Source organism: Chionomys nivalis, chromosome 22 (genome assembly GCF_950005125.1).
Source record: "Chionomys nivalis chromosome 22, mChiNiv1.1, whole genome shotgun sequence".
In the NCBI taxonomy this organism is placed as follows: Eukaryota; Metazoa; Chordata; class Mammalia; order Rodentia; family Cricetidae; genus Chionomys; species Chionomys nivalis.
In genome coordinates this window covers 5,049,595-5,121,683 of record NC_080107.1, presented here as the reverse complement: position 1 = coordinate 5,121,683, position 72,089 = coordinate 5,049,595, and positions in this window count along the sequence as shown.

Sequence of the window (72,089 nt, the reverse complement as noted above, 5' to 3'; positions counted from 1 at the left end):
AGCTGGGGGATAATGAAGGCCATTGCATTCTGGTCATGGATGGGTCCTTCTGCTTGGCTGGTGTTTCTGCCTGGATTCGAATAAAAATAGTCCACGCATCCTTTACCGCAGCTCAGTAAACACAGACGGTGTGAATAAAGATAGAAGGATGTACAAGGAAGTCTTGTGGGAGAATTGCTGCAATTATTCTGTTTCTTCATGTGCCCGTGCATTCCTGTATAATCAATAGCTTAATCTGAAGAGACAAGCGTTTGCTTTTGGCTGTGTGTTCTCAGTTTTATAGTAGTTTTCGGACAGGTCTTATCATAAAAAATCTCTGACAGAGCCACAAACAGTCTTCAGATGGAAAGCAATGCAGGATATAAACACAGTACTGGGTATCATCTCAGAGAGGTGGCCATGTCTTACCTTATGAGGGTATCGAATATTCCCAAATTTTGGTCCTTCTCCAGCAAAATGGTGAGGCCAATACATCTTGTAATCTGTTCATGAGAACGGAGGTAAGATGAGTATAGTATTTCTGAAAATGTCTGTAGCCTGTGTGGAGGCACACACCTGTAATCTCAGCATCCTGGAAGCAAAGACAGGAGGATTCCCATGTGTTCAAGGTCAGCCTGGCCACACAGTGGACAGTGGGAGAGCTACAGATTGATACCATGTCTTCCACAAACAAACAAAAATGTTTGTAAATAAGAGTTTATCCAGAGCAAATGTAATAAGCAGCTCTTTAATAGCATTTTCATGTTAAGAATTCAAAATTACACTTAAATATTAGTAATGGAAGACCACCTGGCTAACAGTCCCTAACAAGGTAAAAATGACTTAAATCTGGGGACTCTGCTTGAGGAAATTATTTAAATTTGAGTGTAACAATTCTTCCCCACCCACTTCCTCTTTTCATTTTCTGAGACAAGATTTTCAAGTATTTCATGTTGCCCAGGTTGGCCTCAGACTTGCTGTGTGGCAGAGTGCTGGTACTAAGGGGTGTGTGCCCACACCCAGTCTCGGTTTTCACATCTTTGAAATGGCATAATAAGACACTGACCTTATAGGTAATTACGGGGATACAGCATAGCCATCCCTTCCCCCTGGGGTGTACTGTCCCTGCCCAGTGCATTGACCTGGCTGCTGTAGTTTGCTGTCACGGGAACAAATATGATTTACTTTGGGGTGGGGGCATTTATACCTTTCACATCAATCTAGTTAGGCAATTCTGGAATGTCTTGCTAATATTTCCGTGTTGACTGTGGGGGTTTATGGTGACACTAATCCAGCTGGCGTTTGGGGGAGATGGCAATGACAGACACGTGACAGGATCCAGTCTTTGAGCACATGGATGGCAGCAGCGTGTTCTGGGATTATTCTTGAAAGACGGAACTAGTGATTTTATTTTACTTTTTGCAAAGCAAGGATTAGAAAGGTCTATAGAAAATGTTGAGAAAAATGCAGATAGATGTGCAGGGTGTAAGCCTGAGATTAGGGTCTCCTTCTGCCATACCCAACCATCTATAGCCATTGAAAGCTTCATGTCACTGCCCCCTACCCAGGAGATGGATGGACAAGATCAGTGTGTCCTAAACCTGCCCACTTATGAGAATCATCCAGACACTTGGAAGTGCATCCGTAGCTGACTCTACCAGGCCCAGCTCACAGAGACTGAACTATTAGATCTTGGGGGCAGGATTTTCAGGCTCACTAGTCATGGGGTTATCTCATGAGTATAAACACCTGCCTGTCTCCCCACACCAAAGTGATGTGTGCCAGTTCCTCCTTCTTATCACAGCCACACACCTAAAGGTATTTGTCCCAGTTTTTTAAAAAAAAGAACATTTGTATTTAGAGAAGGAATCTGAGGGAATCTAACTTACGCTATAAGCTCTAGGTGAAAGCTAGGGAAGTATGAACCATCCTTGCCCACTGAGGGATGCTCCGCTAATGCTATCACTGTATGCTCGGGTCAGCCGTCCTCCCACACAGTCTCTCTTTCCTCGGGTGAATAGTTCTGCCTCTGTTGAAGTTCAGACCGCATAAATACCGAGTACATGAAAGGCTCCCTCTCTGCCTGGAGGCTAGAAGTAAAGGAACACGTGAGAGCTTTTTATTTCCTCCTAGAAAGGACTTTTCTCATGTGTTGATCACAGCACACAACATCAACCTGGACAAAACGATCTGTCTTCCTGATAGAAACATTCAGCTATTAAAAAGCCCATGGTTTCCATTTGTATCATTAGCATGATGGAAGGAACATATGGCTTGGATTAGGGAAGCGAATGTTAGCTCTGAGGCTGCCTGTGGAAGCCACATTAATTAGGACCGTGAGTTCCTCAAGTACTTGACTTAGAAAACAAATTTGTTGAAGAAGCCTCGCGGCTTGCAAATGCCTTCTTCCGTCACCATGTTTCCGAACAAAGCAGCTCCGTGGGTGCAGGGCTAAACCCACCCGAGAAACCCCTTGGCTCTCGGACTTTACTCCATTTGTGATTAGAAACAAGTTGGCATGGCCCTCACGTGGTGAAAACGTCTCTGCCAGCAGCGTGGAGCAGGTGAGGTGAGGGCGGGCATTGTTGCGGAAGGTCAGAATCCTACCCAAGACTGACTGAGGGCCTTGCCTTTCTCTGGTGCCACTTCTCTGGAATCCCTACCCCAGTGTCGCTGTGCTGGGCCCGTACCCAGGGAGCTTCTGTGCCAGGCTGTTCTGGACTGGAGGATCCTGCACATGTGCCGCCTCGTGCTTGGATCCACTCCTGTCGCTCCCTTTGATCAGTGGCGGATGAAACCTCTCTTGGGCTTTGGGAAGCTGATAAAAGCCATGTGTTTGGGCTAACTCTTTGGAACCTGAGTTTTGGCAGTATCCATCTGTTAATATCCCAACTGTTAGTGCATTTTAAAACCCATGCACAGGGCCTGGGTTCCACGGAGTTATCTCGAAAACGCTGGCTCGGGCAGCTGACATATGGGTTTTGTCGAACCCTCGAAAGTATACACTGCATCACTTAAATGAGGAGGGATGTGATGACTCCCTGGGGACAAATAAACACTTCCTGTGAAGTCCCCACTTGCTTAATTGCCAGCTTTGAGTTTTAAAGCTACTTTAGTGGACTCTTTGTGATAAAACTGGAAGTTTTCATCTTTTTTATTACTCCTTTGATAAGAAGGAAACTATCAAGCTGAAATTGGGGAGAGATTCGACCAGTTGTTAAGGTAATGTTTTTGGGGTGCTACAGAAAGGTAGACAGGTGGGGAACCAGACCAAGGTAAGAGTGAGTCTCTGGAAATAAACATTTGGCTTCGAACTCTATGACCCCACTTCGTAGAAACCTCACACAAGCCACTCTGACTTCTCTCTATGTAAAACATAGTCAACAATGGCCCTGATGAGCTAGTTGATATTTGTAAAGAGACTGGCATTGTACCTATATATCAAAAACACTCAATCAAAGCTACTGTAGCATCAAAGACAATAAAATCTTTTTTTTTTGTTTTGTTTTCTTTTGTTTTGTTTTTCGAGACAGGGTTTCTCTGTGGCTTTGGACTGTCCTGGAACTAGCTCTGTAGACCAGGCTGGTCTCGAACTCACAGAGATCCGCCTGCCTCTGCGTCCCAAGTGCTGGGATTAAAGGCGTGCGCCACCATCGCCCGGCAAGACAACAAAATCTTAGAATAAACCTAACCAAAGAGGCGAATGACCTCTACAATGAAAACTTCAATTCCCTTAAGAAAAAGGCACTATGAAATGGAAAAACATTTTATGTTCATAGATTGGTAGAATTAATACGAAAATCACCATGATACCAAAAGAAATGTATGGATTCAGAGCAATCCCAATCAAATACCCATACATTATCCACAGAAAGAGGAAAACGAAACAAAATAACCTAAAATCCATAAGAAAACAGAAAACAGCACAAATAGCCAAAGCAATCACGAGCAAAAAAGGAACCCAGGAGAGAATGCTATCCAAGACTTCAAGATATGTGGTAGACTATGGTAATAGAGACAATACGGTACTAGCACAGCAATAGACATGTAGAGCTATGGTAATAGAGACAATACGGTACTAGCACAGCAACAGACATGCAGATTAAACAGGAGATGTAAATGTGAGTACTTGTTATTGAAGCCCTCTGATATTTGATAAAGAGGCAAAACACCTATGCTGGAGAAAAGACACCAACTGAGGATGATGAGAACACGGGATCTCCATGTGTAGAAGAACACAGTTAGACACGTATATATCCTCCTGTGTAAAAATTAGGTACAAATGAATCACAGATCTCAATTTGAAACCTGAGACACTGAAACTGCTGGACGACAACATAGATAGTGTCTTACAAAATGTAGGACTAGGAAAGGAGTTCCTGAAGAGGACTCCATTTGGCCAGGAATTGAGGCCGGACAAGTGAAACTTCATTAAACTAAAAAGCTACAAAACAATGAGTATAGGGAAAGCCCACAGAATGGGAGATCATCTTTGCCAGCTATACACCCAACAGCAGACTGATATGCAGAATATACAAGAAACTCAAAAAACAAAGAGTCAAGCAAACAAATGACCCAAATAAAAAATGAAATAGAGATCTAAACAGAATTCTCAATAGAAGAAAAAAATAGCCAAGGAATGCCTCTAAAATGTTCATCATCCTTAGTATTTACAGAAATGCAAACTAAAACAACACTGAGATATCCCAATCAAATGGCTAAGATTAAAAAAACAACCAAACTGGCATCATAAGCTGGGGACGCCACAAGTTGTGGAGAAAGAGGACTCCTCACTCTCTGTTGAGAGGGATGCAAATTGGTGCATGTACTCTGGAAATGGATATAGAGAGTCCTCAAAAAAGGTAAAAAGTGCCAGGTGGTAGTGGCGCACACCTTTAATTCCTGCACTCAGGAGGCAGAGGCAGGTGGATTTCTTTAAGTTCCAGGCTAGCCTGCTCTACAAGAGCTAGTTCCAGGACAAGCTCTAGAGCTACAGAGAAACCCTGTCTCGGAGAAAAAAAAAAAAAAAAAAAAAGCTAAAAAAGAAACAACCATAATGTCCTTAAAAGGGTGACTGGACAATGAAAATGTGGTAAATGTACACAATGAACCTCTATTTAGCTGTAGAGAAAAATGAAATTATGAAGTTTGTAGGATGGACCTAGAAAATATTATGTTAAATGAAGTAATCCTGACCCAGAAAGACAAGCTCTGAGTATTCTTTCTCATCTGCGGTTCCTAATTCCAAATTATCAGATATATGTAGTGACCTCATCAAAGAAGCCTCTCTTTGTAGCAAGTGGAGACCTTCCCAGAAAACTACAATTGGGCACAATCCAGGGATGAGGCCCTTTATTAGTTTCCTGATGTAGATAGCCACCCCCAAAGCCATATTCATATGAACAACAAAAATAACTCAGGAGGTTGTATTTATATATTTCACACACATACACACATGCACACAAGCATTCCCAAACATACAAGTGATATAGGATGCCCTTCAGTATGCTGTGAATATGTGTTACCTTTATTGGTTGATGAATAAAGCTGCTTGGCCTATGGCAGGGCAGAATATATAGCTAAGTAGAAAATACAAGCAGAGATACAGGTGAAGAAGGGCTGGGTCCAGGGAGAAGCCAGTGTTGCTGGAGCAGCAAGGTGTACTAGAAAACAGGAAATGTCATGAAGCCACATGACAGTACACAGATTATTTGAAATGGGTTGATTTTCTATGTAGTGGCTAGCCAGTAATAAGCCTGAGCCATTGGCCAAGCAATTATAATTACTATTAAGCTTCTAAATGATTATTTTATAAGTGGCTGCAGTGACTGTTGGACAGGATTCAGAAAATCTTCTGGCTATACTTGCATACACGTAACAATAATACCAAAAGAAAAGGAGGCTATCAACTTGAGAATCAGGGGGTAGATATGGGAGGGGTTTTAGGGAAAGTACTTGAGAATGGCTAAGAGGAGGAAGGGCAGAGGGCAAAGTGATAAAGTTCTGTTTCAATTAAACTATATTTAAAAAGACAAATGTTACTGTCTGTTTATCAGAGTGACAAACTGGTATCCTCCTCTAGAACCAGGGCAGAACTGTGAGTCTAGATTACGATTTTTCTTCCAACTCAAAGGTGGGTGATGCTTCTTGATGGTGCCCTTGTTTATAGAGGGTAGCTCATTTCAAAAATTACCTTTTACCAAAAACCTTTCTCTAATAAAATGAGACCTTGAAACATTCCGACTCTTTTATGCTTTCTTTTCCCTCCGAGTCTTGGTTTGTGTTTCACTTTGGGCTTTAGAAGACATCTAGTTACCCTAAAGTGTCCTTTCATGAGTGGACAGAGGGCATCAAGGAGTCAGTGGTTTTGCCACGTCATTCTGAAAGAATATATGTATCTTTTATTATACTGCTAATGCTCCAAATAATCACCAGACATTCATGCTGCCATGGTCCTGATAGACTCAAACAACCACAGCATTGGCTGGGGTGATGAAAGGCTCTTGTGCTGAGAGAGAGTTTTCAGTCATCACCACGGCATGTCACACCCCACACATCCAGGGAGAGGCCGTGACACCAGATACTGATCTGTGTTTAATTAGCAGTTCCAAGCGCCGGGCAGCATCTTGAGATTCATTATCATTTAGTGGGGTATTTGCGTTTAGTGTAGTTCATATTTTAGTGACTGGTATAATTTGTTGCTTATGTGTTAAAAAGAGTGGAGTCCGGTCCTCCTTGCCACTGGCTGGAAGTTGTTTATAGGAGTAAGGCTTGCTTGTTTCGTACATTAAGCTCTGGAGAAATGTAACTTGACCTGGTGCAGCAGGGCTTGGGGTCTGGAGGTCAGAAGCCTGGGCTTTATGTTATTGGAGGAGAGAAATAAATACCCCTTTGAACACATTACCCGGTGCTGTCCACCATTTAAGTGAGGTACGTAGGAGCCTTGCATAAGGCTTCGGAATGTCTGTGTCTCCCCAGGGAGGCAAGCAAACTCGGGCTCCAAAGGAAGGCTTTACCTTGACCTTGTCTCCTTCCCCTTATTCTTTTTAATCCAGGTCTTCGAATAGTGCTAACTTTTTGTTTTTACATTTCCAAACATCCTTCAAGTCACTAAGCAACCAAGCACCAGGCATCCTCAACAACCCATTTCCATATGAGGGTTTGCTCCAGATTCAGGCAGTCTGAGGAGTCAGGAAGAGCCTAGTGATGTCACAGGGCAGGTGCTTTACCTGAGGCCTGGCGGTTCTGTAACATTCCTGCTGCGTAGGGTAGAGAAACCCGAGCGCTGTAGCTTCAGGAACCAATTCCCATGGGTCTCTGCTTTATGTGGAACTGGCCGCATGTTACATTAATGTTCACAGCTTTGTACAACTCTTTTTATAAAGAGAACGAGTAATCCTTTGAGATGTCAGTGGACTCACAGGGACAATCAGACCAACTCAGCCAGTTAGCCGCTGTCAGTGATTAAGTATGTGGAGACTTGTGGTTTAGGATGAAATCTGGCTAAGGTGAAATTATAATCTGTTTGATGTCCTTGCTCATGCTCTTTAATCTTCTGACACCTTGGCTGGACCAAAACTTTAATCGGAATGCATCCGTGAAAGTATCACTGGGAAGGTTCACATCAAAAGGGAGGATTTAGAGTGGTTTGTCCTGCGTCTTATAGGTTGGCCTTATTCCATCATTTGAAATCCTTCAAACTGATCTCCCTAAACAAGAAGGGTTGCTGTTGGAAAGCTTCCTACAAGGTATGTAGCTCTGTGAATCAATTCTTTTTTTTTTTTTTTAATAATCTTTTCCCCAAACACAGCCATGTGCGCATCTTGTCATTTTCTGGAGTATATTGTTGTCCTTTGTCTAAATACACACTTAAAATTGTTCATCCTTCATGAGAAGAAACAAAAATGACCAAATGAATCAATTGTTAAAAGTATGTAATGACAGTAAAATGCTTGCTGTATAAACCCCAGAACCCAGGCAAAGCCAAGCGTGACAGCACACGCTTAGAACCCCCATGGGGAATCGAAGAGGGGAATCTGGAGCGTGCTCTGGGCCTGCCAGTCCAGCCAGCCCAGGGAGAGACCCTGTCACCTAAAATAACATGGAGAGTGGTTAACGGTGACAACAGACATCAACCTCCGTCCTTTATGCACTTGGGCACACACGCTGTGCCCCCCCCCATACACATCTACACAATACAATGTGCACAACATATGCTTGGAAATTTCTCAGTGAAGTTCGGAGAGTGAGGAGTGACTCTTCAAACTCCTCCACCCATAATAAGTTGAAACGTGTTTACATGCAGCCAGAATACTGGGTGGGCTGGCTTAGGAGGGGACGTTCTGCACTGCGGTCCCGACACTGACTGCCATTAGCTCCCAATACCTGCTGATGTAATGGTTTCTCGTACTGCAGTGTGGCAAATGTGAACCTTTAAGGGTACTTAACATTAACTTTACTTTAGTTATACGATTTCTTAATGCCATAATTTGCCTTTGGTAACTTCCCCACATTTCTTAGTCTGTCACTACTTCTGACAGGCTCTGCCAGCCAGCTGCCTGCGCAGGACAGAGCACTTCCTGACGTGTGAAAGAGGGAGGTGCCTCAGTATAGATAGGAAGGCTTTCCCTTTCTCTGGGCACCATGGAGAACTCAGAGAAGACAGAAGTTCTCTCTGATGGAGGTGGGTCTTGTATTAATCTGTTGCTTTCATTGGTTAATTAATAAAGAAACTGCCTAGGCCCATTTGATAGGCCAACCCTTAGGTGGGTGGAGTAAACAGAACAGAATGCTGGGAGAAAGAAGCCGAGTCAGTGAGTCGCCATGATTCTCCCACTCCAGACAGATGCAGGTTAAGATCTTTCCTGGTAAGCCAGCTCATGGTGCTACACAGAATATTAGAAATGGGTTAGATCAATATGTAAGAGCTAGCCAATAAGAGACTAAAACTAATGGGCCAGACAGTGATTAAAAGAATACAGTTTCTGTGTAATTATTTTGGGTAAAGCCATGCAGGCAGCCGGGTGCCGGGGACGCAGCCCCGCCACAGATATTACAACATCTCTCTGTACGTTATGATGACCCCACTCACACTGTTCCTTGAGGATGGGGAAGAAGGGCCTCATTTCAAAAGGGCATCATAGTGGAAGGCCTTTTTTTTAAAACTGATTTTTATTGAGCTCTACATTTTTCTCTGTTCCCCCCTATCTCTCCCCTCCCCTTCAACCCTTTCCCAAGGTCCCCACGCTCCCAATTTACTCAGGAGATCTTGTCTTTTTCTACTTCCCATGTAGATTAGATCCATGAATGTCTCTCTTAGGGTCCTCATTGTTGTCTAGGTTCTCTGGGATTGTGATTTGTGGGCTTGTTTTCTTTGCTTTATGTTTAAAAACCACTTACATTCATGGTTTTGCCTACAGAGGAACTTGGTTGTTTTCCAACAGTTTAATGTCTTGAAAAAGCAATGGGCCCAGCATTTAATTTAACACCATCTCACAAATCCGATTTATTTATTTATTATTTAGTCATCAGTTTAAGCCTAGACTCCAAGCTCCAAATGATAAAACTTTAATGACGTGAGTGCAGGGTTTTCATCTCATCTCCAAACATACTCCGCTTAGAGAAGATCCTGTGACTTCTTTCCATGGTGTTCACCGAATGAAGATGTTTATCATCTGAGCTGAAAAAGAAAAGATTATTGCAATTTTGCCTCTTACCATAGCACAAAGGAAAATTCATCCACTCTGTTTAAGATCAGGGCTACAGAACGACTCCTTTTGTTAGATACCCTGACAAAAATTAACTACTCAGTGCTAAATGAAACTAGCTGATATTATTTCTTCTGAGATGATGTTCTTCTTTGTTGTTGAAGCTTTAGTACTTGGTGGCAGAAAATACAGAGAAGGTATGAGGAATTCTACCCAAGTGCTTACTGCATGGTTGTTTGTGTAGGGTTTTCTACTTTACCCCAGCGATCCCCCAGTAGTGACACTCACCAACACAGGCGAGCATATGACCATGACTTTAATATAGGTTTGTCTATGAAGCCACAGTGAGACTATGTTTTCTCTGATATTAAAAGCAAGGCATGTCCAAGACCCCACATTTCTGTAGCTGCAGAACCTGGCATTTGCTTACCTCTCAATATTAATGAGCAGAGTGAGTACAAGGCTTCTCACTGGAGTGGGGCAAAAGAGAAACTCTTCAGGTACATTTATTTCATCGTGGTACTCAGTTCACACAAACTTTAATGCTCCAGTTTCTCCTGCCATTCTCACTCAGCAGTGGTTGTCTGGAGAACAGGAGCTGTTAAGTTTGCACTATTTGGTTTAATCATGAACACACCTCTCCTGAACTGCCGAGCCCAGCATTAGGGTTCTCGGCAGTCGGAGTTTGGCAAACAAATAGGCCATCTTTCATGCCGCCTTCTGTTTATCCTTTGCTTTCCTAGTCTTTAACATTGTGGGGGTGGGGGGTGTCTCACACCACCCAGGCTCCTTGAACTTGCTGCGTGGTTGGATAACCTTGAACTTCTGATCCTCCTGCCTTCACGTCTTTAGTAGGTTCTGAGCTTACACAGCTGCACCACCACATCTGGATTATTTCTGTTTTTCTCAAGGTCTACCTCCAGGTTCATGTATGTGGCTGGATCGACCATTAGCATGTTCTTAAAATCTCTTCTTTCTGAGAGCCCAGTTTTACTGTTGAGAGAGGACCTTGGCTCACTACTTACAGGATGGGGCTGTTTCCATTCTTTCCAGATGCCAGTGATTTTTCTGGAGGGAGGCTTCTGCCAGGATTCCTCTAGCACGTCACATCTATATTATTTTATCTCTACCATTTTAATGTCTGTATATTAAAGGGAATTGAGTCTTGTCATTTACCCTTTTAGGAAGCACGCTAAGTCCTCTGTGAACTTGGGTCCAGGAAGGGCTACAGCCAAGCCCACCTCAGAGACAGGCCCTTCCAGGCTCGATGATACGCACGGCTACCGTTCTCCCCTCTCAGTGTAGGTCTGGCCTTGCAGTAATTTTTTAATCACAAAGTGAAGTAAACAGCCCTGGCTTCATAACCCTCACATACAAACCTGCTGGGTTCAGGTTGGTGTTCTCATGAAACTGACTTAGCTGTTCTGTAACCGAGCTTCCTTATCAATAATGTAGGGCTGACAGTAATCAGTGTTTGCTTACGGAACTAAGAGATGAAAGCGTAGATGTATATTTAACATTGATCCGCCCCAGCTATTCTGAACCATTACTACTTCTGTGATTCTGATTATTAAGAAAATATTCTAGAAGTTGTTCCTTCTAATATAAAGGAGAAATGTCATAAGTAATTTTTTAAAAAAATACTAACAAATTTTGAATACCATTTTTTTCTGTTATATAAAAATGCCTTAATCTACTGCTCGTCTTTGGTTTTTACCCGAATCTGTTCATCTATAATTTTTATGTTTTCTAGATTACATGTTAATATAGAACTGGCTTTCTGCAGAGTGTATCATGAAACCTCTCTCCTTGTCTATATTTATTTGGCCAAGATGCTTTCATGCTAATCATCTTTCCTTAGGTAGCTGTATTTGACCAATTGCCTCATAGAAGGTGTCTTTGATATGATGTCATGAGACTCTTAGGTTGTTCTCTTGAAAGGAACATTAATGAAGTAATTGAAGAATTTTAAATATGTTACTAATTTGAAATATGTTACATAGTGAGAACATGCATCCTCACTAAAACGGCATTAAAAATATTTTCATTTAATATGTCTGTGTGCCAGTTGAGTGCAGTGCCTAGAGTAGCCAGAAGAGGGTGCTGGATCTCCTGGTACAGGAGGTATAAATGTTTGTGAGCCTCCATGTGCTGAGATTTGAAGCCAGGTCCTCTGGAAGAGCAGCCAATGCTCTTTCTTAACTATGTGCAGTATCTCCAGCACCATGTGTATAACAGTGAATGCATAATTGTTTGGTAGGCACAGAAGGGTGTGTTGGGTTGCTGAGATGGCTCATTAGGAAAGGTGCTTGCTCTGAAAACCGGAGCTCAATCCCTAGAACTCATGTAGAAATGAAAAAGAGAACCTTGTAAAAGCGAGTTTGTTCTCTCACCTCCATAGTGTCACGGCAGCATGTACCCCACCACCACCAGTGTGCACACATACACACCACCAGCATGCACACATACACACCACCAGCATGCATACATACACACCACCAACATGCACACATACACACCACCAGCATGCACACATACACACCACCAGCATGTACACATACACACCACCAGCATGCACACATACATACCATCAGCATGCACACATACACACCATCAGCATGTACACATGCGTATACACATACACACCATCAGTATGCACACATACATATATACATACACCACCAGCATGCACACATACACACCACCAGCATGCACACATACATACCATCAGCATGCACACATACACACCATCAGCATGTACACATACATATACACATACACACCATCAGTATGTACACATACATATATACATACACCATCAGCATGCACACATACAAACCCTAAGCATGCACACATACATACACACCATCAGCATGCACACATACATACACACCATCAGCATGCACACATACAAACCCTCAGCATGCACACATACACACCATCAGCATGCACACATACACACCACCAACATGCACACATACACACCATCAGCGTGCACACATACATACACACCATCAACATGCACACATACAAACCCTCAGCATGCACACATACACACCATCAGCATGCACACATACACACCATCAGCATGTACACATACACACCATCAGCATGTACACATACATACATACCATCAGCATGCACACATACACACATTGAAAAGAAAAGGTGTGTTGCTTTCATTCCATATATGTTCTTTTACTAATTTTTGGTGAAGCAAATTATTTTATCATGTTAAGTTTTAAATTTGTCTTTTGTGTTATGTTTTAGCCCACTTTATAAAATAATATATGAAACTGTCTTACCAAAATCCTCTAGTTTGTAAGCTAATTAAAAAATAGAATATATGTTTAAAAAATACTTTTAACCAGATATCAAGAGTACCATCCATGGGTTGACAATAATACCCAGAAATAGTATGGGTTATTGATTAAAAACCTCAATGCCAGTCATAAAATACCTCCCAGAAATTATTGGCAATGGAGGCCCTAGAGATACCCAAAATAGTACAGGCTATTGCCATTGCTTTTAATTGCCAGCAAAATAAATGGTACGACTCTATTGCTGAGGGCAGCATTCACTTTGGATGTAGGACATAGAGAAATCAATCCCCCTCTTCCTCTTGGTCTGCTTACATAGGCCCAAAAATGCTGTTCCAGTTTCTGGGAGAGAAAATACATCAGTGGCCTAAACCCGGCACTCGACCCTGCATGCGACAATAAGAACCTGCCTGACAGGATATGCCCACTGCCGTGTTCCTGGACTGCTGAGATTCTGGAAGCTGACTTGCCTTCTCTGGTTACATCTTAGCCAGAATGCTACTGTGGCTGAACTGGCTCTACTCAAGCCTTGATCATATTCAGTCTCCAAGAAATCAAGGACTCTCTTTCCTCAGGGTCTCATCTTTTACTAAACCCCTGAGATACTCATTGTTACTCAGTTCATCTCTCCAGGTCTCCAGGTTGGGAAAGGGGCACATCGTCCCCCTGTGGCTTTTCTCTCAGCCCTTTAACCACCTCCTCTCTCCCTGGGCCTTGCAGATGTTAGGCAAGTGCTCTACCATTCCACTACATCCTCTACCTCTGCCTTCTTAGAATCCCACTAGTATCTGGGGTTTTATTCAAGAACAAAGAGCTAGGATACTGATAACTCCTGACTTCTCTTTTTCTTGATTTTACTACATCTTCCTAGGCCCCCTTGGGCAAGCCATCATCTTTGTTCTTACTTTGGGTCTGATTTCACCGTTCTGCTGTGCCTTGGTCCTGCTGGGTAGTCTCCAGTGTGAGACACTCTCCTAGGTGAAAGAATTCTTCCTGACAGTTAAAAATGAGCATTTCATGGCAGCTTCAAACCTGAGATTATGCAGGGCAACACTACATTCATTGAGGTTCCCCAAATGTTGTTTTGTAAAGCGTAAGCACATTTAGATTGAGCTGCGAAATGAGACAGAGCTGGGACCTTTCATGTATGTTGTAAATATCTCTTTCCCCTTTGTAAAAATAAAAATTGATGCTGGGTTGGAGACATTATTATGATGCCAAATCTGTGACTCAACAGTTTCTATAATTTCTTATTTTTAAAGCTAAAAATGTCCACCCTATCATAAAGGAACAATTATATTTGCCTCTATTTTCCCCAAATATTTCATGGGTTTTAAGGACTTTACCTTGGAAACATTTATGGCAATCTAATATATGCATGCACATAGAAACAGATTTATTACCAGTTCTTTTTCTGAACATTTTGCTCCATCATCTCTTTCTTACAGATTTGTAGTCATTCGGTATTAAATTTAGTCAGTTGTCTTATTTCTGTACTTCACTCCTGGTAAACTCACATTACTGTGAATTCTTTTCCTGGTTCAACAATACATTTAGCTTTCCAAAGCCTTTGTTTCTTGTCAAGATGCTTCCCTTCGTGCTTTTATGGCGTTTCCAGCATATTTTGAGTCTCCTCATTAGCTATATACAGATAATTTCTAGTTTCTCTAAAAATCCATTAGTATTTTCTTTGTTAAATTAAGTCAAGAGACTTGGAAGAAAAGCAATTAATTATTGTCGTCTTGTTAACATTCGTGAATTAGGGCATGGAAATAATTGTCTCTCTCTCTGCCCCTTGCCTATCATTCTGCTTAGGCCAAATTGCAATTTCACAATTACAGATCAGAATCAAGAGATACAGTTTATGTGTGTGGGAGGGGTGGGTGGGGGGAGCCAGGGAAAGACATAAGCCTCCTTTTTTCTTTCTGCTATTTAGATCAGTAAGTATAAATTTTTAGTCTTAGAGGTAAGACACCGAGGGCTCTCATTTGCTAATTTCAGAGTTGCGAATGTTCTGTTGTTACAACGATGATGCTCTGAGTCTTTTTCAACCATTCTGACAACCAATAAAACCCCAGAGATTGGCTTCCTGCTTCTCCTTCGTTCACCCTCCGCTCCTATTTCTCATGTCTTGATTACGTCAAACTTTACTTAGCCCCTAAGTGACAGGAATTTTTCGTTGCCACAATTTATTACATGTCCAGGCCTAAGTTCAAAAAAGCAATTCCATGTTACCACATGGGTTTCTTTTCTCCTGTGGCCATGTATGTGTGAGCATATTATATATTATTATGTGTTACATATCCTGGGAGCATAATCTTTTCACTGAAGAACTGTCTATGTATGTTCCTTGACAATGAAGACTGCATGTTTTTGGTGATTGGGGGTGGTGGACTTTGGGGGTGTGAGTCTGGATTTTGCAGGCTTGTGTAGTGTCTTTGTACACTCCGGGTTGGTACAACGACTGCCTTTGTCATTCCCTGTCAAGTTCTGTAAATGCCCAGAATTCAGGGAGATAGGTCAGAGATTAATGACTGGGAGGCATATGGTAAGATCATTTATCAGAACTGTAGGGATTTATAATCTTCCAGCTTTGAGCTTTTGAGCAAAGCAAAGGATTAAGTTGCTTCCATTGCTCTGACTTAGTAGTTAGAAACCAGAAGACTAACCCAACCCGTAAGGAAGAAAGATGAATGCCAACACATAACTTCACTAAAGAAAATCACAATTAACTGTTCCAACCATTACTTACAAATAGTTATGTCTTCACTTTCTTTATGGGTTTAGAGGATTTTTTTCATCTAAATTACCTTGTAAACTAATTTTAGAATGTTGAAGTTTTACTAGAAAACTCCATAAGGAAGAAAATAAACATATTTCTTCAAATCAAAAGCAGTGTGCTATGGTTTCAGCACCGTGTCTTTAGTAAATGAATTGCATTATACATTTTAACTCATGCCAATAAATAACAAAAACTGCATTTATTTGCTGCTATCATGACCACCCACATTTAGCACAGATGTTCAGCAAAAGATGTAGGAATGTCTGGAAGCGTTCATTAGCTCAGATAAATTAGTAGTGTATTTATTGGCAATAATAAACTATGCAAGTTCATATTTCCTTTCTTGGTCATTTTATAGAGGCCTTCTATATATCGTGGGCAAGCCGGTTTGTCCCCAGGTAGTCCTTGCATGTGCCAGTAAGCCTGGGGCCTGCCATTAGAAGGGTTCTGAGCACAGAAGTAATAGTCTGATCAAAAAGTGTCTGAGCCTGCTCAGTCAGACCCCAGCTTCCCCAGCAACCTCATCTCATCTAAGTCTGTTTCTGAAGCCCTTTATGGTCTGGGTGGACCAAAATGAGTTTCTGCAAAGGATGTGATGTGTTATAGGCTGTCTATCTTGTCCCCAAGGCCTCTGGGGTTCTATTTTATACATGGAAATCAAAGGATGTATACATGAAGATTAGAAAGCATTGGTATATTCCCAATAGATTATTTAAGTTAATGTAAATCCAGTTTTCACACATGTAGGCCTTCTTCTTCAGGAGGCCTGGTGCAGTCTTGCAGGAACCCAGTAGATTAATACCAGGTAGGAAAAGACACCAAATATTCAGAGAGATACAGAGCAATACAACTGCCTGTAGAACTTGCTAACACTGGATGTGTAGGTAAGTTAAAAAAAAAAAAAAAAAAAAAAAGATCAACTGTATTGTTTGTTGATTATCACATCTACCTTGGGAGTCAATTTTGGTAAATCACAGAGTCTAACTCGTATTCATCAGAATTACCAGAAGAGAGGTTTGACATGTTCCATTACCACTGGGAACACATTTTAACTATGGAGACCACGAAAGCCATATTAAAATTGAACAGTCCTATTAGCAGTATCAGCAAAAGGCAGCTGTGACCGAGAGCTATGAGAAAGATGCTAGGGTCGGTAAATTTACGCAAAACTGACAAGACCCGCAGGCACTTAGGGGCAGACAAGCAGGGTCAAGGGAACTTTGCACTGCCATCCGGGTATGGCTGAGGTGGGCCTGAGTGTGGCAGGCAGTGATGTCGAGGGGAGCTAGGGTGAACATTGGCTATTGGGGGCAACTGATTGCTCAGCACAGTGCTGAGGGTGGATTTAAATTGTCTGGCATTTTGAGCAAAGATAATACAGACACATAAATGCTGCTAAGAAGACTGGCTAAACTGTAAGGATTTCCAGGTATGAAGGATGCCATAATTTGAGTTGGTACCCTTTAAATTCATGTTGTAATTCAGCCGCTATCATTACAGTATTCAGATGAAACCCAAAGAAACAATTAGAGCATCTTACGTATTATATATTCTTACATGTCGGATTGACAGTGTTATGAAAAGGTGAGTTGAGGTCTCTTATCCTCCTCTTTTCTATTTTCTGCCAAACGATGTCATAGCCACAAACACCTTTGCAGATATCAGGAGCAGCATATTGATGATGTTGCCCCTGATTTTGGTCTTTCAAGACTCTGGAGCTAACTACAAGAGAACAGTTTTTGCTCATTGTAAACTCCCTAGGCTTAGGTGTTATATTATCATAGTAATAACTAGGATGGAGTCAGAAGGTTCTTGCCTTGCTATCATGAGATCCTTGGTTTGATCCCAAGAAGCCACTTAGGAAAAACAGGCAGAGTTGTATTGTATGCTTGCAATCCCAGAAATGGGGAGACTAGCACACTCAATGAACTCCATTCCAGTGAGAGCCAGTCTCAAATAAACAGCAAAACCAAACACACAGGACTTGAACAACACTCAAGTTGTCCTATAGCCTCCGTACACATATATACCAACATCGCATGAACACACACATGTATATAATACAACTAAGGTGGTACTTTAAGCAGGTAATCTTATTTAAAGGTAAGACAATGAGTTGGTTTTCTAATCCCTGACTCTGGGCACTTAGAGAAGTTATAGACTAGAAAGAGGAGAGTAAGTCATTAGTAATTGCAAAATCAGAGACACTGCAAAGTCACTAGGGCCCTAGGAAGTATTGAAATAGATACAGATGTAAAATAAAAATAGGGAAGACTTGGAAATGGTATCTGATTCACTCCCAGAGTAAGGTCTTTAGGAAAACTCAACCAATGCATTTGGATTAAACAGTGGCACAAAATCAAGGTGGGAAGTATTCAGCATGAGCCTTACAAAGGGACTTCCACACTGGGCAGTTTACACAGTTTGTGAGCCAAGGAACAGGTGGCGAATGAACCAGAAGTTAACTTTATCAGGAAGTCTCACTTAGGAGGACCAGGGGAGATGCAGGGTGGCCAGAGCCGAGCAGCTGAAGCCATAGAAAGAGAAAGACCACCATCTGTAAATTGGGAGAATTGGTGGTGCTAAAGACGTCCTGGGAGGCAAGAGCTAAACGGAGAAACACCTTGACCTGATTCCTCGGCCTTTCCTCCAGCCTTTCATGATTGGTTCCCAAGGGCCAATCCTATCTCCCTGAGAAATGTTTTTCCCTTCTACCCACAGCTGAGGGAAGGGAGGGTTGGGGCTCATTTGCTCAAGGAAGCGGCCTTTACAGTCGGCCTGCCCTGTGTTACCTAATATGGAGTACAGTATTTTAAGGTCTCCTGGGAAATTTGGAAGATAAACATAAAATGTTGAATATTTTCCTCCTCTCTGTAACTGCAGTCTGGGGATGGGGGAGAAAAATGGAACTTTCAAAGGCTATTCAAAGCAGTGAGTTTAACGGTCATCTAAAAATAGCGGGATATGAGTTTCCAGCTGCTGAATGGCCTTAATCCTCCTCCATTCCTGTGTCTTGTCAAGATCTCTGGGTGCCGCATCTCTAGACATCATGAAATAGGATATTTGCATAAGGACCATGGCTCAGCCATGTTATACAGAGCAGTGAAAGCTTCTGCGATGTGAGGGAAGCTTCTAAAAGATAAGGGCTAGCAAGTAACTGGCTGGACTCCATTTTGTATTTTGAAAATGATTTATGGCTGGAAGGCTCAGGCTCAGATTATAGATGCTTTGCCTGGGGATTTCTGGGAGAATCTTGGAAAGTCAGTGACTGTTAGTGCTTCTGTTTACTTCTATAGAAATGAAGAACAGAGCTCAAAGACAGAGACAGGCAGATACAAATAGAAACTCTGCAAGTACCCTAAAGAAATGCAGCCACATCTTCTGCTCCTTGCTTCTGCTGTAACATAACAGGCTGACTTTAGTGTTTACATGGGGTTGGAAATAGTAACAGCTAATGTTGAACGCAAGCACTCGCTATATCCCCAGGAAAGTTTAAGTACGTGATTCGCCAATATCGCCTCGTTCAACTTGGGGAACCATTCTCTAAAGGAGGGACCCTTGTAAGTGTGTTTTATAACTCAGTCAAGGTGCCAAAGGGGTTTTGGCTACAGAAACTCCCTGGTATGTGGGAGGGTCATTTCCACAGAGCCCATGCTGTCCTTATGGCATGAGGTCAACTCTGGCAGTCTCAACGACAGGGACATGAATCACTGGTAATACATTCTGACAGCAGAAATGCTGTCTTCTAGAGACCCTGGTTTAGTGGCTCTTCTAAGAGTCATCTTTAAACCACTGTGTCTGAATAGGTACCAATAAAGAAGAATAAAGAACTTTTTGGTGTTCCCACAAGAAGTAAGAGATAAGAGTGGTCAATCCAGGTCAAGCCAGTTTGACCCATCTTCACTGGGATTTCCTACTGAAGAATTCTGGGCCAACAAAAACAGTGAAACATTTAAACGGCCATGAAGCTTGGTCAACCTCTCTCTAGTATAACCCTACATGGACTTTAGTGGAATGTCCCTCTTGTCTCCTCGTTGCTAGGTCCCCAAGTCAGTCAAGCCAATTACTGTCCCTGTATTTTCCCTAATCTTTGTGACTTGGTCTTAATTTCTATTACCTAGAGTATACCCCTCCTTCCACCTGACAAAAAGCCCCGTTCTTAGGCCTGGCTTGTGGCAGTCTCGCCTACAAAGCTTTTACTGTTTTCTTCAGTCAGTGGCTGAACTCATGAGCCGCTCGGCCCTTATCTGTGCCTCTTCTATCACAGCCGTGTCCTCCCTGGTACCGTTTGTGAGTGCCAGCCCCATGAGAAGGTGCAGATGCAGGGACTGAGTTACCCCTGGACACTTCTGGCAGCAGCTTCCTTTGTGTCCTTCACAGAGCAGCTGTTTAAAAATGATGCGCAAAATTAGATGGCTTACCAAGGAATCTTTTATTTATTTATTTTTTGAGAAATAGAGCTTCTTCGGTTCCTTCCATCTCTGACCGCATCCCTCAGCTCAGCTATAGTCTGCCTGGAGTATCTGTTCCAGGGTTTGATTAAACAACACCCAGCAAGCTTTGCATCGTAGAAGACTTCCTTAAAACAACAGATCTTCAGTGGGAAACATTTTCCCAATTGTTTTATTGCTAACTAAAAGCAAGAGCGTTGTTTTGAAATTAAAGGCAACCAGCTACTAGCTGTTGGAATAACTCTTTAATTGGCTATTAAGCATGTACCTGTGATAAAACCTCTCCAAACTAAACTGAGAATCACATCATCTAACATTGATCCCCCCTCCCCTTAACAGCCGAGGGAAGAGGCATTATTTGAATGGATCAAACGTTTCAGTATCCTTCCCCCCAGGAGGCCCTGCTATCTCAGAAGCATGACACAAAACCCATAGCTCATAGCATAGCTATAGCACATGCATATAGAAGCAAAATTTTGCCTTTTCTTTTCCAATTCATAGATACTAGGGAAGCTGGCAAAGTGAATCCAGAGGTGAATATTGTGATTTACTTGTCTTTATGTGCATGTTATAATAAAAATGACATAAAGTGATCAAAGATTACGTTTTTAATCAATGGGCTACAAGCACTCTCCTGTATTTATTGTATGTCACTGGGGTTTGCTGGGAGTGTTTGAGTACATACTAAATAATGTAGTGAGAACCATCCCATGGGGAAGGGCAAAGTGAAATACAGAGCCCCAGCCCTTTAGATTTGAGTCTCCATGGGAGTGTGGGCAGACTACAGACTTTAAGCACTTGGCCAGTACATTTGGATTTTTTTCAAGATTCGGAGTCATAAACTCTGGTTTCAATTGCAGTTAGTAAAAAGCAAAATAGCATGAGAGTTATTCGTATGTAAATCTAGTAATCTGGGGAACTGAATGATCTCAGGTTAGAGTTCCGAATTCGTACAATCTAATTTTGACCAAAATGACACAACATCTCAGCAGCTCTGCACAAACTCACAGCAAATTGCAAATGGTCTTTAAAACTGGTGTGAAAAAGGAATGCACAAGAAGCAACGAGAACGCGTCATACCAGTGACCCACACAGTCTGACTTCCCGTTCCCCGATGACCAATGTGATTGGGTGTGGGAATATCAACTCCAACAATAAAAGAGCTCATTCTGCAAATAGAACTACATAGTTCTTTTAATAATGTCCCATGCCTTTGTTAAAATTAGAATGTCTTATCTCAATGCTGGTATAAAGCATAACCATTTAGAAAAACCTTTGCTAGTAGCCTTGTCATTTCTAAAGATAGTGCTGATAGAGGAAATGTTTCTTGGAACTGTTCAACCGCCAGGTCCCAAATAGACACAGCTGGACTCAATTATGAAACAGGATACCTAACTGATCTGCTTACAATACGGACTTGAGACTTGACTGCTATTCCTCTGCTTGCAAGAGCCTCAAGGAACCTGAAAGAATCAATTTGTCTTGAAAACCAGTCACATGGCTCCTCCCCTGACTGAAATAATGGTTGATATGGTGAACGGGCTGCATTCCTTGTCCCACAGAACCAGAAACACTGGGGAGACATTCCTCATTATTTTTTTATGCTGAAATACAGTTCAGTCAAACCCTGGTTCAGGCCCCGGTCTACGGAGTTTAATGATTCACAGTCCTGAAAAGAGCAGATTTACAGATCCATATGCCTCTCCCAAACACGACGTCCATCTTGGTGTGTTTGACTTGGACAGTCTGTTAGAGATGTGCCATATAAAGAGATGTAATTGTGCCTGAAGCCTGTTAAAGTTAAGTTTCCGTGTGGAGTCGATTGCTGCTTTTTAAAATAAGTTTCAAAGAATAGCCCTTCCTTCCAATACCCAAGATTTCAGTGAGCAACATTATGCGCATTGGTTTAGCTGGAGGAGGAAAAAGTCTTGGGCTGATTCCTTAAGTTCCTTACTAGTATGTTCATTGAATTTTCTCATTTTTTTCTGAAACTTAGAGCTTGTACACTTACTGTATACATACACAACCTTTAACTTATATCTACTAAGCAAATACCTACTCACTTGGCATTTTACTAGATGTTAGTGATTCACGCATTGGCTAATTATTCAGATTTCACAGCCCAGGATCTTATCCATGAGTATAGGTACCGAGGAAACAACGAACAAGCAAAATAGCCCAGATGCCATTATGAAGATTGTCATAACTGCAATTATGACATGCCCAGAAATTGAAGAAGAAAGTGAATTTAATTTTCTCTTTAGGAGGTTTCAAAAAAGAAGTGATTCTAATCTGATCCAAAGAAGAGAATGAGCAGATGTGGGATTCTGAGAAGGGCACAGTAGACACCGTGTGACGGTTACAGAATGTGGGGATGGAGGGAGGAGGACAGGTGCGCCTTCATCACTTCATCAGCAACATGTAAAACCACACCTCTTGTATCTATCTCACTTTTATGCTTATCTACTCTATCAAAGAATGTCCCCGCAGTATTCAGTCACGTTTCCTTTGAACTACATGGGGGGCATGTATGCATGTGTGTGCGCTCTAGACGTTTATCAGTGCTTCATTATGGATTGATCCAGACTTCCCAGCATCATCAGAGCATCATCCGTCTTCATTTCAGTGTCCTTTTGGAATGTTCCCTAGGCAACAGACTGATGTTGGCTATCTAACAATCATTTTTAGCAAGATACTCTGGACTGAAAGGAAATGCATATGATATCCAGAGTTGTACAATTTTAATGGTTAACTCATAGTATTCTTAGAGGGATTTTTCTGACCCTATCCTGGAAATTACTAACCACCAACAGTATTCATAGCTTTAGGAATCAAGAGATCAAGAATCAAATCCTATGGAAGATTTGAGCTTTGACTTAAGTCTTAAAGGACAAAAAGAAAGTGATGACCACCTAGGCCCTGGAACCTTCATAAATACCTAGGCAACAAAATTCAGGGCAGAAAGCGCAGAGGTAGATGAAAATCATGGAGTCTCTGAATGGGGAGTCATGGTATCTGCCTGTGCTTAGGCTTTAGTCTATGAACCCTTTTAGAACAGCTGAAGTTTGAGAACATAGAACTATCGTGATTTGAATTGTTCTTCAGGGAAACAAGCAGTAAACCAGACTCCAGAGAGGGCTGAGCCTAAGAAATACCATTGGATAATATTTAGAAGGCATACCCATGACCATAAGAAGGATTTGAACTGTGACTGTGTTATTAAACAGAAAGGGACAGAAGAAGGTGGGAATGTATTCTGGAAGTAGAACCTGCTGGCAAGTAACTGGAAGGGGGAGGGGCAGCATTTACGGTGAGGCTGAGGCTTTGGACAGGTGGTGCTGTTTCCAGGAACAGAAAGTGGAAGCACCAAAGAAAGAGGAAGCCAGTGTTTCAGGGAGAATATGATGAGCTAATTGGCTACTCACATGTAATATAAGTAAAGATAATGACTGCTTTTAAAATTAGATGTGTGGGTCACAGGAAATTAAGCCTCTGTCAATGACCTGGCATCCGTGGTCACCTCTCTTCTGTGCTGACTATGGTAGATTTAGATGGAAGGCGAATGGCAATTATTAAGTTTGTTTAGATGAAGCACAACATTGCCCTCGTCAGATTATCTAACTCCCCCATTGCCTAGCCTCTGTTCAGACTAAAATGTGTTCTTACCTCTGTCTAACTCAGCAGTCTCCGTGAAATCCCCAGCAAATAGAGAGCCTCTCTCTCCCTTTTCACTGCTGTATGACAGCTGGAAAGGTTATTGGCTCTGAACCCAGATAGCTTCTGTCTCCTTCTCTCTCTGAACTCGCATAATTAATCTCTTCCAGACTGACAATAATTCCACTGTCTTCATTTCAGAAGAACTCGTGGTTTTCTAACACTTCAGATAACTCATTACTGGGTTAAAAAGGAATGGTGCTACTCCTTCGGGCTTCTCCAGTCTCTCTGTGTGCTGTCAGGTCAATGCTCTGAGCACAGTTAAGCAGGGACAGATGGTGCCCATTCCCTCAGTGACAGAACTATCCAGCAATGTCAAAGCCATTTACATCCTTGAGAGAGAAATGCTTTATGACTAAAAGTTTCCCACCATGTGTACTTCAGGATACAGAAATGAAACTCCAATAACAATTCATGTCCAATTATGTTAAACTTTAATTACATGAATCATTTAAAAATAAATTCAGTTGCTCCCCCCCCTGTTAGCAATTCTCCAAGGTCCCTTTCTAAAAGGGCATTAGTGCACTCGGCTTGAAGGTCTCCACACTAATGATCTTGTAAAACTCAAGACTGGACACATGTTCTACCCTAAAGATACATACTTGCACCACTAAAGTAAAATTCAAAGGGAGATGTGAGGTGCTGAGGAAAGGGCATCAATCTGGATTACAGAAACAAAACCTACTCTTGCCTTAACTACAATTCTTAACCTTTATTGATGGCAGAGGTTTTTGTTTGTTTGTCTTTTGAGTTTCTAAATACAGACTCACATTTTATGCTTAAAAAACAGAAATATGAATGGTGAATGTAATAGAAGGGGCCTACGATGTCATCCGTAGGGAGGCTAAGGCAAGAGGACTTAGGGTTTGCTGCCAGTCTGTATACCTAGAGAGACCATGCATCACACATTCCAGGAAGAGGAGTAGGAGGCAAAATAGATTTGAAGAGTGGTGATTTGAATGTTATTCCCACAGGATCTTTGTTAACTGACTTCTTTTCTTTCTCACAGCCCATGGAAGCTTTTGATTTGTGTTTTACAACTCCAGAATTAGAATCCCGGGGTTTTCCTCCTGTGCATTTTCATTTTGCTTCTTCATGGTCCATGATGCCAGCTGAGGTTGTCAGTACCACAAAGTCAAACTGAAGGGATAGGAGCAGAATGTTCAGCCATTTTTCTAAGTCTCAGAGGTGCATATCAAATCTAGGGCTCATCATTCCATACTGCCCAGTGTTCCTGGAGGAGACGATGCTGACATCAGTGATAGCCCAAGCTGTGAGCAACAACAGCTCCTGCCAGGTCGTCTTCAGACTTAAGATGCAGATACCCCCACTTTTCCACTTGTAGATGGGCTGCTCCATCTGAAAGTCAAGGTTGGTGCCACCTAAGTGGGTTCCTGCAGTAAGGAATGTGATGACATCCTCCTCCTTCTGCAGGATATCAAGGGCTCTAGACATTGTGTAAGTTTCCCTTTAAGATATGATGGGAATCAAGAACAACACCATATAGACCAGTCCCAGGGCAGCATGGAAAAGACATGACTTGTCTTCTGAATCTCAGATTCCTCACAAAGAACGTCGTTTCATAGCTGAGCCCTCCTATGTTTCTGAAATGTGAACAGAATGATTTGCTTAGAACTAACTGATAGTGATAAAGACATAGTTTCCTGAAATACATTTTTCTGGGGCTCAGTAGAAAAAGTACTTCATAGTCAAACACGAGGAGCTGTTTTGGAATCACCTTTTCTTTTCCCCCTTTGGTTTTCTAAGACAGGGTTTCTCTGTAGCTTTGGAGCCTTTCCTGGAACTAGCTCTTGTAGACCAGGCTGGCCTCAAACACACAGAGATCTGCCTGCCTCTGCCTCCTGAGTGCTGAGATTAAAGGCGTGTGCCACCACTGCCTGGCTTGGGATCACCTTTTTAACTCATTAAAATGTCAGGCATAACAGTGTGTACTTGTGATCCCAGAGATGAGAGACAGAAACAGGAGGATCCCTCAACTTGCTGACCAGCTGGTATTGCCAGTTGGTGAGCTACAGTCCATGAAATTTGAGGAGACTGATCAAAGAACATGACTTATGAAGACCTCTGACATCCACAGAAGACATACCTGCATCTGCGTGTGTATTCTGTACACATAAACCCTTACATGAAATTAATTTCACCACTAAATTCATTTTATAGGGTCAAAATACATAATATACATATATACTTAAAAACATGTAGTATTTCTGCTTTTGCATTACTTGAAGATGTCAGTAATTTTGAACATGAATATATCAGAACTAAAGACACAATTACATATCTTCTATACTATTTTTCACTTCAGAGTGTTTCTCCCCCTAAAGTTGTATTAAGAGTTAAACTTTATGTTTAAGGAAACATATGCATTGATATATTTGTAGTTATTCCTTATTGTTTAACCATTGTAAGTGTATCTAAACATTAAGGGGTGAAGAGGACCCAACAAGAAAGTCTTTAAACCCACAGACACCAACAAAGGAAGTTTAAGTAAGCATCTCAGACAATGGCAGGTTTATGGGTCACCAAGGTGATAGGTCACCTGTTGCCCATATCTTTCAAATCCCTCTGATCTTATAGTAGTATTGTGGTTTGATGTCTGGAAAATTCATCCCATGGACAGAGACTCATCAGCAAGTCCACATAAAGAACCAGAACCTAAAACATGAAAGGGAGCCTTCATCATTAGGAGAAGATTGGAAATAAAATCTTAGTTTGTTATTCCCACCCCTGTATGTTTCTGTTGTCTTGCAAAGAAGATGTTACATGTAGGGTGAGGAACAAGGGCAAGCCTACCTCTTCTTTCCCTGTTGTAACAAAGCCAAATCTCTGAGGTGAGAGTTAGCCTCCATTGACCTGAGGAGTAATAAGGAGGAGTCTGAGGTTGGTCAGGTCCCTGGGCTGTCCTGGGCATCAGTTTCCTCTCTGTTGAGTACACGGGTGTCACATGATACCTTAGTTTTAGACTTTTTGTTATAAAACTTTCCCTAATCATAGAAAATTTGAAAACATGGTATAATGTACTTCCACATCCACACCATCTGGACACACATCTGGGAGGGCCATCTTGTTACATCAAACTGTAGCAGAGGGCATGACATGATGAGACAGAGTGAGTATGGCAGGTCATAGCTGTGCTTCTTCTGACAAAGGCACTGCTGCCATCATGGAGGCCCCTCCCTTTATCCACTTCTGACCCTCCTTCCCTCCAGAGAGTCATCCTCTAGATAACATGAGCATCATTCTCTAGATACCATGAGCATGAACTTGGGGCACATTTAGACAAGGGCAAACAATTATTCCTCTCTACTCTCTTTTTCTCCACTCTATGTCTCAGCCTGTCATCCACACACCATCCAACAGGAGAGCATTGCACTTCTGTGAGCATCCAGGGGCTTCTGTTCAAGAGAAAAGCAGGTTCGTCCTGTTTACCATCAGCTGCTCTGCATCCTTAGGTTACAACAGCTGGCCCGTGTCAGAAGGACACTAGCTAATGGGGCATAAGCAGTAAATTCCGCACATAGTACACATCATATTTCAGTACATATGGAACTTCAGAAAATAGAATTATTATTATTCTGAGACAAACTCTTGGTGCTCCACAATGAATGTCTTTGAGAAAAGTTGCGTGTTTTACACATCTAAGTATCTGATATCATATTTTAGACAATCCTATTCACTTTGTAATTTCAAAGCTCTAATGTCAAAAATCAATAAATCTGGTTTTTTTCCTGCTATCAATTAAATGCTAGCACTCCGGTTACTCAGAAGCACAAACTAAGCCATTTTTCTATCTGCTCTTTGACATGGATGCATAGCTCTTATTAATAATTAAAAGCTTATGCTACCAAACATGTGAAGAAATGGAGTGGAGACACTAATTCATAAAATAGTCTGAACTTCTATATTTGTCAAGACTTGAATGCTATAATTTCTTGACTTTTTTCTCATTTATAATAATATTTACAGCTGGAATTGGTGGTTTATGCCTGTAATCATCAACATTTAGGAGATATAGCCAGGACCATCAAGAGTGCCAAGCATCCTTGGCTAAATCACAAGACCCTGTCTAATTCTTTTCACCCAGAAAAGTTTAATCACGGAAGGAAGGCTCAGCCTTAGTATGGATGGAATCATCACAAGCCGATAGCAGGGGTCCTAGACTAAATAAAGACAAGATGAGCATCGGTATTCATTTCTCCCTCTTTCCTGAGTGTGTGGCCACCTGTCACCGCATGTAGAGCTGTGTCCATTGTCAAGCCGTGCCGCCATGATGATTTGTATCCTGGGACATAAGCCACAACAAACACCTACGTTGTTTGTATCAGGCCCTTTGTATCAGTAACAAGGAAACTAACGCGATGGATGATAGGTGAATGGATATAATATAGATAGATATAGCAATAGACAGTGGATGATAAACAGAAATGTATAGATAGATGGATGGATGGATAGATACCAACTTATTAAAATTAACTTATGACATTATTGAAGCTGAGAATTTTTATGATCTGTAGTCTATAGACCTGGAAACTAAGAGAGCTAGTAACACCCATTCAAATCACAAAGTAATGCCAGAAAAAGGGCCTAAACTATAACTCATCTCAAAGACTGCTGGGCATAGAGAATGAGTTTGTCCTTGCCCAGCCTCCTGTTCTACTCGGGCCTTCAAGGGATGATGCTCCTAGTGGGGAGACCACTCTGCTTCCCTGAGTCCACCAATTCAAACGTTAGTATTCCAGAAGCATCTTTAAGATTGCATCCAGAGATAATGTTTATGCAAACATCTGAGCATTGCTGGCCCATTCAGATTGATACATGAAAATTATCATTTATGTCTTTCTTCTCCCACCTTTTCTCCATCATTGTCTTATATTACAGCCCCTAAAATCAGGTGTTTAGGTGAAAGTTTATGGGAAATCACTTTACTGAGAAATTCCACCAAGAACAATAATTAGGAGATCTAGACCAGCATTTCTCAACCTTCCAAATGCTGTGACCCTTTAATACAGCTCCTTGTGTTGTGGTGATGCCCAACCACAAAATTATTTCTGTTGATATTTCATTACTCTAATTTTCCTACTGCTATGAATTGTAAATATCTATTTTCTGATTGTCTTAGGCAACCCATGTGAAAGGGTTATTTGACCCTCTCCAAAGGTTGTGACCACATCTTGAGAACCACTAATGGAGACATTGATAATGGGAAAGAAAGAAGGTCAAGCCAATGCAAGGCTGAGCCATGCCCTAGGGAGTCAAAGCCACTCTCCAGGTGTGTGAACACATTGCAGAGATTTTCCTGGGCAGTGCCCAGCGAAACTGGGGCATTAATACTTACCAGGCCAGGCAGAGTTAAAGATGAAAATTTCTGGAAACTCCTGTTCTTTAGGTAGGCTTAATGGGGCTTGACTAGCCAGTGGGTGGCTTGCTGAGGAAGTATTCTTGGTATAGATCTGGGAAGCTGTTTGTGTCTGGAATGTTCCCCCTAGGTTCATGTGTTTTTGAATCCCAGATCCTTAGCTGAAGTGTTGTTTTGAAAGGTTATAGATGAGACCTAGCTAGTCACTGTGGCTGGAGATGAGGGGTATGGATCCTCTGAGTGAGTTAAATGCTCCACAGAAAACAAGGACTGATACAACCCTTTACAATCCCCGGGTGCTGCCTGATCTTTGTCGTATATTCTTACCTATCATCCTATATTGTCAGGGGAGAATGCCGTTATTTCCCATGTAAAGGAATTGGGTTGAATGTCAATATTTCCTTTTGTGGTAGAGATGGCATCTCACTATTTATGTTTTCAAATCCTTTGCTATTGCTCCAAGACATAATCAATATCTAAAACCCTTAGATATCGACGAGGAGTTATTCACATCTGAGCTTACTGCAGTATTAGAAGGTGCATGGAGGATGGGTCATGGCTATATATATATATATATATATATATATATATATATATATATATATCTCATGTAGCTTTGTACTCTGGGTCTTAAAAACCTTGATTAATGCAACATAAGTCTTGAATGTGTAGTAAGAAGGCAGCATTTCCAAATTTAGCCATTCATTCCTAATGTAAAGAGTAAGCGCTGGAAAGTTTCCAGGTGCAAGCTCTAAATTCTGGGGCCGTCCCATGTGGATGAGTCATGGAATTTTACCTCCTAAAGACTCTCAAAAAGACAGCTGCATGCTTTTTAAAGAAAAATATGTTTGTATACTCTACTACACCAGCATCAGCAATTATTTTGAGTTCTCTCATAAATGGGCACAGAATTGAAGACCTAATTAGGAAGATTTAGGAAACTTTGTGTTTTCTGGAGTTACTGTCTATTTTCCAAAGGAAATATTATCATACCCATTTAGCCCATTCTAAAAGACAAATTTGGAAGAGGCTTAACAAAGGATTCTCTAACCAAGAATCGGTTGGCGTTTTTTTTGTTTAATAAGTTACAGCTTTTTTTAAATGACATTCAATTAATATTTTCAATTCCTTGGATTTGTCAAGGATTGAACAATTTGAAAATTGTTTAGACAACTCCAAATGAGATCGTTCTGTTTATATGTGCAGCGAGTGTGAAATTCAACTTCGACAAAAGTGCACAGTTGCACAATATTGAGCTTCTTAAAAGGTTACACTGAGAGTCTCTTATTAATCTTCACCTTGTATTTAACACATTTACTTTTTGTTCTGATGTCTGGCATTACTTTACATTGAAGATTATCCTTCAAGAATGGTTTTGCATGTGTGGATATATTTTAAGTTACCATGTAATGGTGTAGAGATGTATTCATGCGGTAATTATGAGAAAGACAGCTTGAGGCACCTAAATTATGTGTTTCCAACTGGCCCTCTTCTAATCACCCACTTTTAGGGGAAAAAAATACTAAGGGAGTTTTTTTATCTTTGTTTCATGGGCTCTTTCTAAATTAAAAAAAAAAAAAGAGAAGAAAAAAAAAACAGCCATGCATTTCAACACTGCAAACTAGCAGAAGAAAAGCAAGCTCTTTTATTTTCTAGCATAGTTCCGTTCTGTTTTTTGAAGCCAGTGGGTAGTGACTGTTGTGTAGTGGTCTCTAAACGTCTTTCAGAATCTGGGAGTAGCCCCAGGAAGCCTCATATAGCCCCGCAACCAAAACACACTCATGCACTCCTGAGACTCAATCAATCCCTGGGAATCTGCCCTGCCTCACCAGGACACACCATCCTCTCTGGTCTCCCTTCAAGCAGCCAGCAGAATTTTCTGAAAGAGAGAGGAGAGGTTCAAACACCTCTGAAAGGAGGAGTTTTACAACCTTCTCAGCAGCTGGAGAGCAGAAGGAAGTGGAGAGGGCAGGGGAGAGAGAACTTTAGGATAGCTTCAGAATGTGCTGTCCTCATGACCCCACCCACAGTTCCTAACCTTAGGGTCTCCCCAACCCCCTCTTCCTGAGGCTGCTGGACTCTAGCCATATGCAGTAGAGGGGGATGGGTAGTGTGCTCTGGCTGGCCTCTGTGGTACACAGCCAGACCTTCTGGGAGTGGATGTGGCAATGTTATAGTCTTCCACCCGTGACCCAAGACAAGGTCCCTTAATGTGTATGTGTGTATGTGCGTGTATGTGTATGTACATGGAATTATTCTTTCCTATGCCAGTAAATATTTCTTACTCTGATTAAACATTTTACTGGGAGAACTGTGGTTGGTATGTACAATGAAAAAAAAACTTTTCAAAAAAGAACGTTTTAAATAAAAAATTAAAAAAAAACTAGAAAGGAAAAAAACTGATTTAAAATACTTTCCCTATCTTTAAGAATAAGGACCATGGATTCAAAATATTTTTAGTTGGAAATATTTGAGTAGAAAAACCATCCTAATGAGGAAAAGGGTAAAAATGTAAAACATGTGCAAAGCAGATGCTGCCTTCATTCTCCTAACAGAAAAAGATGTACAGATGAGGACAGCGTTACAGCGTAGATAGCGAGCAGCCGCTATGATGCGGGCCAGCTGGAAAACATGGCCATGTGAGATGGGATGCTTTTTAAATGGAGGAAACCTGCTCTCAAGCCTGTTCGGTTACTGCAAAGGAAATTCCTTCCTTGATATAGGGTTCCTCTACCCACACCTAAGCCTTCACAGCGCATCACCAGCCTGTGGGGATGAGAACAAAGGAGGGTCTGGACCCCAAGTGAGAAAACAGGGTCAGAGAAGTTAAGAACATTTTTATGAAGAAGAATAGCAATTCAAAAAGAAGAAGACTAGGGTGTCTTCCCTTGGAGTCTATTGGGCATCCACAGGCTCTGTGGCTGCGTTGCAGAGGGTCCGGCTCCTCGAAAACTGCATACAATGCATGTTTATATTTTAAGCGCTTTCAAAACATTCTCATGAGAGTCGACTTCTCAAACACTAAACTATGTTGAAGAAAGCAGGGTTTCATTGAGGGAGACAAGCCTCCTTACATAAAACATATCTTATATTAAAACCAGAGAAAAGCTTTGCAGTTAGTGGAGGCGTGTGCAGAGCAAGTGTTGTGTTGATGCCTTCAAACAAGGACAACACGGCAACTCCAGTAGGATGGCTTCCTTCTGGGTGAATGTTTAGATGTTCCAGTCATTTGTCACCAAACGCTTGAGTTACAACTTGAACAATTTAAAGAGCTATGGGAAAGAAGCACTCACAGAATTGTGTCATGCATCGCTGGTAAATACTCAGGAAAGAGCTGGCGATGACCAAGAGACATCAGCATGGGTAGTGGGGAGGGATCTGGTTACACACCGGTGATGGGCTGTGACAAACATGATGGAGTTAAATGTAGCAGTAATATTAACGAGCACAGAGGCTTTGCAAAGCACTGTGTTCTGTTAAGAAAAGAAACTAATTTTGAATCTTCATTGTGTTATGATTTTTTCCTTGTTATAATTCTGAGGATCACTTGTCAAATGAAGGAAATGAAGACTCAGGTATTGTTGGTTTTTCATCCATAAGAGGATGTCAGAAGGTCAATGTGATGGATTTTCTTTGCATTGTGTTAACTAAACTGATGAGAACAGTGCCTCAAATTCCCGCTTTTCTGCTTTGAGATTAATGTAGAGAGGTAGAGACACAGCACATGAGTGTCAGTAAGCTATAGCTCCCTTTTGCTTTAGTGGTCAGCTCAGGGCACACCCCTGTTGCTGCTCTCTCCCGTGGGTAACCATCTGCCGACCCACCCTGTGTCCTGGGGCAGCAGCTGGCTTCTAGGTCCTCCAGCTTCTGCCAAGAGTCTGTCTCCCCAGCAAGGTGCATGCTGCGTTCTATGATAAAGAGAAGTATCTTTCTCCATCTGACTTACAAAAACATAAGAGAGGGAGGGAGGGAGAGAGAGAGGAGACAGAGACAGAGAAAGAGAGAGAGAGCATTCTAAGATAATTTTTCACTTCTGGGTTTCAAGGATAATCAGAAATAACACAAGCCTATGAATCAGTTGTACTTCGCATTGTTTTTCCAAATGAGTTCTTTTCTAACACTTACTAGTAGACGAAGAACTGACTTTCTATGGAAAAAACCAGAAAGAGGAAGTCCAGGTCAAGACTGTCGCTGGCCTCTCACGTCACTAAGGTGACTGGGGAGGATGAAGATGTTGACATTTGACAGCAGAACACTTTTTGACATTTTAAATGTAGTTGGTGTAAAGATATAATTTGCAGAAAAATGACTGGAAAGAACCTAGAGGACCTGTATTAACTCCTGTAAATGTTGGGGATTTTTACACAGCACATTAATCCCGTCAAAGATGGCTCAGGGAGAGAATCACAAACCAGATTACGAGTCGATGAAGTCCATCAGGCTCAAGAGATGGTTCAGAGGATCTTTCAGGGGACCCAGAGTTAATTCCCAGCACCAACATGGTAACTTACAATCATCCATGAGTCCACATCCAGCAAAGCCAATACCCTCTTCTGACCTCTTTGGCACCAGGCACACAGATTCATACATGCAGGCCAAACACTCAAACACATATAATAAATAAATCGAAATTTAAAAAGTTAATTGAGTCCTAAAAGAAGATTGCTACAAGGAATAAAAATGCTCTTGTTGTCCTGTCTGGGTAGGACTAATAATTGCTATCTTCCTTCAGGTAATTGCATGGTGTCTTCTGGTACCGTGAAGTCAGTCCTCAGGGAGAAGACATTTAGGTCAGTTCCAGTTCAGGTGCCTCCTGGCCCTGCATCTGAAGTGTGTGGTGTCTTTAGTAATAGGGACATACTTCCATCTCTGGGGCAACCAAGGACAAAAGCAATAACCTGTAATGTTTTAGGAGTCTCTTTGGACAAGTCCGACCAAAACTCAAAAGAGGGGTTCTTGTGCCTGGTTGTTGGGAGTTTTGTTAGATGATCTTTGGCTCTTGGAGGGGGCATTGTCAGTCCAGATGATAAAATTCTGTTTAAACTATGTGCATATTCATACAGAGACTCATATGTATTATAGTAATTTTTACGAGACAAAGATATGACTTTTACAGGTACCCTTACTGTTGTTTTACCCTCCTTCATTCTACTTCTGTATTTATCTCTCTCCCACATCCCTAATTAATGGCCTCTCTTTTCCCCATTCCATCCCCCATCGCATCACCTAATAGACAGGCAAAATGTCTGAGTACTTGGCATGGAGCCTGACAACCTAAGTTTGATATTTGAAACCCACGTGGTAGAAGTAGAGAACCAACTCCTGCAAGCTTTCCTCTGACTTCTACACATGTGCTGTGACACATGATTGACACACACACACAAATACATACATGTATATACACACACACACACACACACCTGGCTTTGTGTAATTTTTTAAAAAATGTAAGCCCATCAAGACCTGCTTGTACTTTCTAAATATTCTTGGATGTGTGCCCTTCCTTTAGAGCAGGGTTAATTTCCCAGGCACTACACTGAGAACAACAAATGACCCCCCTGCTTCTCGCAGCTATCAGTTGCCAACAGCTTCCGGGCTAGGAGAGGAACTTTGTGGCTACTTCCCTCTCCATTTTTGATATTTGACATGGCTTGAACTTGCACGGGTCTTTGGCCATGCTGCCACAACTGTTCGACTTCTTATGCAGCTGCCCTACGGGTCCCAGAAGACATTGTTTCCTTTTATTCAGCGACACCCACACCCATTCTTCTAACTCTTTCTGCCTCCGTTCTCAATGCCCCTCGAGTCTTGAGATGTAAAGATAGTGTATGTGTTCCTCTTAGGGCTGAGAATCCCACTATCTCTTGTTCTCACACCTTGACCGGTTTGAGCCAGTTTGATTTCATTGCAGAACAGGACCAGCGGGCTCACTCTGTTCTCAGGCAGGGACTCTGTGGCTCCAGACACTTTGGTTCCATCACATCCATAGGTGGAAGAAACTATTTCCTAGTCCAGCTATGAAGGTTACTTATAGCGTGTGTTTGTTCTTGTTTTTCAAGGTGAACACCCACACTGTAGCCATGGCGCTGAGGCTCACTGTGTAACCCAGGCTGGCTTTATACTGACAGCAATCCTCAGGCTCCAGCCTGCTGAGTGCTTAGATTATAGATATGAGACAATATACAGGCTAACAATTATAATTTTTAAAGTACTGAGCCTTTTAGCTATAAGTTCTATAAAATATTAGATCTGATCATTTTAATTGAGTCAATTCTCATTATTTTAAAAACCCAGCTAATTCTTTTTCTTTAAATAACTAGTCTTCTTGCTGATCAGAAAGGAAAGCTTCAAATCTGCATTCTCAAGGTGTGGTTGTCATGAGTGTGAGGGTAATTACAGGAGACAGTGATGTGTCTGGCCACTCCAGGGCTGTGCTTTTGCTTCTAAACGAGCGGAAGGTTGTGTGCTTCTTGATGTTCATACATAGAAAAAGCTAATTTCCTTTGGTCAGAGTGGAAATCTCCCTTGGGGGATGAAAGAGCTCCTTGCTCTACAAAAAGCACAACAGAATCCAAGAAGGCTGCAGGTGAGGGGCATTGAGAGATAGAAGAGTCTAACAAAATCTTTCCAGTGTCCAGGTTCTCAAATAAGACGTTGGTTGCTATTCGGCAGCTTTCTGAGGACAAATTCATATTTGAGCCTGTACTAGACCTTTCAGTTGGTATTCAAGAGCAGTGGGGAAACATTGACTTAGAAAGTTTTTCTTCTCCCCTCCCTCCCTCCATCTTCCCTCCCTCCCTCCATCCCTCCCTCCATCTTCCCTCCCTCCCTCCCTCCCTCCATCTTCCCTCCCACTATCCATCCCTCCTCCTTCTTTTATCCATTAAAGATGTAAGAACATAATTAGTTATCTATATGATTAGAAAATAATAATTCTATCTTTTTTCATAATTACTTTTCAACTTTATTTTACCAAAAGTTGTTGAAATATATATTTTTAAAAAATACTGATTAAGAGTGAAGTTTAGAACACTCTCCTCACTGTTGACATAATTGGTGATATCTTTACTTCCTACCCTCGAAGTCCTGGAGAAGTGGAGGGTAGAGAGAAGTTAAAGGGATAGCAGAAGCTTGATTTCCATCACATATCAGTCATGAAGTAAGGACAGGGATGGTATTTACTTTAATATGAAGACATAAAGCATTAGAGATGCTGGCAAGAGCAGAAAAGCAATAAAAACCTCCACGGCTTTGAGAAAGGAGTCATAGTTCCGTGTTTTGAACCTGCAGGAATCTGAAATATTCTTGCTCTATAAGGACCCTTTTGGGATGAAATGAAAAAGTCCTACTAGTCAGAGTGCACAAAAGCAAGAGTGACTGGCTGTGTAAAGAGAGGGAGGGGGGAGCCGCGTTAACCTTGATCCCTGTGCAGCCTTTCTCAGGTCACAACTGTCCCCCTTGAGACGCGGAGGCTGCTTTCCCACCAGCCAAGTCTCCCGGCTCATTCATACCCTCAGATTCCGTCCAGGGAAAGCCTTTCATGTCTATTTATATCACAGCCTGCTTCACTGTGTTTATTTAATGATTTATTAAACGCATTAAACAGCACGACTCCCTAGGAGAGTTCAGACCTAGGAATAAAATTAGTTTAGAATTATGTTTAGGTTCTGATTTATAGAATTGCAAATTGTCAAAGACATAAGGGATTGCGGTAAAGCAAAAACGGTGTTGCTTGGAGGCCACACCTTAACTCCCAGGCTTTACTGGGAAGCTGGTAATTTCCACGAGATAGTCTAGAGGGAAGGCATACGCAAGCGGAGTCAGAGCACACGGACTGAATATATGTGCACAGCAAGGGAAGCCCAGTCGGGAGGCAGTATCAATAGAGAATATGAATATAGGAGCAGCTTTGTAAATCAATCCAGACCTTGGCCACATTCCCATGAAGATTTGCAGTCGCTGTGATGGAAAAGAGAAAGCGATTTTTCCTTAAAAAAAAAAAAAAATACAAGTTCATGACCTGTGAACTCCTGGTGTAGTCTGTAAAGAGTAATGCAGACTTGTTCCTCCTTCATGGTATTACAGACTTAGAAAATAGAGCTCCAGCCCCTGCTAGTGACAGTCACTTAACACATCGCTGAAACTTTCTGTGTTCAGTCTTCAGTAACCCCCTCATCGCTACAGCAAATGCTGATTGCCTACAGAGTGTATTTACCAGTTCCTGGCATGGAGGAGCAAAGGAGAGTGCTCAGAGTGGCGGGGGGGGCAGGGTTATACTGATGCAAGATGTATGGAAAGGCCCTTGTAGCAATTAGTAAAACAGAAGCTGTGTAATAGAAGGAGAACGTGGAGGAATATGGAGGATTCCAAGCGAGGAAAGGGAAGGAAGAGACGTAACTATAATCCCCAAAGCATACAATGAAATAAAACCTTCTGGTAAAGATCTAAGCAGCTGGGGTTTCTTCTTTTCCATCTTTTGAGTATCACTAAAGGATTCTAGGAAGAGAAGTGTGATTGGGTTTGTCTTTTAAAAATAACACTCAAGCAGTTGTGGGGAGTCTTAATCAAAGACAGGCCTGGTGTCACTCAGGCGACAGTGGTGATTAATTAGACCAGAGATGGTTGTTTGAGCAGAGGCCCTGCTGGTCGTGTATGCTATAGAGAAGAACTTGTCTTTGAGAGACTTAAAAGCTTATTTAAAGTGAATGGTTTGGGGACTGAGATTGCAGCTGCCTTGACACCCATTGAGAAAAGATCAGTGGTTTGGGCTGGTCCTGTTCAGACCTTTACAAGTTTACTTTACAGCAGCTCATGTTAACTGCTAGCGAGGCTCGCGAGCTGTGCCCACCGAGGAAAGTGTATGGAGAGGCACCGTGAATCTGCAAAGACAGCGAGGTTAAAAGCCGGCTTCTGTTGTTTCGGTCCTGCTAATAACTAGGCTGAGAAAAGTGGTCCAAATTGACAGCCTTTATGGTTTACATTTGAAGAACTGCCTTTACTTCTCTGAGGAAATGGGAAACGGGCCATCTAGAAAACTCTCCCCGCAGTTTGGTCTCGCAATGCCATGGCTTTAGGGAGGAGGCATCATTCCTAACTCCAGAGAGCAAATGGGAGACAATAGAATTGACGAATCCTTGACTCCAACTCATTCCTTGAGGATCTGCCCGTGCATTTTCTGTTACTTTTCCTTGTGGTTTCTTAGTGTGCAGAAAGATGAACTCCGAATAAACATGTAGAGAAGCACCTGGCTGCTGGGTAGTGTTCCAAGAACGTGAGGTCAAGTTTACGCTAACCATTGGCAGGAAATAAAGGGGCCGTCTTCTCCTTCTCGCAGCCAGATCCGTTTTCAAGGGAGGAGCATTGCAAAAAGCCTGATTCTGGGTAAGACTCACGTCATAGAGTGACCTTCGTGTTCACAGCAGCTCAGACGTGAGTGTCAGGATCTGACGGCCATCAATTGGGCAGGCTCACAATGTATACTATCTCTTTTCCACATTATTATTATTGTTATTATTGCTTGTGCTTGCATGTGTGTGTGTGTGCTTGTGCACACATGCAGTGCATGTTTTCATGCATATGAGGATATGCTTGCCCTCATATGCACTCATAGAGACCTGAAGTTGACTTTAGGCGTCTTTTTCTAGTATCCCCCACCTTGCATTTTGAGACAGAATTCTCAATAAGCCTTTCAGGCAGTGAGGGAGCAGAATCTGCAGGATTCCAGCCCCTAGCGTTGGAATTTTGGATTGTGACTCAGTGCCTGGTCTTTTACATGCATGCCAGAGTCTCCCAACGCAGGTCCTCATGTGCTCAGAGCAGGACTTTTATCTGGTAAGGTACTTCCTCAATACTCAAGGTATAACTTCCAACTCTTCCCATCTATTTGGTTTTGAATCTAGTACCGTGCAGTTTTGGAGTGACGAGGGAAGCCATTCACGTGGTAGAGTGAGGTCATTGTTTTGGTTTAGGTAAGTAATGTAAGATTAATTTACTTCTGTTTCCTCCAGTCAGTCCTGAATGCTTCTTTATCAAACTGTGTTGGCAAAACGCAAAGGTGGAAAATCAGAAAGCTGAGGAACTCCCCTATCATGAGGCTCTCACAGCCATCCTAGAACTCTATGCAGTCTACAAAGTGCAGCTCTGTTTGGTCCACTGGATCGGAACCAGAGTGGGACACACTTAGCCGGGAATCTGTTCTTAACACACTGCTAGGTTCTTATAATCACAAGCATCTTAAAGACCTCAGGCAATTCTCAGACACGTTTAGAGAGAGTTTTTGCCTTTCGAAAGTCACACTTATCTTCCCCCTCTCAGAACCACAGAATACCCACACATGTCCATCGGCACACCACTGCTGGCATTGGGCCTGTTTTTTCCTGCCTGCACAGTTCCGCTGGCCTGGATTCCTACCTGGTGGATTGGAGCTGCTAACGGCTGAAGTTTCTGGGGGCACTTGGTCACTGGCAATGGCTTTGACTAACAACTCCTGAGGGATGGAGGTCATGTTGCCCAACCCTGGGCTAATAGGCAATAAAATGTGCCCGATTTTGATAGTGGACATTAGAAACCTTGATGTTAAGGCCCAATTATAGTTTTCCCAGATGCACATAGAACATAAAATGTGAGAGTAATTAACCAAACAAGTAAGCGTGTTTGTGTATGTGATGTATGTGTGTGTATGTATGTGTGTGTTGGTGTGTGTGTGTGTTTGTGTATATGATGTGTGTATGTATATGTGCGTGTGTTGTTGTGTATATGTGTTTGCAACTATAGGGTCATGTGTAGGTCAAAGGTCAATTTGGGACTGCTGGTTCCTTCCTTCTCCTGGGGGATCCAGGGACAGAACTCAGCTTGTCTGGATGGTGCAGGAAACACTTTTGCATGCTGACCCATCTCACCCACCTCCAGACTGTCTCTTTAAAACCAATACCAGGGCCTAAAGAGTTCACCTAGTTTCTAATTCATTTTGAACCTTTTGTATATTATAATCCTTTTACAAGCTGTGGCAATGTTTGATGTGATATTTGAAACTTTGCTTCCAGACATTTCATTTAGGTGAACCATTAACCCAAAACTACATGTCTGTGGAGTCATTTAGAAAGTGGTGGGTTTTTTTGTTTTGCTTTGTTTTAGGCTTTTTGCTTTGTTTTCAGTGATGACGATCAAACCCAGAACCTTGTGCACGCTGAACAAATAGCCTATCTCTGACACACATTGCCAGCCCTTTGACTGTTCTTACCTGGCATCAGGAAGGAGGGGTCTGGGTAATTAATTATTCAGTCTTGCAGATTCTCTCACTTTGCAATCAGCAGGGTTTAGCATGAAGGGCCTCGGTTGACTCAATTTTCTTGTTTTGTTTACCAAATACACGAATTTGGATTCAAATAACAGCCTTTCAGAATTAACAAAGAGCTTGTAGCATATAAATAAAATGTTCTCTTGCAAAAGTAGCCCTGTCTTGAGTCGGACTCCTGTGTCTTTAAGTTATACTGCCCTTTACTGCAGGAGCTTTGAGGAAACATTCCTATTTGTTATTTAACACACACTTCCACAACAAGGATACTTTTTTTCTGGAGAGTGAATTGGTGTCAAATATTGAATCTTTTAATTTTCTATATTTGTGATTTTTCAAATTCTCATATTTCTGTGACTTTAGTGTCATGCTGATTTACATTTGTTGATTTTTTGCTTGTTTCTTTATTTTTTTATTTTTTATTTTTGGTTTTTCGAAACAGGGCTTCTCTATAAAACATCCCTAAGTATCCTGGAACTAGCTCTTGTAGATCAGAATAGCCTCGAATTTACAAAGATTCACCAGCCTCTGCCTCCTGAGTGCTGGGATTAAAGGCGTGTGTGCCACCACCGGCCAGCTGCTGTTTCTTTTCAAAAGACATTGAAGTCTTTCCTAGGGAGAGTTCTTGAAACAGGGGCCCTGACATTTGAACAGTTCTCAACCCCATGTTATATGAGAAAAAACTTCTTGTGTTATTTGATCCTGTATGATAGAATGGGACAATCTTTTTATTTGTGTCAATAACAACACAGGAAGGAAAAAGGTCAGTCCTGGGCAGATAAATTCTTCTCTGGCGGTTATTCCTGGCAAATCTTAAAATTGAATTAAAGATGCGATTTTGTCATTTTTTAGGAATTTCTTGTGGCTCTTTAGACATTTACAAGTTTTTAAACATGGAAACAATTTGAATTCTGTTGTCTGTAGTGTAAACAGTTAAAGTACAAGCCATCTTGTATCCCAGCCCTCAACAGTTTTGGATAAAGTACTTTGTCATTTTGTTTAGCCATCATTCAATAGTTATTGGTCATGAGGAAAAACTATACGGGATATGAAGATGAAAAGGGACCCATTCTTATTTAATAAAGTAGCCCACATGAAATGGTAAACATGATTCTGGGGTTGTGAAAGCATAGTGTATTTCTATTTTTCTTTAAAATGAAGATATCTTTATTATGTTTTCCTGAAAAGTGATAGTTATTTCTGCTGCCTCTTTTTCAAGCTATGTTTGTGTCTAGTGATAAGTGCCCTCATTCCGTTCTTGGATTGTTCTTTGCTCCACCCCCTCCCTCCTCCAGTGGTCCTGATCCCCAGAAGCGCAATCTTCGTGTCTCTGGAAGCTTGTGTGTGAGAGGGTGGGCCTGCTCATGTGTGTGCATTCATTGGAAGCTTGCACGTGATAAGCATCAAATTATAACTGATATGTGACTCGATTGCATATTTAGTCTCATATTTTTTTCTACAATTTATCCTTCCCATGGAAGTAATCTTTCGTATAAAACCATGAAGTCCTCATTTGATGAGTATTTAGTATTCATTTTGCTAGAATTTTATTTGTTTAACCACTTCCTTCTTTATGGGCCTTTCAATACTTTAAAATTTGCACTTAAGAAAGTCTTGTCCTCCAACAACTTTGAGTTAACTCACAATACTACCAACAACATAAAAGAAAAGAACCATTCCATGACCTTAGCTGTAGTCTCGAGTTCTCACACAATCCCAGTACTCCACAGGGAAGTCGAGACTTTGAACCTAGTCTTGGATGCATGTTGAGTTATAGGCCAACTTGGTCCAGACGAGACCCTGTCTCTAAACAGTAGAAACAGAAAATCTCTGTCTTTATACATTGATCAATAACTGGCATCGCTAATGATTTTAAGTTAAGCTTTAAAGAAATAGAAGATAATTATACTGTTTTTCCCGTGTTCCTTCCCTAAAATCCCCCCTAGTCCCAATGCCGACTTGCTCTCAAACTGATGTTCTCTTTTTCTTTGTTGTTATGTGTATATACATAACTGTATAAATACATCTTGCTGAGTCCATTTACTGTGTCTTTTGAGTATATAATTTTAGAGCTGACTACTTTGTATTGGATAGTCATTATGGGGACTATAATGAACAGAGAATTCTCCCTCTCTCAACAGTCGCCAGTTGCCTGTAGTTTTATCTGGGGGGAATAACCATGAGAAATCACCCTTTCCACATTAGCATGTCTGTTAGTGTTCTCATTGTTCAGGTCTTGTTCAGGCAGCCATGTTGTTAAGGTATCATGGAAGAGCTTGCTTTTTTAATTTCTAGGAGCCAGCCTGGTCCTCTGGCTCTTAACAATACTTCTGTCTCTGTGGGGTACTGCAGACCCCTGGCCCCTTGACTTTCTTTGCCTGCCTCAGACCCTTTGCCTGCTGAAGTGAACTGGGCAAAACAACTTGTCTTCCTGTGCCTGCAGCTGCGCTGAGCACGAGAACCTCATGAGTTCCTGATGGCAGGGGAGTGAATTCTGGTGGGTTTCACAGCTGGAAATCCCAAGAGCTGGGGCATGGCTATCAGTTAAGGATCCCTATATAAGCTTCTTTGGAGCACAATAAGGTTGGCATTCTTGCTTCAAGGATGACCCGTGTCCCTTTGTCTCTGTCTGTGTGTATGTTTTAAATCTCCAGCCTAGTTTTCGGCTCATGTACCATTCCATAGTGCAGGCACTACATGTCCCCTCTTGATGTCCCTGAGCTTTAGATGCAGAAGTTGTGTTATATATGAATCCATTGGAGCTAGATGTTCCCACACTCAGTCGATCTCTGTTTTGTGACTGTTGTAGTTTTTTGTAATAGTCTCTGTGCTCTCTAAGGATAAGCTTTTTGACGAGGGTTGAGATCTCTACTTATCTGTGGGTCTAAGGATGTTTTAGAATGCAGTTAGGAATTGCACTGGTCTGGTAAAGTGATGGTAGTAGTTTCTCTTCTAAGAGCCATGACTCCACTAGCCCCAGGTGTTTGACTAGGTTCTAGTACGGGCATGATTCCCTGCCTATCTGCAGACTTTCAGTCCAAATAGACAGTTGTTAGCTATTGGCAAGACAATAGTGCTCCTAGTGGACCTTTAGGGATATCTCGTCATGTTGGTCATTGTTGTGGTTCATTGATGATGTCTCAGCTGGGTAGAACTATTGATTGCTTTTCTCCCTTGGCAGCTTGCATTGTACTTTCCTGTACTAGTAAAGCTAAGCTGCAGGAGGGAGGCTTTCAGGTTAGTTCTCCCTCTAAGCCCTGTATCCTACGTGTGCTGGTCGTCAGCAATAGGACTTACCTTCAACCTTGGCGAGGTAACCAAGGGCAACAGCAATAGCTTATATTATTTTGGGGGTCAGTAGGACTCTCCTATGAGAAACTCAATAGAGGTTACTCAAGACTTGTACTGGGGGGGTCTTGTTAGATAATATAAGACCCCTGTAGAGAGCATTGTCAACCCAAGCAACAATTGCATTAAGTGTGTGTGTGTGTGTGTGTGTGTATACACTTACATGTACTATGTATATACTTTTAGGGAAATATAAAACAATATGAGTCTTTGAGTCTATATCAAATGTACTTTGTGCTATTTCCCCCTTTTCCTCCCTCTTCTCCTGTATTGATCTCTTTTCCCAACTCCTTTTTTCTACTTTCTCCCTTCAAATCACCCTTATCCTGCTGTTTGCCTAAGTGGCATCACACACTTGTATTTACTTTCGTCTTAGTTGGTCATTTTTGGCATGATCATTTGTTGTTCCTCTTTTGGCTGTCTCCCCATGCCACATAACCATTTCTCTAGTTGGTTTGTTTGCTCGCTCCACATAGGTCTTGCTTCTTTGTAGTTTATGAACTTAACTTCGTTCTTCAAAGTAGGTTGCAAATATTTTTCTTCCATGAATCCTTTTGCTACATAGGAAGGAAGTTTATTGGGTAAGAGAAGGAGGAAAGGAGGGAGGGAAGGAGGGAGGGAGAGAGAATCCTATGAATATTTTTTAGAATTTTGTATTGATGCATTATTTCATGTAGATAATGTAGTCAGATTTCCTTTGTTCCCCTCCCTCATACTTTATAAAACTTTGGAGCCAAACTAGAGAGCTTTTCATTTCAAGATCTAGCTGATATTTATTCGTGTAACTTGTCTATTACTTTCATAGCTTTATTTTGTCACTTAAATTCAATCCATCTGTTTCATCTAAACTGTTCTTATGTATTTAATTTTTCAAATAAACTGAACATTTCAGATTTGAATGAGGGATACTTAAAATGAATGTATGCACAGATTAATGTCAAGCAAATGAGAATAGTAGCAATCTGGCATGTTGTAGCCACAGAAGAAATATGGTATACTCTCTACGTGTTTAAGTTTGCCTTTATAATGAGTTGTTCTATAAAGCTTTACAATTTTATGTGGTTTCTTAGTATTTCTGAAACTATCTCTCAGGTTCTTACCCTGATATCTAACTCCTGTGTTTTTACTTATAAAGATTAATTAGATAAACACTATAATAGAATTTCTTTGATGATAGCTTTGTCAAAATCTCTTGAGAAGAGTTGAGTTTGGTTGCATTTCTACCCTTAAACAAGTCATCATAGCCAAGAGCAAGGGGAATTCTGTTCTGGCGTGAGATCAGGAGAACGAACAGAGGCCAGACTAGAGTTCCATAAAAATCATGGGTGTGAGCATGGCTAGTGTGGATGGCATGTCGTGAGCGTGAATACGTGTGAGCAGGAAAGGTTCTTCGAGACCCAGATAATAGAACTAGATTTTTTCTTTCGTTCATTCAAGCTCACCCTGTCATTTAGTTAACAATTTGGGCTCATCTAACCATACACACTAGTTTAAGATGCCATGAAAGAAATTTTATTTGTTATTTTCTGCTTATTTAGATCATAAGTTTGGGGACCAAAAGGGAGAATTTTATTCATGCCATTTTTTCTTTCTTCCCATGAACGCTGATGAATGCTGAGCACCGCGTTCCATCCCCCTTAATGCTTTAAAGTAGACAGCAACTCCCTCTTCTTTCCCTTCACTTCTGTCTCCACGGACTGTGCAAAAAAAAAAAAATGATCTATAAGAGTAAGAAAAGCTAGGCATAGCACAAATCAATACCATAAGTGTATTGACGGAAAATTCTATACACTTTCTATTGCAATCTGTATTTATGTAACATTAATTTTTATTCTAAGCTGGGGAAAGATAAGAAAAAACTATGTTAAAGCTACTTCTCCTCCTCATCCTTCTCACTGCCCTTGCCCTCCCCTCTCTTGCCCTCCCCATCTCTTGCCCCTACTTCCTCCTCCTCTTCCTCTTTCTCCTTCTCTTCCTGCCTCTGTTCTTGATCTTTGTTACAAGACATTGATTCTTTAGAAATAGTCCTAGGGCCATGGTTTAGTTCTGAAAATCCAATTTGTTATTATATGGGGTTGTGAATGGGTATCTGTAGAATTATGAAGAGAAATAACAGCTGACTAAATACTTTACTTCCACCTGAGATCACAATATTAATAAAGAAAATAAATATCTAATGGTTATAATTGCAAACTTAACTTATACTAGTGATGAATTGTGCTCCACGGAAACAAAAAAGTGATAACTATTAATCTAGAAATTGATTTCCGCAGAACTTTGATGATGCTTCTGGATCATTTCCAAGATCTCTTGCTTATGTTTAGCAGTGAAATGGGTGCTTTAAGCAATTAGCAGTTTATAGAGGGAAACCATTGATTGCTGAGTATTGCTAGGGTAAGACTAGCAATACTAGCAATACTCAGGGAATGTGGGCTGGCGCAAAATGTAATGCTTCCTTCATGTAAAATCTGTCAAATAATGTATTCCTTAATTGTATGTGTTTTAGTGTGTGTACTGCCTCAAAGCACAAAAGAAAAAGATGCTTCACCTCAAGAGAAAAGAGGGTGCTATTAAATAGAAATCAATAAAGATATCCTCCAAGAAATCGATTATTATAGGATGTCTGATATTTGAAAGTGTTTTCTTGACACTGTATGGCAACAGAATGATTATTTGAAAGGGTTGAAAAGCAAACAATAGTAGGAGATGGTGTAATGAGTAAACCGAGATTCTTCTAAAGATAGAGTTCTCGAAAAACTGCTGCGGTTAAAATTATAGGCAGTATATAGCCGTGGTTTCGTTTTGGAAAACTTTTTGCCGTTTTGGTTTTTATTATTATCATCTGTTCTCCAGTCATGCCCATTTTATTATTTGTAATAAGCGATAGTCATGTTTTGGTATGAAATGCCATATAACTGTTTTTGTATGCTCTTATCTTTCCAATTTCTTGTCATTATTGTGTGATCTCTGACTCCCTGGTCCAAGTGCCAAATTTGGAGTTTTTGAGATTCTAGGCATAAAATGCCTTCTTCTCCTATAGCTGCTCACATACAGCTTCAGAAACAGCATGCTTTTACTGTTCATGCACCGCGCTAACCCACTTTCGATTTACAGAGAGTGGCAGGAAACTCTCAAGTGGTGACGATAGCCACTTTTTTTTTTTTAACACTGTCAATGGTCTCTTTTAGTATAGTTTACATATTCTTATCTTTTATGGATGAGTATTTTGCTCAAGCCTGTGTGCATGTGCACTGCTTGTGAGTCTGGTGTGTATGGGGGCTGGAGAAAGAGATGGCTCCCCTGGAGCTGGAGCTACAGGGGGTTGTGTGCTGCTCAACATGGGTGCTAGAAACCAAACTCTGCTCCTCTACAAAAGCAGCAGCTGCTCTTAACTGCTGAGCCACACACACGCGTGTATACACACAGACATGTGCATGCCTCCCCACGCACACACACACAGTGTCGTTGAGGCCAGAAGAGAGTGCTGAATTCCCAGGAGCTGGAGTTACAGGCCATCGTGGGCAGCCGTGAATGTTGAAAACCACATTGCAGTCTTCTGGGAGAGCAGTACTATGTCCTAACAATTCCCTCAGAGTCATACTTTTAGCATGCTTTTATTGCTAGGTGTTGTATAGAAACAATGCCTATTCTTCCACTTTAATAACAAGGAATAGGAAATAATGATACTACCTGTAAAAATCACGTTCAAGGTTAATGGTGTTTTCTTACCATTTATTGAAGCTTTACTGTGTACACTCTGTATTAAGGACTTTTTATACACCTCTCTTTGTCTTCATGTCACTTTAAAAAGTAGACACATATAATTTGCCTCTCACAGAAAAAGAAACTGAATGGAGTTGCTAAAAGCTAAGTAATGCCCAAACCTGTAAATAATGTATTTAGCAGTAACTCTGATTGTTACTGTTGCTTATACAGCCTCTAATCTATTTGCACACTCTTTCTGAATTCACTTTCTGACTTAATACTGACATTAGCCATTTAGTCTATTTTTTAAGCACATTTATGTGAAAATTATCATTGTTGTGTGGTGTTACCTTGGTACCTCTCTACATGTTTGGGAAGGTGCATGAGACTTAATCTCTCCATGTTTCCTTGTTCTTGCAGAGCTTCTAACACACAGGAACATGGGAAAGTAGGTTCAAAACTCACACCACAGCAAATGTAGCGTCATTGGTCCCATGAAGACCACAAGACTGAATCTTCATGACAGATTAGCACAGCTGTCGAAAGGGTATGCACAATTTTAAATTTAAAATCATTCTACACATAAGGAAGAGAGGGCATTTCCTTTTGTTTGAACTGAAGAGAACTTAGGCAAATTCCAGACTTCCGGACTTGGCTGAAAATCCTGGAGCTTCAGGCCCCGTATCAGCTGCCTGCGTTCCTCACCACATCCCGTTCACTTCCACAACAGAAGACCCATGCTCAATGAAATAAGTCAAACCACTTGGAATAAGGGCAGAGTGGGGTTTTCTCTTCCTTCTCATGGAAAAGATACTTCGCTTGAGCATAAAGAGCAATGTGATCCTTTTCTTTGCACCCATTTAGGCTTTTGTTTTCCTAGAACGTTTCCAAGTCTGGATAGCTCCGTATTTAAGACAATTTCTGACATTTTATCTATCTTCACGTTTATATTAGAAACTCGTTCAACAAGATACTACAAGTAAAATTCCGATTTTGATTTCTAAACATCATAAGAGTTTAAAACTTTGAGGCTCAGCTCTTGCCTTAAACAACTGTAAGTGTACGCCATGTCGGTTTCCTTTGGGCCCACAGGCATTTATAGAGCGTTATATGTTATAGGCATGAATCCTATCGATATTAGCACATTAAACAGTTTCTTCTCTAGCAAACAATTGTGATTCATAACATACATGTGTTAAGTCACAGTATTTAAGGTGTGGTAGTTGAGGAGGAGAACTCCGAGATTTTATAACCGAGAATGTCAGAGAATGTCCTAACATATGAGGACACAGATGACATTAGTTCTCTCTATGTGAGGTTTGCACTGGATTGGAAATTTTCCAAAGGCCTTGAGAGAGCACAGAGGGATTAAAATTAGAGCCCTACTTCTGCTCACTGGGAATAGGAATCAGTTGAAAAAGTAGATCTGAGAGAACTTATTTCTTGAACTTTCTTTGTATTTTACCAAAAGAAAACAGCCCAGATTTTTAACAATATTTAGCTACAACTATACTACTTTTGGCTTTAGAGAGCAGTTTAAAATTATATGTTATAACACTATGCATGGCTAGGATGGTTTTGTTTATGAGTCAGAGGTTTAGTTTAAGAGACCATCATGACACAGGCCTGAAAAGTTCCCACCTTTGTAAAGCTCAAGGTAGAGTTGAAAGTCAGCTGAACACGTTTTGTAACCGATATGGACGAGATAGAGAACAGAGAAGTTATTGAGCTCCTGCGCTCAGAGCTCTTGGTAACCAAAGATTAGAAACAAAGACAGGAGGCTGGGGAAATGGGTTAGTGAGTAAGAATGCATACTTCTCAGGGATAAAGACCAGAGTTTAGATCCCCAACAACCAAGCAAAAACTGGGTGTGGCCATTTGGGCCCATAACATCAGCAACAAAAGGCTGGATGCAGGAGTGCTATTGGGGATTGCTGACTGCCAGCCAGGGTCCGGCTTCAGTGACGGATCTTGCCAAAAGAGAATAAAATGAGAATAATAAAATGCTCTCCTGTGCACTCATACACTACACACACACAGACACACACACACATACACACACCTCTCACAAATAAAAAATAAAAACCAAAGCTCAAATTAATTATTCTTTGTTGATTGTTCCAGAAAACCATACAGAAAGTGGATCAATGAATAATATCAATACAGTTATTAATCATTTACTGAACAATGTTATCTATGATAAATTAGATGAGTTCCATAATTCTTTTTTATTTTTTTAAATTATTTCCTTTTTTAAAAATTTATTAAATTCTTAAAAAAAAATACCAAATTCCCACTCTCACTCCCCCCACAACCTCCTACCCCACCCCCATCCAATCCTAAGAGGTGGTAAGGCACAGTGCTCTGTGGAAGGTCCAAGGCCCTCCCCACTATACCCAGGCTGAGCAAGGTATCCATCCAAAGAGAACAGGATCCCAAAATGCCAGTACATGGAGTAGAGATAAATCCCGGTGCCACTGCCAGTGGCCTCTCCGTCTACCCCAGCCATGCAACCGTAAACCACATTCAGAGGGACTAGGTTGGTCCTCTGCTTGTTGCTTCCCAGTCCAGCTGGAGTTGGTGAGCTCCCATTAGCTCAGGTAAACTGCCACAGTGGATGAACCCATCATGGTCTTGACACAGGGAGTTTCATAATTCTAATTGAATTACTTGAATAAAAGTCTACATTTTTGCTAAACATGAATATGCAATGGTCTGTGCGGTTAAGAAGACTGAACCTCATGCCACGTGCATGTTTGTGTGGCATAAAGTGAAACCAGCCAGCCCTATCTGCTCAAGAAGGTGGTGTGTAGTAACCACACTGTGTAAGGAAACCACAGTGTGAAACAAAAGGATGTTCGAAGGGTTTAGAAAGCAAAACGAAGTACAATCATGCTAGCTGCATGCGGTTGTTGAAACACCCCCACCCAATGCTATCAAGGCACACATGTGAAGTCTTACAATGTCTCAACAAGATAATACCTCTTAATGACATGCTAAGTGATGTAGGAAACCGTTTTCTCGGGGCTTTTCCTCTTCTTACTCTGCTTTGTCTTTTAGAACCATTTCTACTGAGTCAGGGCTTGATCGGCTTCCTATATGCTAATATTTCAGATATGTTACCTTCCATCCATTTCCACTCCAGATTCATGATAGCCTGTTTAATGTCTGTCCTTCCTTAGACAACCCCACACACCCAAGCACCACCACAAATGACACTGTCTTTCCTGTCTTCTTCCTTCTTAGCTCCTAGTACCTTCCTCTTGTTCTCTTGATATCAGTAGATGGCATCAGTATCCACCTATGAAGTAAAGCATGGGAGCTATCATTTTTATTTTCTCCTTTTCTTCACCTCGTGGTCTACCCAATAAGACTTTTCTACTTCATCATCTAACTCCGTCTCAGAATTTTCTGCTCCATTCCTGTCTTGTTGCCATTTCAGCCTGATTTTATTTCCACTCATTTACTTTATTGATTTCTTAATTGTTGAAAATGAAATTCTGGTGCAACTTTTATGGGTGTCCATATGATGAAATTACTGCTATACTCAATATTACTAGTTACTATACTCAATATTAATATTCTCAAAGGGAGCTGTATCCTGTGCCTTGTTATAAAACTGTTTGGTATTTATCTTTAGCTTTGAATGTTGAGCATAGAAAGACCTTAACTTTGTAGATTATAGCTAAGCCTCTGTGTGCATAATATACACATATCAGTAAGCCACATCAGAATTGGGCCTTGAACTTATGAATTTCCCAAGACAGGACAATTGTCAGACTTTGAGTTTTGGAGTTCTGATTGAAAGTTAGATAGCTATGATACCCATAGAACTATCAAGAAAACATTAGGTTGTTTGCCCACTGTATGTATTTGAGAATTAATATGTATATTTAAGTCAAAGGTCAAGTAATTCTCAAAAAGCACTTTTTATCAGAGAAGGTTAAAATGATGCCATGAATACATTTTAAGTGTAAGATTTCTTCCCTATATTAAGACAGTTTTTCCACACCATACACTTATAATCTCAATTAGCATGGCCATCACTAAAATACATCTGTATTGCTTGGTACTTTCTTTTAAACTTTTTGTTTTATTTATTATTGCCAGGGTAATGGCTTGGCAGGGGGATGAAAGCATTTATTACCAAGATTAATGACCTGAGTTCATTCTCCAGGACACATGGCTGAAGGAGAAAACTGGCTCCCACAAATTGTTCTCTGGTTTCCATACATGACCTGTGGCACAAACACCTGGGCATGTAGGTGTGTGTGTGTGTGTGTATGAACTGTGTATTTAGGGTCTCAATTTATCTCATTTGAGTTAATATATTTTCATGTAGTATAGAGCATAGGATAAATGTATGTCCTGAACACATATAAAGATGAAACATACATGACTCCCACTCCAGAGAGACAAAACTTAAGAGCTGACTCAAAGTGAGAATAAGAGAGCATCGGTGTGCCCCCTCTTGGGTTGATTGATCTCGGGCAACACCCAGAGGAGGAGGAGACAGTTCATCAGGGCTCTCATCTCCGTGGCTTCCACCGTCGTCCAAGAGAAGGCTCGTTGCTGTACAATCCTCAGGCAAATGACCTCAAGAGCTTTAGGAAGTCAGTATGGTTTGCTGAGCCAAACAGTTGATATCAACAATTAAAACTGAGTAATCACTTCCACTGGTTATTTGGAATGATTTCTGTATAATTCTTACCCTTTGGAGCATTTAAAATTTGGGATTATGATATAGGAGCAACATTTCTCCCTTCTCTTTTCTTCCTCCAAACCTTCCCACATACCACTCCTTGATCTCCTTAAAATTCACGGTCCTCTTACACATAACCTTCTCAGTCTAAATAAGGTTATTTGTATGTGTGTTTTCAGAACTGATCATTTGCCAGTAGGCAACCAGTTGGTGTGTTCTTCCTTGGGGAAGACCACCTGCCCTGTTCCCAGCTTCCTTCCGTTGTCTCTGGTTCTTTGTACAGGGCTGAGGCTTCCTGGGCTTTTCTCCTTCTAGTTTGACATGCCAATTGGTGTCATCCTTGTTCAGTTCATGTTTAGTCAGTCATGGTTGTGAGAGTTCATGGCTGTAGCTTCTGACATTACAAGGAGAAACAATCTCAGAGCCAGCTCCCCGATTCTCTTGCTCTTATAATCGTTCAGCTCCGTCTCCCACAGTGTTTCCTGAGCCTGAGATGCCGGAGTGTTTGTGGATGTATCCATTATGAGTTGGCTCCATAAATGCCTTTTGGTTGGTTGTGATTTTCTGTAGTGGTCTCCACCTATTGAAATCATCATTTGTTTGATAATTTGCTTGTTTCATTCATCCTTAGGTCATGATTGTATTTTTCTCTCTTTCCAGGCATAGTCTGGTTACATATTAACATAAAACAAATAGCAAAATACCTTACAATGAATTAAATATAGATACCAGAATCTCCCCCAGGAGTTCTGCCAACAGCAGCAGGAAGCTGCTTTGCAGAAAAACCTGCATCAGCTGGCCAGCTCCAAAGCACTCCTGGCGGCCAACAAGAATGGGGAGCAATGTTGAGCGTTGCAGGCATAAGACATGAAAGCTTCAGTTTCCATGGTGGAGGAAATATTTCTCTTTATCAAACGTTTAAAAGAAGAAATATTTGAAGATCAAAAATGAAGTCATTTCAGACTGAGCCCATGTTGTAGTTTTGGTTCATTGTATGTAGACTGTCTAGATCAGTGACTACTTTGTACAGACTGTTTTCTGAAATCATGGTTTTTTTATTGCTTGAGAATAATGTAATTTATATGATGTCTTGATAAGCCAAGCACAACTTTAATTGTTTAATGTTGAACAGAAACAGTAGGGATTGTGCAAACCTGTGTTCACCTATGTGAAAGGTCATACATTTAGACATCTGAATTTTTGTGTGCATGCTTGTATATGTGAAGGGTGCATATGTCTTCAGTTAGAGCTCAGAACTTTCAGTGCAACAGTGACAATCACACTAATGGATTAAATATAATACATAACACGTAATGTATAGTAGATATCATTTGTGTATTTATGTATTTAATGGTATGCTTACTATTTATGTATACATCTAGACCACCATTTAATAACTGTTAAAGCACTATTTTAGTCTGTAAAGGCTTGGTTGTTTAGCTGAAGGTTTAGATTTTGGCATAAGTTATAGTTAATTTTTCTGAGTATTTTGGTGCTATTTTTGGAGGTGTGCTCTTTTTATTTAAGAAATCCCATGGAAGTGCCTCCTATAGATAGGCACTCTTCCAAGTAGTTTACAAAATTATTGACTCAGATCACCACCCTGGAAGCCTTCGGTGGTGGGTTCTAGAAGGCTACCCAATTTGCAGAGGAAGGTAAGTGGCTCCCTCTTGTCAGTCAGCTAAGGGGTGGAACTGAGACTCAGAGAAGTGAGGAGTTCCTGAGTGCTTCCATGAGTACACAGCTTCCAAGGACCAACTGTCTGCGGGGATGCAAAGATGAGTCAGAACGTTGAGTGCAACGAACAGAAGTGTGTAGTCACATCTGAGCGGGTTTTGTTTATTAAGTCGGGGGAACAGGGAGGGACCTGTGCGGTTTCCCTCATGAAGTCACATCTTGCCTGCCCTTCTCTGAGGGTCACGGCTACAGAGAATCACACAGCCACCTAGAAAGGCAGCTTGTCCCAAACAGCAGTCCTTCTGCATGTTGCATAGAATATTCTCTCGTTATTTCAGACAGACATCATTGCTGTCGTAAGTGCTGGGCTAGCCCAGGTGGCAGGCCGCCTTCTGTGGTGTAACGGTTATAAGTGTTCAGACTGTCCTGCAGTCCTCCCGCCGCTGTTAGCTGAATTCTAGCTCATTTTTTTTTCACAAGCTCAGGAAGAGTACCTAAGTCACAGCTACAGCCCATTACGTCACCTGGAAAATTATGCTTTAATGACTGATTGACAGTTTTTTGTTTGCTTATTGGCATTTTTTTTTGTTGTTGTTTTTTGAAGTACTGGGTTCAGAAGCAGGAACTTGCAGATACTAGGCAAGTACACCACCCCTGAGTTACATAGCCTGTCTTGGGAAACAGTTTAAACGGATAAAACTTATTTATTCCATAATTTTTCCTGTTTTCAGCTCATACAAACATTGGACAATAGGATATAAGTTGCTGTTTGACTTAAATTCTTATTTTTATATTTATTTGCTTCATGTGTGTGTGATGTATGTGTGTGTCAGCACATACCTCTGTGTGCATGTATATGAATGCACATGTGTCATGATGTGTACAGAAGTCAGGAGATAACTGGCAGGAACTGGTGCTCTCCCTCCACACTGTGGGAATTTAACTCGGGTCACTAGCCTTGATGCAAGTGCCTTTACCTATTAAGGCATCTCATTGGCTCACTGTGGGCTCCCGAGTTACATTTTAAACTAATTGAGGTCATCCTCTGTTATTTCAGAAAGTGAAGAGTCTTAAAAGTGCCATAGAAATTTTATTTTAAGACTACACAATTTTAATAATAATAACAATAGTTTATTATCAAGAATAATTTTAAAATGTGTTGTTCTAAAATAAATAAAATGTGTGAACTTAATGTTTCTTTAGAGACATTGAGGGAACAAGCTGATAGCCACTGCCTCCCTAGTGTGGCCACTCCCCACCCCCACAGACCATGTGATGGATGTCCCTTCCCTTCGTTTTATTGGAGAAAGAGAACATTAGAGACATTAGATCAACCATCCAGGGCCAAACGAGTGGCATCTATGATGGGTCACTCTGACCTCAAAACTTTTATTCTTTCATCACGATCCTCTAAGCTTTAAGAACAAATCCTGGTCATAGCCATTTCTACCTTCAAATGGATGCCCGGGCAGCAGAGATGCACTTTAAAAGAGAACACCTTTAGAGAGAGCCCTTTGCTCCGTTCCCCCAATGACAGCAACCTGGCAACTGTGCTGATTATTCGGAGTGAGTTTCCGTGACTAGTGCTATGGTTTCAACTAGGAAGCACCAGTGTCTTAATTAAATACCTGCCCGCTCCACAATTAAAATGCTGGTTAAAGTCACAGTGTGAAGCGTGAACCTCTGTTGTCTGTGCCCCAGCAACACAACACTCGTGCTTTGCAGATTCAACGCTCGAAGTACAGCAGTTTCACCTCAGAGCCCTCTGATTGGTGGAGAGGAAAGTCGGGGAAGCCCTCAGCTGAGAGGCCTAAAAGGTTGCCACTCACTGCTCTCAGGACCCTTGACCCTCAGCCCCTATCTTAACTGTGAACAACATAAATGCTATTGTGTGAGAGAATAGCTGAAGAGACTTCATTCGCTATCCCTCGGAGCCCGTGGGGGGAAGGAGCTTGTGGTCTGCGAAGCCACGGTGACGGTTTGAAACTGTGGTGTGAGTTCTGAGCACACCTATATATCTATATCTCTGCAGTGCTGTGTGCCTTCTTATCGTCAGGAACACGACCCGAGGCAGTTGGCAAAATGAAGCAGAGAGAAAGTAAAGGCACACACGTCCTCATTTCAAAGTTTGTGCTCAGCCGGTCAAAGGAGTGTTGACAAAGGTCGGTACTAATTCACTTGTGATAGGAACATGATCATTGATGGATTTTTCATCATTTTATATTCCCTTGACAGGTGTGAACAAGGTTGTGCCAAATTTACACCAACCGCTGGAAGTTTATTATTTCTCCAAATAAAATACAAACATCTGACCTTGCAAAGTAGTTATCACAAAACCACTCACTGATCATATTGAAGTGGCCAATGCACTAATCATGAATTTTAGGCAACATTACTCTGGAACAAAAGTCTGACAAAGGGCCGGGCGGTGGTGGCGCACGCCTTTAATCCCAGCACTTGGGAGGCAGAGGCAGGCGGATCTCTATGAGTTCGAGACCAGCCTGGTCTATAGAGCTAGTTCCAGGACAGGCTCCACAGCCACAGAGAAACCCTGTCTCGAAAAACCAAAAAAAAAAAAAAAAAAAAAAAAAAAAAAGTCTGACAAAGCCCAAATTAGATGCCAAGTAAATACCCGTGGATTAAAATGCGAATATGATATTAACCTTGCTCTGAGGTATAAGCACCTAGTTGATTAGACGTTAGGGGCTCTTTCTAAGGAGACGGACTTTACTCCGGGAGACCCTTTGTGATTGACGTGCTCAGGAGCTGTGAGATGCTTTCCCACTGAATAGGAAGCGCAGGTTGTATAATGAAGACAGACTGATGAAAGACATTTTATTATTTCTTTCTTCTGTGAAGGTCTTCACTTTAGATACCTTTGAAAATTGTTCACAGTTGTAAGAGATGCGGAAATGAGTCATAGAAATAAAGGGGCATGGTTATCGAAAGGGGGGAACCGGACTTGAGGGAGAGGTTCTAAGGGTCGGAAGGAGATGATCTGGAGGAACAAAGGTGTTTGTCTAACCTCTGTGAGACCCTTTCTGAGTCTTCAGACTCCTGTGGATTTGCCTTCTCTGCTCGTTCACAGGATATACATTTTTAGCCTGTTTACTAGGTAACTGAAACCTTTGCCTGTTTTCCTCTTTGAACAAATCATGAAATGCAAGATGAGGAGGGAGGTGCTGGTTTCCAGCCAGAAACCATGAAATCCTCATTTGGGGCAGTGCACTCTTTCAAAACAGTCTTTAGAAATCTAAGGCTTAGCCATGTTCAGTTAGACTCCACCGGGGACTCTGAAGCCTTCTGATGACTTAGCCTGAGAACTTTCTGCGACATCACATCAGGGACATTTGAATGAGAAGCGCCTGTAACAGCAGCAATGGAGGTTTCTTCGCAACAGTTTCAGAGTGTTTTCAAGAAGATAAGTTGTTGATTCCCCAGTAAAGCAGCTCCCTCCCACACAAGGAAGTAGCTGTAAACTCACTACAAATGAAAAATCCAAGTGGGAGGGGACTCGCTCAGAAGCAAGATTTCGACAAGAGGGAGGGAGGGAAGGTAAGAGAGAGGAACTGGGGGAGGGCTGTGACATGACTAAAATGTATTGTATACATGTAGAAAACGGTCCAGAAAAAGTAAAGAAACATAAAAAGTAAAAGCAGAAACCCGTTTTAAAAAGCCAATGAGTTTCTATATCAAAAGATAAAGATTCTTCTTGAAACTACAGCAACTGTGGATGGAATCTATCAAAATAGGTGCCAAATAATAAAAATTTAATAAATATTTAATGAAAAAAAGATGGAGAGAAAGGATAAAATATAGAATTGGAGTCAGTCAACAAAATAACGCTAGATTTTATATGAACTTAGATTGTGTTGTTGATTGTGTGTTTTTGATTGATGGAGTAATATTAGCTGTGACCCACTCTCTGAGGATAGAAGACTGCGTATATAACAGACATGGTTATTGGGTTTCATATTTAACAAGCTCATAATAAACACTCAAATACTTATTAAATAGTTAAATTGAAACTACAAGGTAATCGTAAGTGATGATATCAATGTATGGAATTATTAGAGAGGGATTTGGAAGGACACAAGCTATATAGGTTGATTCCACCCTAAGTTACTGTTTTGACAGATAATTAATATACTTGTAGATGTCTGTTTGTCATCCTTGGCCCTGGATAATATCAGAAAAGAGAAGGTTCAATCCCTACCCCATGATAAGCTCATCTAACCCATCTGAGGTAAAACCCAGGCATCTACAAGGCTTAAGAGTTACAAAAGTGATTCTAACTTCTAGTCAGGGCTTGTCTCAGTTAGGGTCACTGTTGCTGTGATAAAACACCACGACCTAAAGCAACCTGGGAAGGAAGAAGTTATTTGGCTTACACTTCTACATCCCTGTTCATCACTGAAGCGTCAGAACACAGTCCCAGAAAGGAGTCATGTGAGAATACTGAGTGCTTGTGGGAAACCCAAGGAAACAAGAGTGCTGTTCCCTCGTTCCCTCAAAACAGAGGTGGTCTTGGACTGTGTCTTCAGGCTCCTCCCAGGTGTAGCAGGAAGGAGAGAGCTCAGTTTAGCTGTTGTTATTCATCTGTCTCTATGGAAACACATGTTTTGCCACATGTGGGTTGTCCTGGCTATTCAACACCTTACTCGGGTGATTCCTCTTAGCCCTCGAGTGTGAATTGTCAGATACTCTGAATAAAGCTGGCTCTTGAGTAAAACTTTAGGCCCCTTTCAAGCCCTGATCTCCAGGGTTCACACCTTCAGCTAAAGTGGAAAAAAATTGAAGGAAATCAGGGCCGGGACTCAAGCAGGGCAGGAACCTGGAGGCAGGAGCTGATACAAGTGGGTGCCATGAGGGGGTGCTGCTTCCTGATTTGTTCCTCTTAGCTTGCTCAGCCTGCTTTCTTATAGAACCCAGGACCAGCCTAGGGGTGCCCCTACTCACAGTGGACTGAACCCTTCCACATCAATCACTAAGAAAATACCTGATATGCTTGCCTACAGCCTGATTTTATGGAGGTATTTTCTTAACTGAGATTCTCTCCTTTCTGATGACTCTAGCTTCTGTCGAGTTAGCATAAAGCCTGCTAACACAGGCTTGGACTATGATATAAATGGTCAGTGGACCAAAGACTGACAAGGTCTAGGCAGGGCCTGGGGAGGATTTATTAGTAGGGCCTTGGAAAGATGTTTAGCGGCCTGGAAGGTAGTCATCCTGAGGCTAGTCTAGCTTAACGTTGAGATAAACAAGTCCTAAAATGGAGTGGCCTGAAAAAGGCTGGAAGTGATAGGTAAATGGTTCCAGGACGAGCAGCCCTGGTATTAGGGAGGCCCAGATCAATCTCCTTGGACAGATGTACAATATCTACATGCCTTAAATTTCACATCTATGAAGTGAATAACAATTCCGCTCCACAGAACTCTCTCATAATTGTCATTGTGTCTGACCGAAGGATGCAGTAAAGGGAGAAACGGAGTCACAGCAAATGGGAACATCGAGACAGAGGCAGGGGGATGTAACACTAAAAGAGCAAGCACAAGTCGCGTGCCTCATGAGCTCCTGCGACCTTACTTCCAGGGATCTGGGTCACTCAGAAACTCCTGATTGAAGTGCCCCGGGGGATCTCTAAACTACAGTTCTAGGAAACAATGCAACCCCTACCTTCTTTTCCGACTCCAAGCCACTATTAGCGAAGCTTCCCGCATCCTTCCCCTGACCGACTCAGAAGTGAGACTGGCGACGCCTAAGCCCATTTGCACGACATCAGAAATGGCTCCCTTGAAAGTTTTCTTGGTGCTTTGAAACACTCATAGGAGAAGCAGAAGTAAGCGAGTCCCATGAGAAAAAGTTAAATGAAAATAGGAAGTGCCAAGCATGAAAGTCGCACACGTTTTGTAAGATTTTGTCCTTTCTCTCTGTGAACTTTTCTTTGTACATAAAAATAGTTGAAGTGGTTGGTTAGTTTCCTCCAAATGCTATCTTCATGGCAGACTACTTTCATAATTAATTGATTCAGTGATAGGTGTCACAGTGTCTCAGGCAGGTCTGGAACTTACCGTAGAGCATAAGCTATACTCAAACTCACGGCGACCAAACCTCCTCAGCCTCCTAAGTGCTGTGATTGTAGGCATGGCCTACCGTGTCTGGATTGCACAGCCATTGTTAAACTAAAGTACTATGTTGCTTAGAGATCAAGGGACAATTAGAACCCATTTTGAGCTAGAGAAAACACAAATTGATAATACACTAGAGCAATCTACAAAGATGAGGTGAGATGTGATTAAGTTATCTTTGTGTTTGAAGCCATAGAGATTTGTGAGGCCAGCTTGTGGAGTTCTTTGTAGACATCATTGGCACAATATCCCCACGATATCTGTGCATAGCCGAACATGTTTGCTTGTTTTATTGCCATGGAAAGTCTCAGAGGGAGACTTGGTATATTGTGCATTTGCAGAGCAGAGAAGGACACTGCAGACAGGGACAGATTGTCCTAAGACTATGTCCCTAGCTGAACAATAACTGTGGTGAGGCTGAACTGAAGCCCAGCTTTCATGGGGTTAAGATAATGGCAGTTCATTTGGGGTTACAATATCTATTCCCGTCACCAACGAATTCTTCAGCCAGGGTCAGTAGAAAACATCGTGCTTCTTTCTTCTGTTTGATGTAGCAGCAGGGAACATACCCTCTTTTTGGAACCATGTGTGGCTGCAAATGTGGTTCATGTTACTTCACAATACATAATGTTTGATATGTACATACATATACATATATGTGCGTATTTTAGATATATATAGCCTGAAAGTCTTAGGAAAGTTTCATAATCATAGAATTTTCATTCATAAAATTTAAAATAGTTCATACCTTTATATTTGTGATCGTTTGAATAAATACTTTTAATGGAATTTATATGATTTTGATACTGAAAGTGACAACTTCATAATGAAAATATGTTTATTAATTTAATTTTATAAAAGTAAATTTTTAAAAGTGACATTGGTTTTATAACCAAAGATTCTTTGAAAAAAATCTCACTTTAGAATATGGAAAAGTATTTCAAATGTGAACATGTAAAATAATTTTTTTAAACGCATGAATTTTCTCCAGCTAGGCAAGTCAAAGTTCATATAAAAGTTCATCAAAATAGCTAGGAAACCAAAGTGAAGAAAGTCACTAATTGGGGACTAGTGCTAAACAAATTTTAAAACCCAGCATAATTCTATATTCATAAAAACCTCCCAAATCTCATGGTGGCACAAACCTGTTAAATTCACTCCCCTGGAGGCAGTCACAAGAAGATTATAAATTCAAGACCAACTTGAAGAAATTAGTGTGATCTTGTCTTAAAATGTGAAGTAAAAATAGGACTGGACATGTGGCTCTAGAATAAAGGAAGATGGAAAGAGGAGGAAAGGAAGGAAAAGAGGAAAGGGGAGGAGGAAAAATAAGGGAAGAGGAGAAATAAAGGAGGGTGGGTATCCCACACTCTAGACAACTCTAGAATTGACCTAACGGGGGCAGCAAGGAAATGAGGAAAAGACAGACACTGAAGATGACAGATACAGACAAAGAAATGTTGGCGATGTGTGATCTAGACCTGATGGTGAAGTCACTGCACCTCAGCAGCTCAGTATGTTTATTTTGTAGAGCTGAATAGGGAAACAAGAGTATTACATACTACTGAAGAGGGAGACAGGGTTATTGCCTACAGATATCCACTGCTGAACGAGGAGGCAGGTCTCCGTAATCTGGGTAGAGGCAGACTCTCGGGAGCAGTCTTCAGACAGTAAGTATGTAAGGGAAGATAGCCATGGTGGATATTTTCTGCTCACGCTGTCAACATTTGTACTTGGGTCAGAGGAAGGCTTAGCCATCTCTGTGGGCCTCACCCAGGGGAAGCTTGGCTACACTCAGGAAACTGAAGCATTGGGGTCCTTGACATGGCCATGCCTATGTCAATAACACATTTTCAATCAGGACCGTGCTCACTCTCTACAGAGGACGAGATTGACACATGATAGGGGGGTAGACTGGAATGGAAATTCTAACAGTACATCCAGGTACTTAGAGAACATTAGTATGTCTGTGAAGATCTCTGTGCATTTACAGCTCCTTCCAAGTCCTCTCTAAAACCTAAAAACTCAGGAGTCCCTTCTTGGACTCTTCTTCTTTCTTTAATTTGATATATATATAAAGTTAAATATATATATATATATATATATATATAATAAATTTTGGGAGAATTCATGAGTGTTATATTCACGTCATCTCTACTTTTTTGTGCCCATCCACCTCCTCCTTTTCCCTTGACTCCTCTCAAATTCATAACTTCTTCTTTAGTTATTTCTTGGGTTATTATGTGTTTATATGTGACCTATTGAGTTTATTTTGTGTTGCTTGTTTCTACATGTGTTTATAACTGACCACATGAGATTGGGTAGCATATCAGGGGGCTCATTCCTGGAAAGAAACAAAGATTATTTTCTTGGCAGTCATTGATTGCCTGATTGCCTGTAGTTCTTCACTTGAGGGTGGAAACTTGTGAGATTTCTCCCGTCCATATTGGCAAGTCAACTTGTATCATTTGTAGGTTTCACGGTCTAGAAGGCACAGTCTCACAACAAACATCCTGGTCCTCCGTCTCTTACAGTTTCTCCGTTCCCTCTTTTAGCACTGTCTCTGAACTTTGGGTTTATGGTTACACTGTAGATGTATGAATTGAGTCTAGGTACCCATGTTCATTTATTCTCTGCTTTTGATCAGTGGTGGGTCTTTGCAGTAGGTCCTTATTTGCTGTAAGAAGAACAAAAGTCTTTGATGACTGGTGGGAGCTGAACTTATCTGTGGGTATAAGGGTATTTATAGTACAATAAGAAATTATATTGGTATAGGAGAATGGCAGTAATAGGTTCACTTTTGTGTGTACCGTCGCTCCAGCTATGGTTAGCTGCTTAGGTTTACAGTGCAAGGTAGGAATTCCTCCCATCCCATTGAGTAAGTGATTAGTCCAATTAGACAGCTGTCAGTGATCTCCGAGATGAAAGTGGTGCTCTGATACCACTGGGAATATCTTGCCCATCCAGCCATTGTGGTGGTTCATAGGCCTTACAACCAAGTAGGACTAAGATTGAGCACCTTAAGGTACTACGAAAGCTCTTCCTCAGAATGGAGGCTTCCAGATCATTCCAGCTATATTCCTCCAAGTCCTGTATCTGAACTATGTGGTGTCTTCAGTAATAGGGTATTACCTTCAAGTTATGGTAAAAATATTATAAAATTTGAACTGTCCTGCAGGGCAATTACTACTCACTTGTAGCTACTGAGTCTTTGGAGTAGAACTATTTTTAATTCTACTCATTTTTCTATAATTAATTCTACTTAATTTCAATAATCTTATATTTAAATAGCCATGCAAATCTGCTGGCATAGTCCTGGAGTCCACAGCTGTATGCTCCAAGCTTGTCCAAGACAGTTCTAGGTCTAACCACACCTGTACATAGCATGTTGTATAGAAGTTGTGGGACCTGGAAGAATGGGGCCAGTAAATGAGGCAAACTAAGCCTCATGCAATAGGCAACTTTATTTAGGGCATCAGTCAATTCTACTCTGAGGATTAAGAGGGGTCACATGGGTGCAACCACAAGGGCATGACGTGTCATGATTTCTTGGAGTTTTCTCCCAGGCACTCATAAATCTCCTCACACGACTCCATTCTTTGACTGTGTTCAGACATTGTCTGAGGGGCGGCAGGCTTATTTTTCCTGTCTGTATTAATTCTTCTGTAGAAGCATCCATGTTCTGGCTATATCTCCACATAAGAAGACCTGAGGCTACCATGGATGCCTAGAGGTGGTCCAGACGGAGGATCAGCAACCGTCTAGGTAACAGGTGTTCGTCGCAATGGCTGTCACTTTTGCAAGGCAGACGTTGTTTTGGTATTGCTCACGAAAGTTTGCAAAACTGCACTCTAATTTGGAAGAGCCTGAGTGTGTGTGTGTGTGTGTGTGTGTGATACAAATTTTCTAAAAAAGCAGGTTTAAATACATTTATTCACCTGATTCAAGGGAATTCTTGAATCCTTAAAATAATGCTTCCAGCTTTTTGGATACGAAAACATGTTTTTGAGAAAACATTTAAATAAACATGCATTGTAGGGGAGCAGAACACAGGGGAGAGTGATTGACAGCTGTAAAAGGGGAAACCAGTATTTTCAAAATGAATTCTAGTAATCTAAGAATCCTTTTAGTTATCCCTATATAGACAATTTTGGGTAGTCAAAATAAAATTTTAAGCAGCATTCTAGAGTGGCAGCTAGGGGCATAGGATGCAAATTTGACTTTCATCTCTCCTATTACCCTTGGGTGTCAGAAAATTGGCCTCTTTATCTGCAGAGGAGAGGAAGCCCTGGGTTTTGAAAGCATGGTTTGAGGGGTGGGATGGGCCCACTTGGATCATGGCAATAAAGGTGAATTCCCTCTACTACAATCCCTCGCACAGCTGGAAAATACTCTAGAAAACACCTGTCAGAATGAGGAAATCGAGCATGCAGAAATGAAAAGGCAATAGTGATACTAGCAACAGATTCTAAAAAAGAGATGGCAGGGGCCAGCTGCTGGACACCTGCTCCATGCTCAGACACCAGCTCTGAAACCAGTACATGGTGCTAGAAAGACAAGGCAGGCAGGCACACATCCCGTGCATTTCAGAGTTGTCTCTCAGCCTGTGATTTCCAGGTTGCTTTCCATTCGGTTCAAAGAGCAAGCAGCCATGTGGCGAAGAATGTGCTAGAGCAAATGACTACAGTCGCTTAAAAAAAAAAATGGAGGAGTGAGCCCTTTCTGCTTGTACAAATAGTTGCTTGACCCTTTCTCTTTTCTAATGTGGGCTGTCCCCCCGAGGGATCGTGACCCATAGTTTGAGAACTACGGCTCTAACACACACACTAAGTCATCTGGTCTCACTGTTCTCCTGTTGATTATTATTTCTCCAGTGCTCTCCTCACTTAACTTTTAGGTCCCATCTCCAAACTTCACCAACACATACCCGTTCTGTACTTACATCTGTCTACCTGTCTACCTATGGCTCCAATGGGGCTACATGGCTTCTTTCTAACTCTACCCTTCTTTCTCCCAGCATTCTGTTTCATCTTCTCTGCCTACCTAAGTTCTGCCCTGCTATAGGTCCAAAGCAGGTTTTTTAATTCATTAATGGTAATCACAGCATACAGAGGGAAATCCCACACCATCTCCCCTTTTCTGTTTAAATGAAAAGGAAGGCTTTATCTTCAACATAGTAAAATTACATATAACAAAATAGGTATCAAGTAAGAATTACAGTTACAATATTTATATCTACTTTATCTTTTAGCATAACTAAGGAAAACTTAACTATTAATTTTTCAACTCCATCAAAGACTCATAAAAGATATAATATTACCTAAGTAAACAGGAAGCACATTATAAGCAACTTCCAAAACTCTACAAATGACAGAGACATCTCACTGCCTGCAATCACCCAAAGTTCTTCTGTATCATTGGGGCATCCATCATCAACCTACTGGCCTATAGTATCCAGCAGACTTTTCCATGAAACAGGAAATGCCAAAGACAGTTCTGCCTATATTGTCAGTTTGTCAATCACTTTCTTCTGTGTCCCACAGAATGTCTGGCAGACTTTTTCATGAAGCAGGAACCCCGAAGGATTATCTCACCTTTAGGAAAGTTCACCAGTCATTTCTCTGTGGGTCCTGCAATTCCGGTTAGGCAGTCTAGGCAAGAACAATTTCTTACCCAAATGGCTAGCAAACTCCATAAGGAGACTCTTTGATGCCCATCTTTCTCTTGAAGTAATTGGTGCTGCCACAAGCAGATGTGTCTCACTGTCATGAAAAGTCCTAAGTTCTTAAAACATTTTAAATTTATATTCTTTAGTCTTTGAAAGGTTTTAAGAATACCTATCTAACTGAAATATATCTCTCTATATATAGAAAACCTAACTAACATGACTACAAGCTTGACTATTATAGATTATACATAATGCAAATCTCTATTGCAGGAAAATGCACCAGACAAGGCTAAAGTTAATCATAGAGGAAGATTGTCCCCAAAAGAAAGCTTTCTTTCAGAATGCTGAATTTTCACCTCTGCTTTTCCTTTATAGGTGCTATTTGGATAAAGTCTGCAATGAAACTTCCCCTAGACAATCATTCTCTAAGTCAAGCTATTTTATGGCTGATTTTCTTCCTTTACAGTTTCCTGCTTTAATGTGATGTTTCTAGACACTTAACCTCTCACCCCTTTTCAACAGGAATCTCTTCCTTTATGGAGAGTAACAAAACCAGAAAGAGAAGCAGGTGTTTCTAAGACTCAGGGGTCATAATTATATATAAAAAAGTAAATCTTCATCCTTCAACTATATAAAACATAATCTTTAAAAAATATGCCTTCCTGGGTGTTATCTTCAACTTGCTTAACTGTGAGTGCTCATGACAAGCTTGCCAGGAAATTTCTGTGATGCCCTGTTTTTCTTGTTCTTGTTAATGAGAGGGAAACCCTGCACAACACATTCCTTTGGCTCGGCTCATGCCCTGACCTCAGTAAGGGGTCTAACTAGAGTAAAAACAAAGGGACTTTAAGGGCTTTGGGCATCAGTCCATTGCAATAATGGCGTACCAGTCAAAAAGTCCAATTCTGAGTCAAATTTATTTTGTAATATGAGTTTTTATAGAATAGCCACATCATACAAATTGAATTGTAATGCCATTAGTCTATTACTTTTATTTTCTAAATGGATGAAAAGGAATCCAAAATGATCTATGGAAATAATTAAACTTTTTAATGTGATAAATTAGTGAAATTAACTTGGTAATTATTGTGAGACATTGAAATATTAGTGCTTTCCATGCAGAGTGAGAAAACGTTAGAGACATTACCTAATACCTTTTCAATGTTTACTTCTATATGTTACCTTAATTCTCTAAAACAAAATGTAAGTAAATACAAATATAAAATATAAGTAGACTTCTGGGTGCTTCATGCTTGTCCTTATATATACAGGTTCATGTATTGAGAGATACAGGCATAGTGATATTGTCTATGAATTTTTGTAATGCCAAAGACTACAATCAACCCAAATACAACTAATAGAAAATATATAAATTAAGTTTCTCTATGTACAAATTGTGGAGTGATAGCAGACCATTATATCAAAGGCAAAATATTACTAACAAAGTGATGCATTCATTAAAATCACAAGGATACCTAACATCTTCTGAGCAGCAATAACTGAGGACATTTATGAAATGGGTAAATATAGGTACACCCCTTACATTTCTGTAGTGTATAAACTATCACCAGCCCGTTGATAAATAGGAAAATCTAGATATGGAGAGGGATTTTGTTGTTGCTATTGTTACTTTCTTTTGTTTCAGACACAAGAGAATGCAGAAAGGCAATAATAATATAAAAACAAAACCAGTCTTAATGTGCGGTACATTGTATAAACCATTACAGAGTTATAATGAATATGTGTCTATCTGTTAAAGAATATATATTGGGAAAAAATAGGAGCAGAGAGAATGCATACCCTTAACTTACTTGAATTATAGTTTTTTTGTTTTTAAATCATGTACCTTCCTATGATTTTTACTGTTAGTTCATAGATTGTTACCATAATTCAGTAGCCTTTTCAATTCCAGCAAGGACTTTAAAAGGTCCGACACTTGGAAACACACTACATCCATCACCGTGGCTTCCCTTAGGGACATGAAGCTCCCTAAACACCTAACATGTGGCTCTTTTAAATTGATTTATACTGCAACAATGAAACCCTTGCCAGTTTTGAAAAGAAAAGATGTGAAATAATTTCTTAGTAAAAATTTTATATTAAATTCTTGCAAGAAAGCCTGTTTTGCATCAAGTTAATTTATTGTTAGTTTCAAGCATTTCCTTGACTTTTGGAAAGCTGTCTACTAAAATTTGGAATTGCCTCTCTTTTGGCTAGATGCTAAGGATTCTGAAGCATTCAGATTTCTTAAAGTTTCTTTCTTCCCCTTCAGCATTAGTAGTGTTCCTTGGTCCTCGATGGACCTTTGGGTCCCCTAAGAAACATTAAGTAGCATCTAGGCTCCCTGCCAGAGGTTCTGAATGACCTGTGTTGACGTGTGCTACTCAGCTACTCCAGCTTCTGCTGTGCTGTGAGCTATGCATCCTAATACAAGGCCATGCAGAGAACAGCTTCTCTGTGTTAAACAGTATTCTACAAACAGCTTGCTGGTTCCAAAGGCATTTCTTCTAATAATACTCGAGGAGCTGTATTTTATGTTGCTTCACCAAGTAAAGGGTTTTTCTTTCTAAAAACAATTTAAAATAAATTGGAAGGCAGGACAAATGTTTTACCTGAATATGCTAAAAGTGTTTAACATCTTTACTTGTAAAGATTCTTTATTCTAAATAAATCAGTCTTATTTATAGTGTTATCTGTCCTCCAAGCCTGGTCAAACAGCGGCAGGTAAAACACTTCAGACGAAGCAAATGGAGGCTGCAAACCTGTTTATAGTCTGGGTATGATAATTTAAGCACTTCCCCAAAGAAGTCCTGGCTCAGAGGATGTGCCTCTGTAAATCACAGAAATACATTTTTATGGCCCTAACATTTTCCTGCCATATGAACAGAGTATGGTGCACATGCTATTAGAATATTTTGCACCATCCTCCAAGTTTGTGAAAATGCTACTCGAAGTTGATTCTTTTCATACATCATATTTTATGGAACCAACATTAAGTTACCCAGTTTTTCTAGCATTTTGCATAATGCATTCTCCTTCCCTGGATGGTGTTTTCCTCCATGTTTTGGTTTCTGTTGCTAACTGGACGGTAGAAATAAGATATGATTGCAAAAGAAACTAAATTAAAATGAAGTTGTGAGACACAGTTATCCGTCAGTTTTCTGGAAGAAAATACTCAGGGAATATGATTTCCTTTCTGGACATTGATATTAGCTACATAATTGGTTTCTGGTGTAAGGTATTATAAACTAAGTCACAAGGCTCTCAAAATTTTGTTACCATTTCAACTCAAATGTTACCTTCAGGTTTATTTCAGTTTTTTCCAAATTACCAAAATTTTCTTATTAGTTACCTGTGTTGGCAAGATAGAATAGTTTCTTCCAGGCAGACACATCTGTCTTGTTTTCTGTCTCTCCCGTTGTCCAGTAAAATACTACACATGCATGGTTTTTAAATGAGAAGACACAGGAATTTGTCATGGCATTTTAAAATATGATATTGTCTTATTGCTAATAAAATTTCTTAGCAATAGCCAGGCGGTGGGGGCGCACACCTTTAATCCCAGCACTCGGGAGGCAGAGGCAGGCGGATCTCTGTGAGTTCGAGGCCAGCCTGGTCTACAAGAGCTAGTTCCAGGACAGGAACCAAAAGTTACGGAGAAACCCTGTCTCGAAAATAAAAAAAAAAAGAAAAAAAAATCTTAGCAATAACGTTACACTTTAGTCACTCAGATTTTTTTACATTTTTCTTTTTACTTCTGAATAATTATAAAACTAGATTAGTAAATGATTTTAGAACTAAATTTCTAAAATATGTTTGTGTTTGAGAGTGTCTGTGAGGTGTATGTGTGTGTAAGTACCTGGTATATGTGCACGTGGGGGGGTAGGTTTCTGGTGCACGGAAGGCTGAAGAGACTTTCGGAGCCCACCTCTACAAATCTCTGCCTTGTTCCTCTGAGGCAGGGTCTCTTGCTTGCTGTGGGGCAATGGTCTTGTACCCTGTCACTTGTATTGCTTTAATAAAATGCTGATTGGCCAATAGCCAGGCAGGAAGTATAGGCTGGGCAACTAAGCAGGAAGTATAGACAGGGTGACCAGAACAGGAGAATTCTGGGAAGAGAAAAGGTTTGGTCTGAAGTTGTCACCCAGACACAGAGGAAGGCCTCACTGAAAAAAGGTACCAAGTCACGTGGCTAACACAAACAAGAATTATGGGTTAATGTAAGTTATGACTTAATAAAAAGCCTGAGCTAATAAGTCAACCAATTTGTAATTAATGTAGGTCTCTGTGTGTTTCTTGGAGACTGAATGGCTGTGAGACTGGGTGGTACAGAAACCCCTGTCAACACTTGCTGAATGAACCTGGCTATGTTTTTCGTCACAGATGAAGAACAGAAAGTTCCAGCAATGCTCTTGTCTCTACCCCTCAGTGCTGGGGTGGCAAACAGGTGAAAAACCTTTAAGTGGATGCTAGGATTGGAACCCTGGCCCTCGGGCTTACACAGGAAATGCTCTTAGATGCTGAGCCATCTCTCTCCCCCTAAAAATACTTTCTAAAGTAATTTTAAAACAAAATTATTGTTACCAAATTTCATGGAAAATAATTGGGCTACATTTTCTACTTTTGTTATCAAATATTCCTTCAAGGGGCAAAGTGACAGCTGTTGTTTTGTGTGGTCGCTACTGCATTACTCATTCATGTCACAGAGATTGGGTGGTCAGACTGAGTAGTCCTTGTTAACTGAGCTATGGGGGCTTCATCTCGGAAAGCCTGTGATGGTCGGGTCAGCCTAGTTCTCAGCTTATGATCAAATGGAAGCAATTATCAGGTAACTTTGAAAGAAAAATCTAGTGTGGTCGTAAATTGGAGACACTTGTGAACAATGCCGTTCTTTTGACCAGATATCTCAACTGGCAGTGATTGAGATTTGTGAAACCAGACATGCTAACTCGCTGATCCGGAAGCCACTATGATATCAGGTAGAATTATTCTTTTTAAATCAAACTGCATGTGGAAAGGGCTCTATAAAGTATACCAAATACTTAGCAAAACAGGTGTAATGATATTGCGAGTTGTTCAAGCCTCGTGCTATCTCTCATTAGTATGTTTTTATATGTGTGCTTAAAGGTGAAGAATGTTCCAGAAGATGGGGCTTCATACATTCACTACAAAAAATATAAATAATCGAACATTAATCTATGTCTACTATAGAATGATTAGCTTTTTAGAAATAATGATATTTCAGGAACATGATTTTTACTAGACCAGCCCTGGAGAAATTATTTCCCTGCCCCTGACTTTGGGACTTTTCTTTTAAGTGACAACAAAACACAACAGTTATAAATGTACTTCTTGAAACTAAGCGAGAATAGTGATGATGTGCGTTTGCTGTTCTAGAACCATTACAGGAATTAATTTAGGTCTCAACTGTAAAGCAGTGAGAATAACCAGCACTCGACAGATTGGAGTTCTCAATATAGTAAATTGCAAACTGTGAAAAATTATGTAACAGTTTATGCAAATAAAACTCTGCAAAACCTTGACAATAAGAACTTCAGCTTTAGTCATTAAGTCCTCTGCCTGAAGGACCCATTAGCACCACCAGGGTAGCTTGTCTTACATTCTCCTGCTGTCTAGCTGCTTATTTACCCAGCAACTGGAGTGGCTGGGCTAATATTCAAACATGAGTCACTATGCATATATCCTCCTACATCTAAATCTCATCATTGCAATGGTCAAGATTTATTAGGGGATTCTTATCTTCCAGGCATGACACATAGATGGTTTCATTTGGTCCTCACATGACCCTGTTGGGAACAGGAGGCTGTAAGGTTCAGTTTGTCCATCATGGATACAGCTGTCCATCATGTGTCAAGATGGCTAACATGGGGGGAGGGGACATAATCAAAAAATGACAAACGAAATGGATATGCAGGGAACCCCATAGTAATCAGTGATGTAGTGTGTTATATAACTATTTAGGGGACTTTTACTTTTGTGGGGTCCTGTATAAATCTGGCCTTGAATTCAGAGGTTTGAGTGTTTGCTTTCGAGGGCCTGCCTGTGTGTCTCTGTAGGTCTATGGGCCTATCTTTGTATGACCTGAATGCCCTTCTTCCTGTGTGCCTGTGCCTGCCTGTGTGAGTCCTGTATGTGCTGGCACGTGAAGGGTACCTGCTGGCATTTGCTCCCTAGTGGTCTGTGTGACATCCATCACTAAGCTTAAGTCTAGTGAGTC